Source organism: Cynocephalus volans, chromosome 3, assembly GCF_027409185.1.
Source record: "Cynocephalus volans isolate mCynVol1 chromosome 3, mCynVol1.pri, whole genome shotgun sequence".
Lineage (NCBI taxonomy): Eukaryota > Metazoa > Chordata > Mammalia > Dermoptera > Cynocephalidae > Cynocephalus > Cynocephalus volans.
The window spans coordinates 104,044,287-104,115,617 of record NC_084462.1 but is presented as its reverse complement, the minus strand read 5'-3'; the positions used below and the strand labels follow the sequence as shown (position 1 = coordinate 104,115,617).

Here is a 71,331-nt window from a genome sequence, read left to right as displayed (position 1 = left end):
CTGTGTACCTCATCCAGTGTGTATCTCTGGCAATCTATTAAATTGTCTACATCCAAGTCTATCCCTATAAAATACAAATATTAAGAATCTCACAGAATTTTGTGACTACCACAGAAAAAAAAACTTTATAAAAATATATATCACCTAGAAGGGGATGAATACTTTGTTGCTATATTTTAACACTCATAAAAAAGAAATTCAATTTGTTTCTTTTCCCTGATTTTTCAATTTCATCAATCCCATAGGTAGCTCTAGCCCCCTTTATGAGAATTCTTCTCAAGCTGTGGGTAAGAATTCCAAAGATGCTTAAATATCATGTCCTATTGCCTCTTGTAGGTTCTTTTAAAATATTAATAATCTCTCCTGGATAACAGCAAAAGTGAAGGGTGAAAAAGTTGTGTTCCTGGAATGCCAGCAGCATGTTCTTATATCCTTTGCATGTGCACGCCTTATAGGGCTGCTGAGTATATATGTATGTTAAATTGGAGAAAATATAAGTGGTAGGTATATTAAAGAAACGTGATTGTATATATTCTGCTCACAGAAAATGTTTGCCATACAATAAAATAGTTGCCAATAAGCTTTGGAAACTGTTCTGCTTCAAGATCCATCATAAGAATAGAAAAGGGAAATAACTAATATTTCTCTGAGTACCAGAAAAGTTTAAGTGCTTTCTGTACATTTTCTGATTCATCCTCACAAAACATCTAGTAGATTGAGTGTCCTCTTTTTACAGATAAGGAAAAGGAAACAGAACTAGGTTTAGATCAAGGTCACAGAACTAGGTTTAGATCAAGGTCACAGGTCAACAAGTAATAGAGTGAGATTTCAGATCAGGTCTGACTAATTAAAATATCTATGGTTCTTCTAATAATTCTCCTAAAGACAGGTTAATATTAATAGAGTAATATAATTAGTCTACTCATATTATGAATATTAACAATTAAAAATGGAATTTAAAAAGCTGAATAAATTTGTATTGGTCAGTTGTTTCCTAGGAATGTACATATTCATATTTTAGAAAATTCTTCTCTAACACAGTTAAAATCTTGCCTTTGTTATTAACTATTACCTCTGTCATTTTTTTCCAACAGATAATAGTTATCAAAAATTTATCCTGGAAAAGTTTGTATTGATAAGTTTGTATTGTTAACATAAGGGTCAAATTATTCAAGTTTCTCAGGGGGCATAGATCTATGGGATATATCAAGATATTGTCTTTAGAAATTAGGTAACTCTTCTCTATTGCAGAGGATATATTTATTTGTAAGTTGTAAGACTATTATCATATGTTTCCTTCTCCACAGATAAATTCTTTAGGAGGATTTCTCTTCTTTCCATCCTTGATCTATGCTTCTGAGTTCTCAGTAAATGGGAAGAGTAAACTAGTGCTCATGGTGAGTTCATGGTTTTCATTGTTCACCTGCTCGCCTTGGTACCACCCTGGAGATTTCAAAGGATAAAAGAAGATGAGACACACAAAAACTGAAACAATGCCAAGAGAGAGAAATAATAAAGGGGGAAGGGAAATGGGCAGTTACCTTTTCACCACAGCTTAAGAAGAATTCTCAGTTCACTTAGGGATCAATATAAGCAATATCATTATATTTAGCAGTGAATAATGGGTGATCCCTGAAGTTTTAACTTCATATTCACTGAGTGCTAACAGACAAAGGTATATTATCCTTAGACATATCTGTGATTTGTTTTCATCTTTTAAAAGATTGATAATAAATAGAGATAGAGAGGTAGACAGATGATAGATGATGGATAGATACATAGACAAATAATAGATAATGCTACTTGGGTGGGCCAGAGAGGAAATATTTGAAAGCATAGTGATTTCCTGACATCCACTGGTATTATTGAAGGTAAATATTTTCTGTTGATAAGCTTGAGGTATAATAAGTTTTCATTTAGAATTCACAAAGTCTGTGTTGTGTTCTAGTTCTACTTTGGTTAATCTTTCTTACGTGATCCTGCACTGACTTTTTTCCCCAATTCATTTAGTTTACTAAGTAATTCCTAAATAGTTTCCTAAAGGAATTTCTTTAATAGTAGATTTTAATTAATGATGAATTATGTTCCTGGTTTTGTATCCAAATCATCATGTCAAGATGTTTATTATACAGCCTTCTGTATAGCTTCTCTCCTAAAGGTTGTCATTGTCCCACCATGTATTTTAGGAGGAAAAGCTAGAAGTTTAATTATGTAGTTTTGGTTTGGATTTTTGTAGTTTTTGTTTTCTGTTTCGGGTTGTTTGGTTTGGTTTGGTTTGGTGGCTGGTACAGGGATTGAACGCTTGTCATTGATGTTATCAGCACCACACTCAAACCAACTGAGCAAACCAGCCAGCCCCTTTTACGATATTTTATAGAAGAGGTTCAAATGAGGCTTGAAGCAATCATTATACATAGTATGAAGAACTATTATGTTGCATCATGTCATTTGTACTGGATTTTAATATCAATTCACCATCATCTTTTTAAATAGATAACCTAAATTTTAATTATTTCCTTTAATTGTCCCTGTTGGTGCCCAGCACAAATCCTTTTTATTGGGATAGTGGAATGAAGCCAGTTTCCAGGTGATACCACAATCTTATTTTAGGCTCTCACCTTGTTGTCCTGCTTTCTTCGCTCCCTTCTTGTGAGAGCACCCTGTCAATAAATCATTCGCATAACAGTCCTATTTCAGACTCTGCTTCTTGAACAGCCAATCTTAGGCATTTTTAGGATATAATACCATATATATTTAGTCTAGACTTCTCTTCCTAATTGTACTTTTTATTTAAAGATATAGGTGCTAAATTTCAATGAGAACACCAAATTCTAAAAATAAGGTATCCTTTCTAATCCCATTAATTGGTAATTTATTCTTCTCTCTAGGTTATTTTTAGAGGACACACTGATAAAATGAATAAAGAAAATCAGTCTGGAGTGTCAGAATTTGTGCTTCTGGGACTCTGCCACTCATGGAATATACAGGTCTTACTCTTTGTGACATTTTTTATGCTTTACCTGACCATTATATCTGGAAATACTGTCATTGTGATCCTAATCATCACTGACCCTCATCTCCATTCCCCCATGTACTTTTTGTTGGCCAACCTGTCCTTTGTTGATATGTGGCTTTCCTCAGTCACCACTCCTAAGATGATCACAGACTTTCTGAGGGAAAACAAAACCATCTCCTTTGGAGGCTGCATGTGCCAGATCCTCTTTTCCCATTTCATTGCAGCCAGTGAGATGGTGCTACTTGTGATAATGGCCTATGATCGCTATGTGGCCATCTGCAAACCACTCCACTACTCAACCATTATGAGTCTTCAGAAGTGCATTGGGCTGGTGGTGACTTCCTGGGCCACTGGCTTTGTGCATGCTATGAGTGAAATGGTTGTGATTGTGCAGCTGCCTTTCTGTGGCCCCAGGGAAATAGACAGCTTCTTCTGTGATATACCACTGGTCATCAAGCTTACCTGCATGGATTCCTATAATTTGGAAATTTTAATGAACATTGACAGTGGTATGGTAGCTGTAACATGCTTTATTCTGCTGCTGATATCCTACACATATATTCTCCTCACTGTCTGCCAAAGCTCTAAAACTGGGGCATCTAAGGTGCTCTCTACCTGCACTGCCCACATCACAGTAGTGGTGATCTTCTTTGGGCCGTGCATCTTCATCTATGTGTGGCCAGTCACCATCACCTGGGTGGACAAGTTTCTTGCAGTGTTTTACTCGGTTATTACACCTCTCCTAAATCCAGCTATTTATACCCTGAGAAATCAAGAGATGAAAAACGCTATGAAGAGATTCAGAAGCTATTACATGGATTCCAAGGTTAATACTTAATGCCTAAAAACTGTGAGCACTTCAAGTTGACAATACATAGACCTTGTAAAATAGGTTGTACATTTAGGGCATTTAGTTCATATCTATTTGTTATTCCTCTTCCAGAAACAAAAATAGGGTTAATATAATTCCTGGCATTTCAGCATCTATTTATCAGCCAGTTGGGCACTTATGAATTATTTCCTTAAAATCCAAACACTAACAATTTCTCCTTATGTTTATAATTATCCAATCAGGTTTCCTGTACCTTTAACTGTGTTAAAAGAGAGCCTAAAATTTGTGTAAGACAGCCATACATCTATCCTTGATGACACCATCTTAATGAACTTCTCTTGAGTTTTATCCTAACTCCATTTGGATAAAATTGTTTTTATAATATTGACATGAACCCTCAAAACATTCACTTACCTTTTGTTAAAAGGCAACTGAATTATCATTTTTTCCTTAATAAATTCCTACCCATATATTAATGGGAAAAAGCAGGGGGAAAATAAAGAGAGGAAGAAATGAAAGTGATAAGCTATATAGGGACTAACAGTGGAGGTTACACTATTCTTAGTTTTCATAAAAACAACAGAAGTAAAAATATATTAGAACTTATTGATATGTCCCTTGGTTACCTCAGTTCAAGGACTAAACTTTATTTGTTAAATCATTATTAACTATTTGTGAAAAATTCTAAAATGTAATCTCCCTGAAGGTAGGGACCATGCCTTACCTGGTTAATTCATAAAACTCCAATACTTAGTAGAGTGGCTAATATGTAATAGACACTCAAAAATTATATTTTGATTAATAAATAAAGTTAATTGTTCTATTAAAACACCCATAAAATTATTGACCTAGGTACATTCAAGTATACTCTTTTGGCATATTTTGAAATATATTTCTAAAAACTTCAAACCATAAATAATACTTATTTTTTTTCTTCCAAAATTATAAATTAAGTAGATTGAAACTGAGGGATAAGAATCAACAATAAAAGTCCTGACACAAAAAGATATATGTAGTTTTTATTTCTCTTGATATTGGAGCATATTAATAAGGGCATAATAAAAATAATACAGTTATCATCCTTGACTGCCTACTATGTCATCATGTCATCATGTCATATGCATTACTTTAAATTCTTTCATTATTATCATGAAATTGTGAATGAGTAATCAAGACAGAAATATGAACTAAATTTTCTCAAGCACCTTTATTGTTTTCTTACTTAAAGGATTCAGAGATCAATTTGATTTCCAAGAGTGTTCATTTGTTAAATGATACTGTACAATGCGATTAAAAATTTATTTCTGGCACAGTGAAAGAGTAACTCATGGCAAGAATAAAATACCACAACATCTTTATTAATCTAAGAAAATAATATATAAATGTTGGGAATGCCAAAAGTTACAATCTGGTTTGATCATGCAATATAAACTGTGAACATTTGTGATCATGCAGTCTAAATGGTAAACATAAGCATATGGCTGCATATAGATAGTGTTAAAGGAATAGCAGTCAACTAGCTGGTTGTCTCTGTCATCAGCTGTAGCCTTAATTCATCCTCATGAATACACCAATTCAACCACTGCATTTTAATCACTGCATGTTTTGAATAACTTTTTCCTACCCAGAGTGCTGAATATCTTTATATGTCTATATGTCCTTACAAGGTAAACCTGAGTTTTAAGTACTGTTTGTATGGATATTTCATGAATATTCTGAAGGAATGTAAAACACAGCTTGTATTGTCTTGTAGTATACCCTGTCCCAAAAATATTCAAGGAGTACATGCTCTCGATTCGGACATTTTAGTCACCTTCTGCCATGCTATCCAAGCTTAGTATTTATATATTAATCAAACAGGCAGATTCTCCTTAATTCCCACTGCTTTCTATTAGAATCATATTCACAGATATTAATCTAAAAGAATTGTAGATATGGACTTTTCCCTGGACAAAAGTCAAACAGACAATAGCCAGTCTTAATTTACAACTTAATAAAAATACTGTTGTCTACTCTATTGGAAGCTTTCCTTCCTTAGGAACGAAGACCTCTCACCTAGCAAAGCTCTAAATTGTGGGGATGGGAAGGAAACATTTTGTAACTAGATAATTAGTTATAACAGTGAGAAGTGCTACTTCCACACTACAATCTTCATTTCTAAATCCAAGGAATGAAGATTCTGTCTCCTGCGAGAGCCACAAAGGAAACTTCAGTATACTATTCCACCACTTTATTAGACCAGCTATTTATGAATGATCATGTATGTATTAAGAGAAGTTAATTCTACTTTCATGAGAGCATTGCTTCATTTGTTTTATTGTAAAATAAATTCCTTGATTAAAAGCAATTATGTACAGGATACCATGACGGTGAGTAATGCATCACTTAAATGTAAGGATCACAATGCAAGCTGAATTATGACGGTAGGGAAGAAAATCGTATTCGGATTATATGTTCACTCCAATGACACAAAATTCTACTTCCTTCATAATGGAAGATTCCCAATATAATCAACCTGTCACTATGTGGTCAATTCTGTCTGAGCCGTATTAGTGGCTCAGACAGCATTGAAGAGGCTTGCCAGTACTAATAACCAGATCATACTTTGTGAGGAAATCCATGTTGTTTAGCAACATAAGACCACTTCTGATTTTTTGTGTAGGGATGTACTGGACAAGCACTGAGGTGGTTGAAAAAAGAGGCTAACATACACAGAACTTGTAATATGTCTACCTGATTACTAAATCTTCCTCTGTAGTGGGTTTCGTCTGGTGCCCATTCAAGTGGGAAACCTATATTTTGATTGTTTGTGCCCATTCTGAGATGTGTATGTGAATTCTTCCCCAGGCTTCTTTGCGACCAATCTTCCCATTTAATTTGTTCAAAACCCTGACCATCTAGCCAAACCATTAAGAACTGTTCAGTAATCAATAAAGATTCATGTTTTTAGCCAAACACAGCGAACAATCAAATGCATCACTTGTATTTCTTCCCAATGGGAGAATTTCTCCTCATCATTGACCTTCAGGATCACAATCATAATACTAACCATAATTAATACTTGACCATAACACTTCACTTAATTGGTGCAGTAAATCTTCCACTTCCAGTTGCTTCTAATTACTGCTCCTAATTTGCTATCGTGCAAAACCATCTGCATATGCAGACCTAAGTTTTTAATTATCAGTCCTCTGGTTTAAAGGAATTCCCACATAGTCATAGGTACGCATTGAGGGGTAGAAGGCAATCCACCAGTGGTAGTTGTTGAAGGAGTTGCGCCATAAATTAATGCAACTTCTCTGTCTTTGGACCTGCTAAGCTTGATCTGTTATGCACCATATTAACATGAAAATAAATGATTTTTTTTGCATCTCAATTTTATGGCTTGAAGAATGAGATGGTATCTAGTTCATGATGGGTAGCTTACATCACACAATCACTTGATGCACAAGTTAGGGATTGAGTATACCAGAGCCCAGGAGGATGCTGACTATTGGATCTCTGAAAACTTATTGAGGTGGTTTATTGTCCACCATCTAGTTCAGATGCGTCTAAGGCCTTCAAAATACTTGCTTTTTCTTGATCATTGGGTCCAATTTTTATACCACATCAGTGTAGTGGATTGGTATGATGTTTTATAAAATGTCAAGGTGATCAATATTTCTGCAGAATATATTATGACAAATGGGTGAGTTTTAAGGTATGTTTAACTGTACATCAATATAGATTATATATACAAATATATAACCTTTTAAATATTTTAAATATGTTAATTGTTCAAATAAGAGATGTATACCTTCAAGTAACGAAATATAAGTATACGGATACCTCTACAAGAAAATCATAAAACATTTTACCTTAAAACCAAAGGCAAACAAGAACACCGCAAGAAAATAAGAATACAGGCCACTATCCCTGATGAAATAGATGCAAAAATTCTCAGCAAAATACTACCAAACAGAATTTGACAGCTTATTAAAAGGATCATTTACCATGGTCAAGTGGCATTTATTCCAGGGATTCAAGGATGATTTAACATGCAAATCTATAGTTGTGATGCACACATTAATAGAATAACTACAAAAATTATATGATTATCTCAATAGACGAAGAAAAAGAATTTGAAAAAATTAAATATCGTAACATTAAAAAGAACTATGTTTTTTTTCTTTATTAAGAATATTCATGAGATACAGAGCTAATTGTCACCCCTGGTGCCCATGATTTGAGGGCCAGATTCATACTGGGGGCATACCCATTACCAGAAATTACTTTTGTACCCTGTGTTCCCACCTAATTATCCCCCAACCTCCCTATTCCTTCCCCTCTTCGCCCCCACTATGCTTTGTAGCCCTAAGAATGTTCCCTCCCTCTATAAGACCACTGAACTACTGTGGTCTTTCTTTCCTTCCTTCCTTTCTCTCTTAGCTCCCACATATGAGTGAGCACATGTGGTATTTATCCCTCAGTGCTTTGCTTATTTCACTCAACATAAGTTTCTCCAGGTTCATCCATGTTCTTGCAAATGGGAGTATTTCATTCTTTTTTATGGCAGAATAGTATTCTGTGGTGTATATATACCACAGTTTCCTTATCCAATCATCCATTGATGGACATTTAAGTTGGTTCCATATCTTGGCTATTGTAAACAGAGCTGCGATGAACATGGGAGTGCAGGTATCTCTTCGATATGATGATTTCCATTCCTCTGGATATATACACAGAAGTGGGATTGCTGGATCGTATGAAAGATCTATCTGTAGTTGTCTGAGAAAACTCCATACTGTTTTCTATAGTGGTTGTACTATTTACAGTCCCATCAACAGTGCAGGAGTGTTCCCTTCTCTCCACACCCTCACCAACATTTGTTATTCACCATCTTTTTGATTATAGCCCGTCTAACTGGGGTGAGGTGGTATCTCAAGTGGCTTTAATTTGTATTTCCCTCATGACTAGTGATGTTGAACATTTTTTCATGTGTCTGTTGGCCATTTCTATGTCTTCCTTTGAAAAAAGTCTATTCAGCTCCTTTGCCTATTTTTTAATTGGGTCATTTGGTTTTTTACTGTATAATTGCTTGAGTTCTGTGCATATTCTGGATATTAATCCCTTGTCAGATGCATAGTTAGCAAAATTTCCTCACACCCTGTAGGTTGTCTTTTCACTCTGTTGATTGTTTCCTTTGCTGTGCAGAAACTTTTTAGTTTGATATAGTCCCACTTGCTTATTTTTTCTTTTGCTGCTTGTGCTTTTGAGCTCATGTTCATAAAGCCTGTGCCCAGATCTAATTGCTGAAGTGTTTCAACTATATTTTCCCTTAGTAATTTTACAGTTTCAGATCATATACTTAAGTCTTTAATCCATTTTGAGTTGATTTTAGTGTATGGTAAGAGATACATATCTAGTTTCATTCTTCTGCATATGGATATCCAGTGTTCCCAGCAACATTTGTTGAAGAGGCAGTCCTTTCCTCATGTAGATGTTTGTTGCCTTTGTTCAATATCTGATGGCTGTAAGCCTGAGGGGTGATTTCTGGATTCTCAATTCTGTGCCACTGGTTTGAATGTCTATTTTTATACCAATATCATGCTTTTTTGGTTACAACAACCTTGTAGTATATATAATTTGAAGTCCAGCAGTGTTATGACTTTGGCTTTATTTATTTATTTATTATTTTGCTCAGGATTGCTGTGGCTTTTGGGGGTCTTTTGTTTTTCAATATGAAAGGTAAAATTGTTTTTTTCCATTTCTGTGAAGAATGTCATTGGTATTTTGATGGGGATTGCATTGAATCTGTAGATTGCTTTGGAGAGTATAGACATTTTTGCAATGTTAATTCTTCTAATCCAAGAGCATGGAATATCTTTCCATCTTTTTGTGTCTTCTTTAATTTCTTTCAGAAGTGGTTTGTAGCTCTCATTGTAGAGGTCTTTTACCTCCTTGGGTAAATTGATCCCTAGGTATCTTATTTTTGTGTGACAATTGTAAATGGGATTACTTTATTTCTCTTTTTGTTAATTCATTATTTGAGTATATAAATGCTATTGATTTGGGGGCATTTACTTTGTATCCTGCAACATTACTGAAGTTATTAACCAGCTCTAGGAGTTTTTTGATAGAGTCTTTACATTTTTCTATATACAGTATCATGTCATCTGCAAATGAACAAAGTTTGACTTCATCTTTCCCAGTCTGGATTCCCTTTATTTCTTTCCCTTGCCTGGTTGCTCTGGCTAGTACCTCTCATACTATGTTAAATAAAGTGGTGAGAGTGGGTATCCTTGCCTTGTTCCTGTCCTTAAGGGAAAGGTCTTCAATTATTCCCTACTCAGAATGATTCTGGCAGTGGGCTTGTCATAAATGGCTTTTATTGTGTTGAGATATTTTCCTTCTATACCTAATTTGTTGATAGTCTTTATCACGAAGGGATGTTGATTTTTTTCAAATGCTTTTCAGCATCTATTGAGATAATCATATGGTCTTTGTCCTTGAGTTTGTTGATGTGATGTATCACATTTATTGACGTTCGTATGTTAAACCACCCTTGCCACTTGATCATAGTATATAATTTTTTTAATATGTTGCTATATTCTTATTGCTAATACTTTGCTGAGGATTTTAGCATCTATGTTCATCAAGGATATTGACCTATAATTTTCTGCCTTTGTTGTGTCTTTATCTGGGTTTGGTATCAGAGTTACCTTGGCCTCATAGAAAGAGTTTGGGAGAGTAGCGTCTGTTTCAATTGTTTGGAATAGTTTGAGGAGAATTGGTGTTAACCCCTCTTTAAAAGTTTGATAGAATTCGGCTGTAAAGCCATCCAGACCTAGACTTTTTTTGTTGAAAGATTGCTAATTGCCGCTTCAGTCTCCTTGCTTGTTATTGGTCTGTTCATGTTTTCTGCCTCTTCTTGGTTCAGTCTTGGTTGTTTTATGTGTCTAGAAACTTATCCATATCTTCCATATTTTCATATTTGTTGTCATACGGTTGTTTACAATAGTTTCTAATGATTCTTTGTTTTTCTGTGGTATCCATTGTAATGTCTCCCTTTTCATTTCTGATTTTTGCTATTTGAATCTTCTCTTTCTCTCTCTCTCTTTTTTTTTTTTTTGTTAACCTAGCTAATGGTGTGTCTATCTTATTTATCTTCTCGAAAAACCAACTTTTAGTTTTGTTGACCTTTTCTATTGTTTTTGGTGTCTCTATTTCATTTAGAACTGCCCTGATCTTAATTATTTCTTTCTGTCTACTACCTTTAGGTTTGGATTGTTGTTGTTTTTCAAGTTCTTTGAGGCATAGTGTTAGGTCGTTTATGTGAAGTCTTTCCATTCTTAATGTGTTTAGAGCTATACATTTTCCTCTTAGTACTGTTTTTGCTGATCCCCATAAGTTTTAGTAAGTGGTGTTTTTGTTTTTATTTATTTCAAGGTATTTCCTAAATTACATTTTTATTTTCTCTTTGACTCAGTGGTTATAAGATTGTGCTATTTAATTTCCACTTATTTGTGAATTTTCACATTTTCTTGTTATTAGTCATTTCTGATTTCATTCCGTTGTGGCCAGAAAAGATACTTGGTATGATCATCTTAAGCTTATCAAGACTTGTTTTGTGACCTAATATGTCATCTATCCTGGAGAATGTTCTGTGTGCTCTTGAAAGAACGTGTATTGCTCTTCTGTTGGGCAGAAAGTTATGTAAATATCTGTTAAATCCATTGGTCTGTAGTGTTGTTCAACTACACTGCTTCTTTATTGACTTTCCATCTGAATATTCTATTACTGAAAGTGGGATATTGAAGTATCCTACTCTTATTGTATTACTATAAATTTTGCCTTTCAGATCTGTACATATTTACTTTTTATACTCAGGTACTCTGATGTTAGATGCATATACATTTATAACATTATAGTTTCCTGTTGAATAAATTCTTTTTTCATTAGGTAATGATCTTCTTTGTCTTTTGAGACAGTTTTTAACTTAAATTCTACTTTGTCTGAAATAAGTGTGGCCATGCCTGCTTTCTTTTGATTACCATTTGCATGGAATATCTTTTTTCATTTCTTTCTTGTCAGCCCATGGATGTCTCTTAATCTAATGTGATCTTCCTGTAAACAGAACATAGTTGGATTTTGTTTTCTATCATTAGTGAGTTTAGATCATATACATTTAAAGTAATTATTGATAAGGAAGGACTTACTATGCAATTTTGTTAACATTATCTTGTGGTTTTTTGTTCATCTTTTCTCTCTGTCTTCACTAGTGTACAATGGTGTGCGAGTGTATGTGTGTTGCTTACTCTTTTTCATTTGTGTAAATTTTATAGATATTTACTTTGTGGTTACTAAGAGGCTTATATAAAATGTATTAAACTTATAACAGTCTATTTTAAACTATTAATAACTTAACTTTCCCTACATGCAAGAACTCTCCACTTTTACCTGTTTTCACCCCACAATATATAATATTGATGTCACCATTTACCACTATTTATATTATGCATTCATTATCATAGTTTAGTTTTATTTGTTTTAATATTTTTCTTTAGCTATTATAACAAAATTATGATCGATTTAAACTCCACTATTATAGTAATATATCTTTTTTGTCTATACATTTACCTTTGCCAATGAGTTTCATGCTTTATTTTGCTCTAGTGTTACTGTTTAGTGTTATTTTGTTTCAACTTGAAGAACTCCCTTTAGCATACCATGTTTGGTATGGTATGGCAGTGACAAACTATTTCAGCTTTTATTTGTGTGAGAAAGTGTTTACTTGCCCTTCATTTCTGAAGGACAGCTTTACAATGTATAGCATGTTAAATATATTATCCTATTCCCTCATGGTCAGCAAGGGTTCTGATGAAAATTTGGCTGATAGTCTCATGAAGTTATCTTTACATAAAACAAGTCTTTTTATCTATTTATTCTTTCTTTGGCTTTCAAAATTCTTTCTTTGTCTTTAGCTTTTGACAATTTAGTATAATGTGTCTCAGTGTCAGAGTTCATATTATTTTCTGTCCTTCAGGATTCATGGATCTGTACGTCTATTTCCTTCCACAGGCTTGGGAAGTTTTTAAGCATTATTTTTATAAATAAGCTCTCTGCCACTTTCACTTTCTTCTTTTGGAACTTCTATAATGCATCTATTTCTCTCTTTGATGGTATCCTGTAAATCCCTTAGGATATCGTCATTGTTTTCATTTCATTTTATTTTTACTCCTTAGAGTGTATGATTTCCAATCACATGTCTTCAAGTTCACTGATCTTTTATTTCACTTCACCTAGTCAACTGTGAATTCCTCTATTTAATTTTTTAGTTCAGTTATGGTATTCTTTGATTCCATACTATTAGCTGATTACTTTATCTTTTCTATCTTTAGTGAAATGGTGAAATTCTCAGTTTCTTCATCATGCACTGCTTCCCTGAACTTGATGATCATGTTTATGACAGCTCATTTGAATTCTCTGCTGAATAAATCATATATCTCCATTTTATTAAAGTCAGTTTGTAAACATATAACTTGTTCTTTTCTTTGGAACATCTTTTCCTTTAACTCTGTGTTAGTTTCTGTGTTTTTTAAGACAATTGTCTCTCCAAGGCTTGTCAGACTGGCTTTGTGTAGAAGATGAAGTTCAGCCCCATATTCTGGGTTCCTCTGAAAACTTTTCCTAAAATTTTCCATCCTCGTACTGGCTTCCAAGACATTAGGGTGTGCCTAGTTTTATCAGGAAGACCTCAATATTTCTCGAAGAAATTTCAGGTAGTGGCAGCAATTACGGTTATAAACAAAAGGAAGTAGGATAATAATCCTGTGTATTCAAAAATAAAAACATGTAATCTGAACAACAAAACAATAGAAGATGTTTGGCATCACTCTAATGAATTGTGATAGTTGAGACTAACATAAGTCAGTTTACTATGATCAAGTTATCCAATAATGCATTTCTGAAAATTTTAAAAATTTTCAGGGGTCATTTCTTTATGCCCCATTGAGAAGAAATAAATATTTCCATTGAATGCAACAGAGCAAATCAAAGGTTTGTGGACATGAAAATTAACTGAAACAGAAGTAGCATAACAAACATAATTTACCATAAATGCACATATCCCAATGCTTAGACCATTTTCCCAGTCAAAAGACAACTACCTTAAAAAATAATTATGGTGCTGAGATAAGAGATTGCCTAGATCAGTCACAACTATCAAAGAGTGAAAAAGAAGTCAAGTCACTCAGAAAAATTATTTTTTGCCCAAAAGCCAGTTATTTGACAATTCCAGAACAGAGACTCCTCCCCACTACCGGAAGAGAAAGAACAGAAACATCTTTATACATAGACCACAAATAAGCAAACACATATTTGGTGGTGTTCAATAGTGCCCAGAAAAGTACCTTCACCAAAATTGTCATTCTGTATTTTGCCACATTACATTAAATTCCAGTACTTTTTGTCATTCTTTTAGTGCTAAACCATTTCCTTTAAAAAAAAAACACTTTATTTACCTGCACTCCCATGTTCATCACAGCTCTACTTACAATAGCCAAGATAGAAAGCCAACCTAAATGTCCATCAATGGATGACTAGATAAGGAGAATGTGATATATACACACAATGGAATACTACTCAGCCATAGAAAAGAATGAAATTGTGCCATTCACAGTAACATGGATGAGTTTGGAGAAAATTATGTTAAGTGAAATAAGCCAGGCACAGAAAAAGAGATACCACATGCCCTCACTTGTAAGTAGGAGCTAAAAAAAGAAAGAAAGAAAGACCACAATAAAATGTTGAGCTTTCATAAGGAGGGAATAGACCTGTACTTTTAGAGATGGGAAATCTTGGGGGTGGGGATTAGGGAGTAACTGGATAAGAGACACAAAGGATAATTATTATTTGTAAGGATGAACATGCTAATAGTATTAATTTGATCAACACATACTATAAACAGATAGCTAACTCTGTATCCCATAAAAATTTATAATAAAAAATTAATTAATTACTTTTTTTACCTTGAATATACATTATTTTGATTTATCAATGATACTCAATCTATTCACCTTGATGGTGAATAGGCATTACTTAAATCTACAGATTGTGGTGCAAACTGAAGTATTATGGGTAGGAAGGCCATGTGTATCCAGAACACATGTTCATTCCAATGAGATAAAATACTACTTCCTCCATGGTAGAAGGTTCCCAGTATAACCACTCTCCCAGTAAGTGACTGATGGATCCCCACAGTATACTGTATCATATTTCTTATTCAGAATTAAAGGGGCCTATCAGTACTGATAGCCAGATCATGCTTCATGAGGAATTCCATGTTATTTAATACATGACCCCCAACTCTGTTCATTTTGTATTTGGACCCATTCAGCAAGCACTGGGGAGGCTGGGAAAAGAGGCTAACACACAGAGAACTTGTCATTTGTCTACCTGATTAATAAAGCTTCCTCAGTACTCAATGCCCTCTGATGAGCATTCAAATGGAACATCTATATTTTCATAATCTGTGCCCTTACGGATGGGTCTGTCACCAGAATTCTTCCTTGGGATTCCTTATCACTAATCTTCCAGCTCTGCAGCTAGGTTTCGGGTGGCTGAATTCATGAAAACATTTCTTGGAGAGGTCCTTGCCTGTGAATATTGTTGAAAACCATGGATACCTTGGTAGATAGCAATTAAGAAGGCACAGGAAACTCTGTGATACTGGTAACTACAAACAAAACAACAAAGCAGACAGAAAATAACATATCACATATTCACAAATAATGAAGTAAATAATTGAAATGATATCCAAAATATTAAAATGTAATTCATATTTTATATGTATGCTCATGTAAAAATAGATTCATAGATAAAGTTATTGCATATATCTTTACATGGAGCTAAAAGTGCTATAAAAATAAAAGTAAAAACAAACTGAAAATTCATTGTGAAATAGGCAGATTATTAACATATTAACATTAAAGTAGTCTTCCAAATAAATAATAAAGAAAAAAGTTTGGTATGCAATTTTAAAAATAAACAAAACATATAAAGACATACTTAAAGAAGAAATTCTAATAGTCAATAATTCTATGAAAAGTAAACCTATCATTAGTAATCAAAGAAACACTAATAAGACAGCACTGGGGTACTAATTTGCTCTTAATGAATTGTCAAAGTTTTTAGAAATTGATGATTTATTACGGATAAAACTGTGAAGAACTAAACACTCTCATACATTGATAATGATGGTATAACCTGATACAACTTTTCTAAACGGCACATTCAAAACAGATATCAAAACTTCATGATCTCATATATAGAACAACCTATAAACTCTATTAAAAACTCTAAGAGCTGATCAACAATTTCAGTAATTTGCAGGATACAAAATTAACACCCCCAAATCAGTAGCATCCTTATATTCCAGTAATGAGCCAGCAGAAAAAGAAATCAAGAAAACAAGTCCATTTACTGTGGTCCCCGAAAAAATAAAATGCCTAGGAATCAATTTAACCAAGGATGCAAAAGATCTCTACAATGAGAACTACAAATCACTACTGAAAGATATTAAAGAGGACACAAATAGATGGAAACACATACCATGCTCTTTTTTTTTTTTTTTTTTTTTGTCCTTTTTTGTGACCGTGCTCAGTCAGTGAGCAAACCAGCCATCCCTATATAGGATCCGAACCCACAGCGGGAGCGCTGCTGCACTCCCAGCGCCACACTCTCCCGAGTGAGCCATGGGGTCGGCCCCCATACCATGCTCTTTGATGGGAAGAATTAACTGTCTATTAAATTCTACCCAAAGCAATCTACCGATTCAATACAATCCCCATCAAAATACCGATGTCATTCTTCACAGAAATAGAAAAAGCAATCCAAACATTCATATGGAATTACAAAAGACCCCAAATAGCCAAAGCAATCCTGAGCAAAAAAATAAAGCTGGAGGCATAACACTACCCAACTTCAAATTATATTACAAAGCTATTGTAAACAAAACAGCATGGTACTGCCATAAAAACAGACACTGAGATCAATGGAATAGAATGGAGAACTCAGAAATCAATCCATATACTTAAAGCCAACTGATCTCCAACAAAGGCAACAAAAATATGCAATGGAGAAAAGACTGCCCTTTCAATAAATGGTGCTGGGAAAATTGGACTTCTATATGCAGAAGAATGAAATTGGACTTGCACCTCTCACTGTATACCAAAATCAACTTAAAATGGATTAAAGACATAAATATAGGACCCGAAACCAAAAAGTACGAAAGGAAAACATAGGGAGAACACTCCAGGAAGTAAGACTGTGCTAAGACTTTATGAATAAGACCCCACACACACAAGCAATAAAAGAAAAAATAAACAAATGGGACTATATAAATTAAAAAGCTTCTGCACAGGAAAGGAAACAATCAACAGAGCAGAAAGACAATCTATGGAATGGGAGAAAATATTTGCAAACAATACAGCCAAGAAGGGATTAATATCCAGACAATATAAAGAACTTAAACAACTATACAATAGAAAAACAAATAATCCAATTAAAAAATGGGCAGAGGAGATGCATAGACATTTTTCAAAGGAAGACATACAAATGGCCTACCAGTATATGAAAAAATGCTCAACATCACTAGTCATCAGAGAAATGCAAATCAAAACCGCACTGAGATATCATCTCACCTCAGTTACACTGGCCATTATTAAAAAGACCAAGAACAACAAATACTGACGAGGATGCGGGGAAAGTGGAACCCTTCTACACTGCAGATGGGACTATAAATGAGTACAGCCATTACGGAAAACAGTATGGAGTTTCCTCAAACAATTACAGGTAGAACTACCATATGGTCCAGCAATCCCAGTACTGGGCATATATCCAAAGGAATGGAAATCATCATGTCGAAGGAATACCAGCATGCCCATGATCACCACAGCTCTATTTACAATATCCAAATGGAACCAACTTAAGTGTCCTTCAGTGGATGTCTGGATAAGGAAAATGTGGTACATATACACGATGGAATACTGCTCAGCCATAAAAAGAATGAAATTCTGCCACTTGCAGCAACATGGATGAGTCTGGAGAAAATTATGTTAAGTGATGTAAGCCAGACAAAGAAAGAAATACCTCATGTTCTCACCTATAACTGGGTGCTAAGAACAAAAGAAAGAAAAAAGAAAGAAGGAAAAAAAGAAGGAAGGAATGATGGAAAGAAGGAAGGAAAGATCAAAACAATATGTTGAACTTTCAGAACGGGAAAACAAATCTAAGGATACTAGAGACAGCGAGGAAGTGGGGGAGGAAGGGGACTTGGAGGAGGGACAGGTTGGGTAAAGGGCATAAAGAAAAATCATAATTTGTCATAATAATATGCTAATAAAAAAATTAAATCCAATTAATTTTTTAAAAAGCCTCATATATAGAAAAAAATCAGTACTATGGAAAGATGTAAATAATACCTAAACAAATAGAAAGAGAAAGATACAAGAAAAAATACACAGAAATCCCATTTTTAAAAATTGTATATCTAGGAAAAAAATAGAAAGATGCCATTCTTTAATGCTTATTAATAAATTATTTATCTCTTAGCTTATATGTATTTGTTAGTTTGAACCATATAAAATTGTTCTTTCAGTAGGTCCAAAAACAGTCAAATACCAATTTTAGAGTCTCATCTAGTACATTATTTTTTTCTTTACTTAAATTTCTAAGTTACTTTATCTTTAAGCATCCACACCAAATTATTGACGCTTGTTCCACACAAATTGAATTGAAAGCAATTGGTTTCCCACTTGCTTTGCTACGATCAAGCTTTCCTAGGGAGTCCCACAGTACTGACAACCTTTCTTTCTCATGTCATCTCTCTTCTTGGTGCCACTCAACACCAATCCCAGGCTCTGTCTTGGGAACAACCCTATGCCACGTCAGCAGGAACGTAGGATATACTGGGGAGAGCACCATGGACCCATAATAGTTGGTACAGATCTGAGGACAGCCAGACCAGGCAGGAATGTGCATCCTGAGGGTTATGGACATGGAGCGGGTGTTGTAGACAAAAGGGGCGATGCTAAGAGGACCTGCCACATGGACACTCGATGGAGAATTTTATACATAATAAGTGGGAAAAATACAGCAGAATTGAGCATAAGAAAAAGGGACAATAACTGAGGCGAATGACATTAACGTGACATTTCAAAGGACCTATAATCAAGCTTCTGTCTAAAGGTGTTGATCATGCAATGTGAGTATTTTAAAATACACATATTTTAAATACAAATATTCAGAAATACAAAAAAAAAAACCTGTACATTTAGAATGTCCCCAATTCACTGTTAAACAAATTTCCAAGGTCTTTGCTATCCCCATAGAAATATAATACAATCTAGACCCAGAAATTTTCCTGTAGATCAAGACACAATCTAGGTATATGGAGCAATGAAAATTCTAATTTCCTCTTGGAAAGAGGATGTTCAGTAAGTGCTCATTGAATTGAGAAACAGAAATGGAGATGAAAGAAAGTTTTAATGTTGTGACATAGGTACTATGCGTTACCTGTAAAAAGAAAATAGCTTTTAATTTAAGGAGGCTACTGACTTTAATTGTACCATCCCCAATTAACCAGCCAAAGAAAAAAACGATGCCAGAAAGCAATATTTTCACTACTACTGAATCTTTTAAGAAATATTTCCCTCTTTGGGGATAGGTGTTCCGTGCTTCTCATAACTGCTCCAGCTCTAACAGCAATGTAACAATAGCATTTGGTGACCACTTGGTAAGTCATGATCTAAGTCCCCAGGCCATTTTTCATGGGAGTTCTACTTTTGAGTTCCCATGGCCTTAAGGGAAAAAAAGAAGATTAGAGGCTTTGTTAAGAAAGTAAATGGAAAGCAAAGAAAAAAAAAAAAAAAAAAAAAACCTATGTCTAATAAAATACAACTGCAAAATCTATAATAATGTCCCAGCCCTATTAGTTGAAGAGACTATTCTTTCCTCCATAGAACAAACTTGGCGCCCTTGTCAAGAATCAATTACCATACATCTATAGGTTTATTTCTGGAGATTCAATTCTATTTCAGTTGTCTATCCTGTGCCAGTGCCAAGCTGGCACAGTTGTTCAGTTCTATTTCAGTTGTATGTCTATCCTGATGCCGGTACCAAGCTGTTTACATTACATTAGCTTTGTAGTAAGCCTTAAAATTGGAAAATGTGACATCTCCCATTTTGTTTTGCTTTGTTTTGTTTTAGTCAAAGGTAAATTTATTCATAATAAAATATTTTCAAAAATATAAAATAGTGTAAAGTGAAAATTAAAACCCTGCTCTTACCAGCCACCCCCCAAGTAACCACTATTAAATATTTTCTTTAAGTGTTGATTTTGTATCATGCAACTTTACTAAAATCGTTTATCAACTCTAAAGAGTTTTTTGTAGAGATTTTAAACTGTTCTATGCATAGGATCATGTCATCTGCAAAAACATTTTCTATAATATACAGTCTTTCCTTTCTCCAAATTTTTATTTTTTGTTAATAGACCATTTTCAGGCAGCTTTAGACTTATAGAAAATTTAAACAGATATAAAAAAAAAGAGTTCACACACACACACACACACACACACACACACACACACACACACACACACACACACACACACACACACACCTGACACAGTTTCCCCTGTTATGAACATCTTACATTTTTATGGTACATTTATTACACTTAGTGACTCGATATTGATACATTATTATTAATTAAGTTTCATAATCTTTTGGAATTTCCTTTTACCTACTGTCCCTTTGTTGTCTTGTATCCTTATACTGCTCTTGGCTATCATGGTTTACCAGACTTTTCTTGTATTTGATGACTTTGACAGTTTTGAGGGATACAGGTCACATTGTAGTATGTCTCTGTATTGGAATGTATTTGATATTTTATCATGAGTAAACTAGGGTTATGGGTTTGATGGAGGACAAACACAGATAAAGTGCAATTTCATCACATCATATCAAGGGTTTATTCAATGAATATGATTTATACTTTTGATGTAGAACTTGATCATGGCCAAACTGTTCTTCTCAGTCTTTGTTACTCTTCCGCTCTTTTTGATACACTTAAGGATTGGGGAATTATGCACCCCCAAGGAGATTTGCCCCTCCTCATCTACTTATTTATTTATTCCATCATTTGTATCAATATAAGCTCATGGCTGGGTTTTTTGGCGTTTGTTTATTATTTATTTACTTACTTACTTACTTACTTACTTACCTACTCTTTATTTATTTATTTATTTATTTATTTATTTATAAAATGGGTTCCTCCTAGAATTGATAAGCAATTATAGCAAGGTGATAAGGTACAAGATGGACTCAAAATGGATCATAGACCTAAATATAAAGCTGGAGAAAGCGAGTTTCTAAACATAAAGTGTGATAACAGCTATTGGGGTTTACAAATGTTCCTCATCAAATTTAGAAAATCCCCCTCTATGTTTGCTGAGAATTTTTATAATAAACAGGTGTTGGATTCTGTCATACACAAAATCCTCAAAATCCTTCTGTGCATCAATTATTATAATCATGTTATTTCTTCTCTTCAACCTGTGGATGTGGTGAATTACATTAACTGATTTTCAACTGCTTAGCCCACCTTGCATAACTAGGATAAACATACCATTTGGCCATGAAGTGTAATGTTTTATACATTACTGCACTGGATTTGGTAATATTTTGTTCAGGATTTTTGCATCTGTGTTCACAAGAGATATTGGTCTGTGGTTTTCCTTGCTTGTAATGTCCATATCTGCTTCAGTATAAGGATAATACCAGCCTCATAGAATGAATTGAGGAAATGTCTTCACCTACATTTTTTGGAAGAAATTTTAGATAATTGGCATGATTTCTTCCATAAGTATTCGGTAGAATTCACCAGTAAAACCCAAAGACCAGGTGCATTTCTTTGGAAAATTATTAGTTACTGATTCAGTACTAAGACTAAGTATTTTGACGCATCACCTTGTGGTGGTTAATATGGCATTAAAATCCCAGTTAAGGAGTTTATCAATATGAAACAAGAGACATTTTTTCATCCTCTATCATGATTCTATACTGCCCAGACTTTTGAAATAACTCTCATCTATCTCTTTAAACCTGCTTCAGGCAGATTACAAATGCAGTGGTCTTTACTACATAAAAGCTCACTTTCCTAGGTCAGGGTCTCTGAGGCTTTCCACCCTTTTAGCTTTAACCTAGTCATAGCTGAGCAATTTCTACTGAGATTACAACCCCTTTTTTCTATTAAAACTAACAATACTAACACTCCCTGCTGTAGACTAGATGCCCTCCTCAACATCCTGAAGCTTAATCTCTACTGTTAACTGTTGAGAGTGGGATATTCTATTATGGTAATTGAAAGGGGGGCCCAGAAGAGGAGATTAGATTGTAGGACCATGCCGTAGTGAATGGATTAATAATGGTTGTCATGGGCATGGTTCTGAGGGCTTTAAAAGAAGAGTGCATGAGGAGTTATCTCTTTTCTCTGCTTTCTCTGCTCCACTAATTTTTACAATGTGATACCCTGCCATCATTGTTGCTACCACCAAAGCCTTCACCAGCTGTGTTCCCTGGACTTTGGACCTCCAAGGCTCAGAAACTGTAAATAATAAATTTCATTTTCTTAGGAGTAACCAGTTCCAGATATTTTGTTATAAGCAAAAGAAACAGACTAATATACTTGCCAAAAATGAACAGATGGATCCCTCTTTTACTCTTGGCTTCTTTTATTTGTTAAAGTTACAACACAAGATTCATTTGCTCCCTGGGATACATGCATACATTGTTCCAGACAGAAAGACAGTGAGTATTAATATAGGTAAATGATCAGAGCCCATCCATAGTCCTCCATCACTCAGGACTAGTGAAACATCTGCTTAGCAAAAGTTTTCTGACAATTCGAAGAGAAAGAAATGAATAATAGAAAGCATTCTGCAGATACAGTACATTCACAGCCAACTTTCCTACAGGAGCTTATGTGGAGTTGGGATGAAGGTATGTGACTCTGCTCCCTCCACATTCAAGGTTATTTTAGTGTAGATGCCATATTTAACCATGTTTGTATGCCTTACATTGTAGAGAGTAGTCAAATAATAAAAAGTTAATATTTATTTTCTAGTTTTTATCTATGGTTTCTATTCCTTAAACATAATCAAGAATACTTTTATATAGGAAAGTTTCTAGGCTATGTCTCAAAACCCAAGGCCTTCCTTTTTCTGCTCTTCAGCTTAGTTAACCAGTGGGCTCATCACTATCTTCAAGTTATTGTCAAGCCCAATAATCCCACCCCTGTGCTTCATTCTCTTCCTGAAACCCAAGCATTCCTTCCTAAAACATGAAGAGAACACTTTAAATATAAATTTTTAAATTATAAGAATAGAAAGATTTCAAATAAAAAACCTAACACTATACCTCAAAGAACTAGAAAATCAAGAAAAATCCAACCCCAAAATTAGTACACAGAAAGAAATAATTAAGATCAGAGTACAACTAACTGAAATATAGACACAAAAAAAGCATTACTAAATATCAATAAAATAAAAACTTGATTTTGAGATGATAAATAAAATAAAATAGACAAGCCATTAGCTAAGCTAGCTAAAAAAAGAAGACAGAATCCAAATAACAAAAATCAGAAATGAAAAAAGAGACATCACAACTGATACCACAGAAATACAAAGAATTATTAGAGACTATTATGAACAACTATATGACAACAAATTTGAAAACATGGAGGAAATGGATAAATTTATGGACACATTCAAACTATCAAGACTGAACCAACAAGACACAGAAACCTGAACAGACCAATAACAAGCACCAATATTGATGCTGTAATCAGCAGTCTCTCCACAACAACAAAAAAGCCCAGGACCAGATGGCTTTACTGCTGAATTATACCAGACCATTAAAAAAGAATTAAAAATGATTCTCTTAAAACTATTCCAAAAAATTGAAACAGAAGACATTCTCCCAGATTCATTCTATGTAGCCAGCATCACCTCAATACCAAAACCAGACAGAGATACAACAACAACAAAAAAGAAAACCACAGGCCAATATCTCTGATGAATCTAGATGCAAAAATTCCTCAAGAAAATATTAGCAAATAAAATACATAAACATATCACAAAATTATACATAGTGATAATGGGAGATTCATCCCAGGGAGACAAGGATGCTTCAACATAGGCAAGTCAATAAATGTGATACACCACATCAACAAAATCAAGGACAAAATCTATATGATTATCCAGTAGATGCATAAAAAGCACTTGACAAAATTCAACATCCCTTCCTGATAAAAATTCAACATCCATTCCTGATAAAGATTCTCAGAAAATTAGGCATAGAAGGAAGGTATCTCGACACAATAAAATCCATATACAACAAACCCACCATGAACACCATTGTGAATGGGGAAATGGTGAAAGATCTTCACTTAAGAATGGGGATAAAACAAGGATGCCCACTTTTACCACTCCTACTTAACATAGTATTGGAAGTACTAGCCAGAGCAATAAGTCGACAGAAAGAACTAAAGGTCATCCATATTGGAAAAGATGAAATCGACTTGTCCCTGTTTGCAGATGACATGACCTATATATAGATACATTAAAAATCTACAAAAAAAAACCTCCTAGAGTTGATGAACAATTTCAGTAAAGTTGCAAGATACAAAATCGAAACACAAGAATCAGTAGTATTTTTTTTTTTTTGGACCAGTAAGGGAATCGCAACCCTTGGCACAGTGTGATCCGCACCATGCTCAGCCAGTGAGCGCACCAGCCATCCCTATATAGGATCCAAACCCACAGCCTCGGCGCTACCAGCACTACACTCTCCCGAGTGAGCCATGGGGCTGGCCAATTAGCATTTTTATACTCCAACAGTGAACTAGCAAAAAAAGAAATCAAGAATATTAGCCCATTTACAATAGCAACCAAAAAATAAAATAAAATACTTGCAAATAAAGTTAACCAAGGAGGTGAAAAATCTCTACAATGCAAACTACAAATCACAAAAAGATGGAAAGATATTTCATGCTCTTGGATTGGAAGAATTAACATGGTGAAAATGACTATACTACTCAAAGTGATCTACAGATTCAACACAATCCCCATCAACATATCAATGACATTCTTCATAGAAATACAAAAAACAACCCTAACATTCATAAGGAACAAAAAGACCCCATATAACCAAAGAAATACTGAGCAAAAAAGCCAGAGGCACAACACTAACTGGTTTCAAATTATACTACAAAGCTATAGTAACCAAAACAGCATGGTACTGGCATAAAAACAGACACACAGACCAATGGAATAGAATAGAGAACCCAGAAATCAACCCATTTACTCACAGCCAACTGATCTTTGACAAAGGCAACAAGCACATACACTGGAGAAAAGACCGACTCTTCAATAAATGCAGCTGGGAAAACTGGACATCCATATGGAGAAGAATGAATCTAGACTCATACCTTTCACCATGTACCAAAATCAACTCAAAATGTACTAAAGACTTAAACATAAGACCTGAAACTATAAAACTCCTAAAAGAAAACATAGGGGAGACACTTCAGGAAGTAGGACTGGGCAAAGACTTTATGAATAAGACCCCAAAAGCACAGCCAACAAAACAAAAAAATTAAAAAATGGGTCCATATCAAACTAAAAACTTTCTTCACAGAATGTATAAGGAACTCAAACAACTTTACAAGAAGAAAACAAGCAACCCAATTAAAAAATGGGCAAAAGAGATAAGTAGGCATTTCTCTAAGGAAGATATACAAATGGCCAACAGACATATGAAAAAATGCTCAACATCACTCAGCATCCGGGAAATGCAAATCAAAACCACATTGAGATACCATCTAACCCCAGTTAGGATGGCTAAAATCCAAAAGACTATGAACGATAAATGCTGGCGAGGCTGCGGAGAAAAAGGAACTCTCATACATTGTTAGTGGGACTGCAAAATGGTGCAGCCTCTATGGAAAATGGTATGGAGGTTCCTCAAACAATTGCAGATAGATCTACCATACGACCCAGCTATCCCACTGTTGGGAATATACCCAGAGGAATGGAAATCATCAAGTCGAAGGTATACCTGTTTCCCAATGTTTATCGCAGCACTCTTTACAATAGCCAAGAGTTGGAACCAGCCCAAATGCCCATCATCAGATGAGTGGATACAGAAAATGTGGTACATCTACACAATGGAATACTACTCAGCTATAAAAACGAATGAAATACTGCCATTTGCAACAACATGGATGGACCTTGAGAGAATTATATTAAGTGAAACAAGTCAGGCACAGAAAGAGAAATACCACATGTTCTCACTTATTGGTGGGAGCTAAAAATTAATATATAAATTCACACACACACACACACACACACAAAAAAAAAAACTGGGGGGGGAAGAAGATATAACAACCACAATTATTTGAAGTTGATATGACAAGCAAACAGAAAGGACATTGTTGGGGGGGAGGGGGGGAGGGAGCAGGGAGGGAGGTTTTGGTGATGGGGAGCAATAATCAGTCACAATATATATCGACAAAATAAAATTTAAAAAAAAAAAGAAAAAAAAAAACTTTCCTCACAGCAAAAGAAATAATTAACAGAGCAAAAAGATAACCTACACAGTGGGAGAAAATATTTGCAAACTATGCATCCAACAAAGGACTAATATCCAGAATATACAAAGAACTCAAGCAACTGAATAGTAGAAAAACAAGTAACCCAATTAAAAAATGGACAAAGGAGCTGAACAGACATTTCTCAAAGGAAGATATACAAATGGCCCACAGGTACATGAAAAATGCTTAACATCACTCAGCATCAGGGAAATGCAAATCCAAACCACATTGAAATATCATCTTAGTCAAGTTACACTTGCTATAAGATGTGGGAATTTTGAAAAGTAAAACTGAATTTACATAATGCTTTGTAAATAAAAATAAAATAAAAGGTAGGCTTCCATTATTGCTTTGTTATTTAGAAGAAAATTGGTAATGCTGTTTTTTACTTATATTAAACCTAGGACATTGCTCAAGTAAGCATATGTCCATTGAAACCCCACAACAGCAGCAGTTGGAGGCTGGCTGCTCTGGCATAGGTGTGATGGGCTGCCTCAGTGACTCGCTCAGCTCCCACTGATGGCCATCCACTCCACTCACACACATCATCAGCTGCTGCTGGGATTAGAAATGGCAGCTGAATTCGGAAATAAGGTAATGTTTTCCTTTAAAAAATGTTTAATAAAGAAATGTTTTAAAACAGGGCTTAACTTCCACAAGCAGCAAAATAAAAATAAACAAATGGGACTATTTCAAACTAAAAAGCTTCGGCACAGTAAAGGAAACAATCAACAGAGTGAAACAACAACCTACAGAGTGGTATAAAATTTTTGCTAACTATGCATCCAACAAGCGATTAATATCTACAATATATGAGGAACTCAAGCAATTGCACAGTAAAAAAAAAACAAGTAACCCATTTAAAAAATGGGCAAAGGAGCTGAATAGACATTTTTCAAAGGAAGACATACAAATGGCCAACAGAGACACATGAAAACATGCTCAACATTACTAGTCATCAAGGAAATGCAAATTAAAACTACATTGAGATACCACCTCACCCCAGTTAGACTGGCTATAATCAAAAAGATGGTGAGTAACAAATGCTGGTGAGGGTGTGGAGAAAAAGGAATACTCCTGCACTATTAGTAGGACTGTAAACTAATACAACAACTATGGAAAACTGTATAGAGGTTTCTCAAACAACTACAGATAGATCTTCCATATGATCTAGCAATCCCACTTCTGGGTATATACCCAGAGGAATGGAAATCATCATGTCGAAGGGATACCTGCACTCCCATATTCATTACAGCTGTTTACAATAGCCAAGACATGGAACGAACCTAAATGTCCATCAATGGATGATTGGATAAGGAAACTGTGGTATATATACACCACAGAATACTACTCTGCCATTAAAAGGAATGAAATTCTCCCATTTGCAACAACATGGATGAGCTTGGAGAAACTTACATTGAGTGAAATAAGCAAAGTCCAGAGGGATAAATACCGCATGCATTCACTCATAAGTGGGAACTAAGAGAGAAAGAAGGAAGGGAAGAAAGACCACAGTAGTGCATTGGACTTGCAGAGGGAGAGAACATACCTTGAACTACAAAATGGACTGGGGGAGATAGGGGGAGGGAGAGGGAGGATGGGGATAACTGGGTGGGCAATGTGGGGTACAAATGCAATTTGTGGTAATAGGTATGCTGCCAGTATGAATCTGGCCTTCACGTCTTGGGCACAAGAGGTGACAATCAGCTTTGTATCTCATGAATATTCATAACCAATTTTAAAAAACCCTTTATGATTGTATTCACCAGGTTTCTCTGTCTTGGACTTTAACAAAAGGCACACTAACAGGTGATACTCTCAATTCAGAGAAACTCAGAAACTACAAGGTCCCAAAGGAACATGATATAGGTAGCTTGAAAGTTTCCAACCCCAGAGGCTATTCTATGTAGGAGATAAATACCTCACACTCTCTCATGAACACTGGTCACCGTGGAAAATGGAATATTTATCTTGCTACAATATGATTTTATTTCAGACTCTAGTTAGAATATGGGAAATGCTTTATCCATGGAAAATCTTCTGCTCAAATATGATGCCTCTCTGGTAAGACAGTCTATACTTTATGCATTTCTCAACTTATTCCTTCCTTTCCTCTATCACATTTAAAAGAATTTCACAAAGTTTTAATACCATTCTTCCAATCATACTAATTGGGATGGTTTGGAAGTGCTGCATAGCTTTCAGAAATAACAAGAGTTTCTTCTCTCAGCTACATGTTGGGACTTCTAGACTCCCCACAGCATCAAAGGGAATGGAATGCCTTCTATACAGCCCCACAGCTCACTAGGTGCCCTGGTTGAGGAAGGCTTGTTCTCACAGGTCCACCATCAGGATCCACAGTTTTCCTGGATTAAGAGATTGTTCCAGGCACAGATATGTGACTGTAAGTAACAGACATTTCCAAACTGGGAGAAAATCAATCATCAATAATTTAGATCAGGAAGAAACCTGGTAGAAAATAGGGAAGGAAATCTCTGAAAAGCTATAACCATCAGTGGTTACCATGGAAATGGAATTAGGCTTTTGGAACAGATGAGATGCAGGATAATATCACAGAAGGAAAAGGACTGGAGTCAGAGAACATTGGATATTCACCCCAGCCAACACTACTTCTCAGGTCTGAGACTTCTAACAGCGTACACTGAAAGTCCAACCCAGAATAAGACCCATGTCACGGGGTTATTGTGAAGATCAAATTAGACAATGTGAGTGAAAATGTCTGACATGAGAGAGGTATTTGAAGAGACACAGAGAACGACCCATTTTTCACATGACCCTGATATTAGCAGTTGAAAAAAGAAAATTGGGAATAATCTCATTTTTTTTTTATTTTCTAAGTTTTTATTCTCAATGGTAAATTCTGCTTTAAGTCATATAAATACATACTTTTGGAATGTGGAGATTAACTTCTTCCCTCTAGGATGTGCTTGAAAGTTAATTATAATGATATTATCAATATTTCTATTAATATAAATAATTTTAGTAGCAATAGTTTTTCTTTTGTAATTCATCTAAAATAATACTAACAACTTTTTAAATAACTAACTAGTTAGGTGATAAAGCAGGCATAGGATTTTACATTTTTTGTATTACTTAGAGCACCTAGAGTCTATTTCTTTTTAATCTGAAGTGCCAAATACAGATTAGTGCACACAGTAAGAAAATTTCCAATAAATTTGTGTTGACTTGAGCAGAAAAAATAAAAGCCCCTTCTACATTTGCTACTTTTTAATTCCGTTCTTATTTTTAATCCCTGGTGTCCAATAACACTGCTGAATTAAAATAATAACAACATCAACAACAATTTCAATCATATACAACATTGAGGGTAATCCCAGGCTAAATAAGCAAAAACTTGAATCAATTAATGCCAACTGCAATAATAAAGTTATTATAGAATAGAATATTTTTCATATAGCTATGGCCATTTATATTTCTTATGTTACTTATCTTTTTATAGGGCATGTATTTTAATAAGAAAATTTTTATTATTTTTTCATAGAAATCATATTCTTTCTCAACCAAACTAAATTCTTCTCTAAAGCATCATTCTTTCCAAAAGCTAACTCTAGCAGATCCTCTATTAACTGTGTTACTTTGGGCATTAACCTACAGTTGACTTGTTTCTTTCAGCTATAAATTGAGTCTAATTGTTATCATGATTACAAAATAGTGATTAAAAGTGTTTAGCATAGCCCTGAGATGTACAGGAAAAAAATACTATCTATCTGGTTCCCAACTTTGACAGAGGCCTATGAGCACCAGTCATCAGGAAATAGCAATGTTTATTGGAGATAATTGATTCACTATGACAAAGCCCTTGAGATCCAGATATTGAGAGAGAGAGAGAGAGAGAAAAGAGAGAGAGAGAGACAAAGAGAGAGAAGAGACAGAGAGAGAGAGAGAGAGACAGAGACAGAGAGACAGAGACAGAGAGAGAGAGAGGAGAAAGAGAAGGAGAAAGGAAACTGGGAGGAGGGAGAAAAAGGTAAAGAGAAAGAGAGAAAACAAGAAGGATAGAGACAAAAATCTATTTTCCAGCTTGACAGAATTATATTTTTTAAGGAGTTCATTTAAATAGCAAAAATGAGTAGTTTAGAGACAACATTTCTGTTAAGGAATCTAATATGATATAGCCTGACATTGCGAAAGGAAGTCTTTTGCCAGTGATGGTTAAGTGGAACATCATGTATTTCAAAACTCATGGCTTTTCAGTCTAAGGCAGATGACACTGAGCAGAAATAGCTTCCTATGGAGATGTTGGAAATGGAGGGAATCATCTAACTCTGAAAATATGTAGCCAGAGTCTCAGGTTCCAAGGTCCTGCTCACTTGGAACACTAAAACTTTTTTCTTAAGTAACTTGATGCATAGTCCTTCCCCCAGTCTTCACCACAGATTTTAGCTCATTTAGTCCATACAGAGATTCCCAGATGTTAGTTTCTCAGAAGCCATCTTGTTTTGAATTAGAAACTCCATACTAGCTTGTATATTCAAGAGCCCTAGATCATGTCTGGTAAAATGGGCTTTCAAACACATTTTAGAGTTCTATACTCAAAACTAAACCTCAGGATTCACTGCAGCCGAGGTATACTCAGGTAAGAGTAATTTATTATAGGTTACATAAGCTTTGAGTTTCCTGATCAAAAAATATTTCCTCCTGATGCTCATGATTTATCTTTTCTTTATGCTTGGAACGTCTATTCTTTCACAGATGGTTAACCACCTTCTTTCTGACTGGTTTATCTGCTCTTATACTTGGATAACCATATTCATTGATGAAAAAAGCTTTGTAATTTTGTCAAGACTGGTATTAGTATCTCTACTTTTTAAAGATTGATTCATTTTTCTATTTATTTATTAATTAAATAATTATTGACCCTTAATAATGTGTTAAATATTCTTCCAGTATTTCAAATTTATATATATAAACTACTTTTCTACTGTATAGTCCCTAAACAATAAAATGCCCTTTGTAAAAGAAATGCTGTTTACCTCAGGCCCACAGTATTGAATTGATCATAGTTCTTATCATACTCTCATCATTTTTCCATGCCAATTATGTGTGTGTTTTTTATTCAATAATAAAATTACACCTCTGAAAACATGATGCAATACAAAAACTAAACAATTTATAATGTTCTTACGTGCTTATCTGCATGCCTACCTTTGGCCTCCCCTCCCCTGAGGTTACTTACCTCTTCTCCTTTTTATTTCATGTGTAGTTTTATCACTTATACAAGTTCCTGCAAAGTCTTATCATTTTATTGCTTTTCGCTTTATAAAAATTATGCTGAATAGATCTACTTTGGACTTTTTTTCCTTTATTATTATACTGTCTGAAGCGAATTCTATATCAGTTTAATGTAGCTGCACTTTGTTGTGTGTCAAAACAGTATTACAATGTTCTGTCAACAGGTATTATTATAAATTTCTCCTTGCATACATATGCAAGAGTTTGTCTTGGGACAAACTCTTGGAGTGGAAATGGGAGTGGAATTACTGGGCCATATAATGTGTGAATATTAAATTCTAATAGATAAGGCCAAACTTTTTTTCAAAGTGATTATGCTAGTATTCACTTCCATCGGTAATATTTAAGAAATCCTCTTGATTCACATACTGTTAATTCAGAAAACCTGATATCATATCTTTTTTTTTTTTCAGACTAGACTCAATGGAAAAAGTAAACCAATCTGTGGTGTCTGAATTTGTTATTCTTGGGCTTTGTGATTCATGGGTGCTCCAAGCCTTTCTCTTAGCGATATTTTCTTCACTTTATTTGATCACCATTTTAGGCAACATCTTCATTGTGGTCATAATCATTACTGATCTCCATCTCCACACCCCTATGTACTTCCTGCTAGCCAATCTCTCATTCATTGACTTCTGCCTTTCCTCAGTCACTACCCCTAAAATGATCACAGACTTTCTCAAGAAAAACAAGACCATCTCCTTTGGAGGTTGCATGTGTCAGATTTTCTTTGGACACTTCTTTGGAGGGGGTGAGATGGTACTGCTTGTGTCAATGGCTTATGACCGTTATGTGGCCATCTGCAAGCCACTCCATTACTCCAGCCTCATGAACAGACATACATGCATTCGGTTAGTGATGGCATCATGGACCATTGGCTTTGTGCATTCCGTAAGCCAATTAGTTATGATTGTAAAGCTGCCTTTCTGTGGACCCAGAGAATTGGATAGCTTTTTCTGTGATATTCCATTGGTGATCAAGCTGGCCTGTATGGACACTTATGTTCTAGAAATGTTGATAAATGCTGACAGTGGGATACTGGCAATCATCTGCTTCATTCTGTTGCTGATCTCTTACTCTCATATTCTGTTTACTGTCTGCCTTCACTCAAAAGATGGAGCATCCAAGGCCCTCTCTACATGCACTGCCCACATCACAGTAGTGGTGCTCTTCTTTGGGCCCTGCATTTTCATCTATCTCTGGCCAGTCAGCATCACCTGGGTGGACAAGTTTCTTGCTGTATTTTATGCAGTCATCACACCTCTCCTAAATCCAGCCATTTACACCCTAAGAAACAAAGAGATTAAAAATGCCATGAAGAAACTGCAATGTTAGCATATGGATTTCAGTGGATATTTAAGGGGCTCCCATTATCAGAATGTTCAATGAAAGGTCCCTAAATTAGACACACCTGTCCTGTTACTCTGGACTGAGAAGCAGTGTAATAAAGAACGCAGTAAGAAGAGTGGAATTGTTTGACACATTTGCAAATTTTTTTAGCATGTGGCTTAATAGAAGCGATAGAAGCCTTTGCCTTGATTCTGTTGCAATATGTGATTTTGCTGGAAGTATAGAAAGATCATCTGGCCTAACAAGATATGTAGTTGGACTGAATAAGTATCTGTTGATTTTGGTGCAAAAATAATGGTGAAAGCAAGTGAGATTTAGCACAAGCAAGGCAGTGGCATCAAACTGATATCATGGTATTCCTCATCACCACGCACAGTAAAAAAAAAAATAGTTTAACCTTATTAAATCATTTCTACAAATATTATGATGCTGGACAATATTGTTTTTTGTTGTTGCTATTGTAATTGTGGTTTTAAACAGTCAATATTCTATAATGTTTCTCATTTCTGGTGATTTTTATTCCCTGTTTACTGCCATTTGGGAAAAAAAAATTTCCAGCCTGAAGAAGTCTCCCTGGATTTCTTCAGGTAACAGTTCTCTGTTATTGTTTAACTGAAAGTGTCTTTATTTTTTTCTTCATAACTGAAAGACAATTTTACTGATTATAGAATTCTAGGGTGGCAGATTTTCTCAGCACTTTAAAATGTTATTTCGGTGTCTTCTGGCTTTCACATCTTCTGTTGATTAGACATCAGTCACTTTGTTATTCCTTTGAGGATATTTCTTTTTTCTGGCTGCATTAAATAGGTTCTCATTGTCTTTGGTTTTCAGAAAATGACTATAACATGCTATGATGTGATTTTCTTTGCATTTATCCTGCTTATTCACTACATTTCTTGAATCTGTGGGTTGTGTTTTTCATCAGTATTTCAAATATGGTTTTTTCTTTCTCTTTCATTCTAGCATTTATTTACACACGTGTTAGAGTATTTCATATTTTTCCAACTGACTATTTCATTCTGTTCTGGGTTTTTGTTCTTTTATATCTCCATACTTCAGTTTGGACAATTTCCATTGACCTGTCTTTGAGTTCACTGATTCTTCTGCTGTGTCCAGTCTACTCTTAAGCCTGTTCTAATAGGCTTAAAAATTCACAATTTCATGTGTTTTCAGTTCTAAAATATCACTTTGTTCTTTCCTACATATTCCATTTCTCTGTCAAAATTCCTCATTTTTTAATGCATTTTCCAACTTCTTAATGCCTTTTAAAATACATGAGAGAAGGGCTGGCCAGTTATCTCAGTTGGTTAGAGCATAGTGTTACAACACCAGCGTCAAGGATTTGGATCCCCATTAGGGCCAGGCACCAAAATAAAAGAAAATGCATAAGACTTATTTTAAACTCCTACTCTGCTAATTTCAACAATTGAGACTTCTGTGGTCTGCTCCTATTTACTATTTTCCTCTTAATTATGAGTCATACACCCCTGCTTTTTTCTATGTCTAATCGTTATTTTATGTATTTTAGATACCTTATATGAAAGGATCACAGAGCTCTGACATGATACATTCCTCCAGACACTATTTATTGTTTCCTGTATGAGGCATAGAGAGTGCAGATATGATCACTTCAATTTGATCGCCACTGAACTGATTTGAGCCTGGATCATAGTTTTTGTAAGACTCAGTACATTTCTGGTTCATGCCTGCTCCCTGGATATGATCATTCCAGAGTCTTGTTTTGTTTTTTAAGTTATTTTTTTAATTGAAATATGTTTGTTGTACAGATTTATGGGGTACAGAGTTATATTTCAATACATGCATACAATGCTTAATGATCAAATGAGGGTAGTTAGCATAATTGCAAGCACAAAAATTGGTCATTTCTTTGTGATAACATTTGAGTCCTCTTTTACAGCCATATGAGAACATACAATTAATTATATAGGTGCCTAGCACTACTATACAGCACTAGAACTTATTTTCCTATCTAGCATTAATTTTATATCCATTAATCAACTTCTCCCTATAGCCTTCCCCACTCCCATTACCAGCCTCTAGTAACAACAATTCCACTCTCTACTTTTAAAAGTTATACTTGTTTTTTTTATATCCCACATATGAGTGAGAACATGTAGTATTTATCATTCTGAGTCTGACATATTTCACTTAACATAATGTCTTCCAGGCTCAACCATATTGCTGCGAATGACATAATTTCATTCTTTTTTATGGCTGAGGAGGATTCCATCGTGCATATATACCACGTTTTCTTTATCCATTCATCTATGATGAACACCTAGGCTGATTCCATAACTTGGCTATTCTGAATTGTGCTGCAATGAACATGGAGCTGCAGATATCTCTTCAGGATGCTAATTTCCATTCTTTTGGATAAATATCCAGCAGTGGGATTTTTGGATCAGATGGTAGTTCTATTTTCAGATGTTTCATTTTGTTTTTTTAGGAACCTTTGCACTGTTTTCCATAATAGCTGTACTAATTTACATTCACACCAACAGTATATGAGAGTTCCCTTTTCTCTGCATCCTTGCCAGCATTTGTTATTTTTTGTCTTTTTGATAATAGCCATTCTAACTGGGGTGATATCATATCTCAATGTGGTTTTGATTTGCATATCCCTGATGATTAACGATGTTGAGCATTTTTTCACATACCTGTTGGACATTTGTATGTCTTCTGTGGGGAAATGACTATTCAGGATATTTGACCTTTTTTAAATCAAATTATTTGGAGGTTTTTTGATGTAGAGTTAAGTTCTTTGTGTATTCTGGATATTAATTCCTTGTTGGATGAATAGTTTGCAAATATTTTCTCCTATTCTGCTGGTTACCTCTTCACTCTCTTGATGGTTTCTTGTGCTGTGCAGAACATTTTAGTGTGATGTAATCCTATTTGTCTATTTTTGCTTTTGTAGCCTGTACCTTTGAAGTCTTCTCCATAAGATTTTTGTCCAGAACAATGTCTTGGAGTGTTTGTCCTGTGTTTTCTTCTAGCAGTTTTATAGTTTCAGGTCTTACATTTAAGTCTTTAATCTATTTTGAGTTAATTCTGGTATATGGTGAGAGATGGGGATCTAATTTCTTTCTTTTACATATAGATTTCCAGTTTTCCCAGCATTATTTATTGAAGAGGCTGCCCTTTCCCCAATGTATTTTCTTGGTACCTTTGTCAAAGATCAGTTGGCTGTAGTTCTGTGGATTTATTTCTGGGTTCTCTATTCTGTTTCATTGGTCCATGTGTCTGTTTTAGTGCCAGTACCATGCTTTTATGACTACTATAGCTTTGTAGTATATTTTGAAGTCAGGTAGTATGCTGCCTCCAGCTTTGTTCTATTTTCTCAGGATTGCTTGGCTGTTCAGGGTCTTTTGTAGTTCCATATGAATTTTATAATTGTTTTTTCTGAGATGAATGTCATTGGTATTTTGACAAGCATTGCACAGAATCTGTAGTTCACTTTGAGTAGTATGGTCACATTAACAATATTAATTGTTCCAAACCATTAACATGAAATGTCTTTCCACTTTTTGTGTCTTTAATTTCTTTCATCAGTGCTTTGTAGTTTTCATTGTAGAAATCTTTCACCTCCTTAATTAAATTTATTTATAGTTATTTAACTTTTTTTGTAACTGTTGTAAATGAGATATGTTTTTGGATTTCTTTTTCCTCCTAGGTTTTGATTAGGACTCTGATGGGTCTCTTTCCCATCAACATGAGTTATTTCACAGAATTCAGTTTTGCTCTCCAAAATTACTGAGCTTTGAAATTTAACTTCTTTCCCCCTTTCCCATTAGCTTCAAAAATATGGCAAATTCCTAAACCAGAACAATGACTTTATGTATGTCCCTTTTCATTTCATGAAACTAATAAGAATTTATTACAAGTACAAATGTTAAAAGCAAAATAATCATGATCAGGAAAAATATAAATATGATTTATAAATATGATTCAGAATGAATTTTGGATCAGAGATATGCAGGACTAAGAATCCTCCCATAGTTCACCAACGATTTTGGTTCAGTTTTCTAGTTATCAAAGCAAAATGAAGATTAAATTAGTTTCACAATTTACAAAGATGATATATACACATGCACATATACACAACATACACGTGTGAATGCAAATGTGCATGCACAAGGGACCCATGTCGAGCAGAAAAGAAAAAGTTATACAAGACAAGTTACTATAATAAACTTGTCACCAAAGAATTTGAGAAGAGTAGTATAATACCATCAATGACACATTTTGCAATAATTTTTATGAATGGTGTGAGATAAGGATTCAATTTCACTTTTTTTGCATGTAGATACCCAGTTTTCCCAACACTACTTATTGGAGATATTATCCTTACCCCACGTGTATTCTTGGCACCCTTGTCAAATAATAATTGACTGTACATGATTAGATTTGCTTCTGTTCTTTTTGTTCCACTGGTCTGTGTGTCTGTTTTTATTCCATACCATATTGTGTCGATTACTTTTGCTTTGTAATATAATTTTATTTTATTTTTATTTTTATTTTTTATTTATATTTTTTTAAATTTTATTATGTTGATATACATTGTGGCTGATTATTGTTGCCCATCACCAAAACCTCCCTCTCTCGTCCCTCCCCCCCTTCCCCCCCAACAATGTCCTTTCTGTTTGCTTGTCGTATCAACTTCAAGTAATTGTGGTTGTTATATCTTCTTCCCCGCCCCCCCCCCGGTTTGTGTGTGTGTGTGTGTGTGTGTGTGTGTGTGTGAATTATATATTAATTTTTAGCTCCCACCAATAAGTGAAAACATGTGGTATTTCTCTTTCTGTGCCTGACTTGTTTCACTTAATATAATTCTCTCAAGGTCCATCCATGTTGTTGCAAATGGCAGTATTTCATTCGTTTTTATAGCTGAGTAGTATTCCATTGTGTAGATGTACCACAATTTCCATGATGTTCTTCTTGCTCAAGATTCCTTTGGCTACTGGGGGGTCTTTTGTGATTCCATGCAAATTTTAGAATCTTGTTTTTTATTTATGTGAAAAAGCTATTGGAATTTTGATAGGGATTGCAGTGAACCTGTAGATCATTTTGAGTAGCATGGACATGGTAACAATATTATTTCTTGCAATCCATGAACATGGGTATCTTTACATTTATTTGTGTTCTCTTCCATTTCTTTTGTCCATGTTTCATAGTTTTCAGTGTATAGCACTTTTTCTTCCTTGGTTAAATACATTCCAAAGTATTTTATTCTATTTTCATGTTATTTTAAATGGAATTGTTTGTTTTTCAGATAGATCATTGTTAGTGTACAGAAATGCAACGATTTTTGTGGGTTGATTTTGTATTCATAAAACTACTGGGGAAAAAATATGGGAAAACCAAAATGTTGAAAGCAAAAGTTGTTTAAATATAATACTAAAACACAAATAACAGAAGCAAAAATAATGTTAAACTACATCAAACTAAAAAGCTTCTGTTCAGCAAAGGAAACAGTCAACAAGATGAAAAAAGCAACCTATAGAACAGGAAATGATATTTGCAAATCATTTATCTAAGTGGTTAATATCCAAGGTATGTAAGAAACAAAACAATAGTAAGAAAAGAAATATCTGCTTTTTGAAAAGGCAAAATAGAGATTTTTCCAAAGAAGATATAAAGACGGCCAACAGCTATATGAACAGGTGCTCAACATTACTAAGCATTAGGGAAATGAAAATCAAAACCATAGTGAAATATCACCACACACCTAATCATCACTATTATCAAAAAGTCAAGTGATAATAAGTGTTGGTAACATTGTAGAGAAAAGGGAACACTTGTACATTGATTGTGGAAATGTAAATTGATACAACCATTGTGGAAAACGGTATGGAGATTTCTCAAAAACTTAAAAATAGAACTACCATATAACCTAGCAATCCCTCTTCTGGATACATATCAAAAGAAAATAAAATCAGCACCACACAAAGATATCTGTATAGCGGCACTATTCACAATAATCAAGATATGGAAGCAACCTAAGTGTCCCTCAATGGATGAAAGAATTTTAAAATTGTGGCATATACTTGTATGTACAGAGTAATTTTATTCAGCCATAAAAATAAAGAAATTCTGCAATTTGCAATAACACAGATGAACTTTCAGGACATTATGCTAAGTTAAATAAGTCAGACAAAGAAAGTCAAATACTACATGATCTCATTATATGTGGAATCTAAAAAAGTTGAACTCATAGAAACAGAGGGTATGATGGTGTTTACTGCAGGGGAGGGGAAATGTTGAACAACAGGTACAAACTTTAGTTATGGCATTAACAAGTTCAGAGAATCTAATATACAGCATAGTGAGTGATATATATGTAAACTAATTTGATTATAATAATTATTTCACAAAATATATGTATATCACATCATCAAATTGTACACCTTAATTTCATACAATTTCATCAATTATACATCAGTAAAACTGGAAAAAATTTAACTTTTTTATAACAGAAAAGCATTAAATATTCAGAATTCTCCCTATTAGATTATTATACTTTTTATAAAGAAAAATTAGTCTTAAAACTGCAAAATTTGATTAAAATATTCAAATTAAAATTGAAAATTATATTGAAGTTAGCATCAATTAGTAATACAATTATTGTTAATAATCCAAATTTATCAGAGACATATGGCTATATCTACACAATATACTACTACTCTGCTATGAAAAAAATGAAATACTACCACTCACAGCAACATGGATGGATTTAGAGAAAATTTCATTAAGTGAAATAAGCCAAGCACAGAAAGAGAAATACCTATGTTCTCAATTATTTGTGGGAGCTAATAAAAGTGAATAAATATACAAACAAATAAATGGGGTAGGGGGGAGACACAACAATCACAACAATTCCTTGAACTTGTTAAGACAAGTGAACAGATGTGATGTTGATGGGGGGAGGGGGAAAGAGGAGGAACTGATAAAGAGACACAAAAATCAACTACATTGTATATTGATAAATTAAATTTTTTTAAGAAACTGTAAAACTCTTATGAGAAAAAAATTTTTATGCAGATTGTATACTTGGGTAACTTCGTAGTCCACATCATTTGTAGTAATAACTAAAGTTAATTAAGAACACCATTTTATAAACACACTTTTTTTATTAAAATAATAAAACAAAAATAGTATCTGCTATGAAATGATCAGACCAACATCCTTTTGATGTTTAAAGAATATTCACTGATTGATTCATAAACATTGTCACAATTTCAAAAATTTTGATATAAACAACTTACACATAAATTTTCCTGCCCTAGATCAACTGGAGAGGGCTTGAATCCAATGGAATTGAGACAAGCAAGGGCAAGAGTAGGAGCCACAATCCTCACCCACAGAACATAGCATTTCCGAGGTTCTCCCTCTTGTTTCTCCTTCTACCATATGTCAATCCCCCTTCTTACACTTCCCTATTTATCTTCTATTTACTTACCTTATTACACCCTGTTCTTTCCTTCTCCAGGTTTTAAATCCTTCTCTCTCATGCACCTTTTGGCTTTCAAACAAAATGTAAATTTAATTATTCATGTACTAGGTTTAAATCAAAGGAGAGCTGTGTATTTCATAGTATCTTCAAAATTAATTAACTTGAATACCTCTAAGTAACTTAGTTACCTCTAAGTTAATTGACTTGAATTACCTCTGAGTTGATTAATTTGAAGACAGGTGGTCTGATATCTGAGGTCATACCTTCAGCAGATCCTAAGGCTATACCATATGTTTTTTCATCAACTACCTGTAAACGTTTCCTGGGACTATAACTCAGTTGCCACAAAACTTCTAAAACAGAGAGTTAATGTGATAATTTAATGTAACCTCATAGTCAATAATCTATTCTGAATATTACAAAATGATGAATTTAGAAAAATAATTAGAAGAGTACATCTTTTACAATGAGTAATTCAAAGCATTTTTCAATGTAAATCATAGGTAGTGAACGCAAAAACTAATTCAACATGCAGTGTGTGACTACTCTGTTTCAAATGAATCAAAAGAATAAATATGCTGGGAGCTAATTTATCTTTTTATGAGAAAATGTCCCAATCCATAAAAACTGGAAAATACCAACACTTTTAGTGGTTTTGTTACTAGAGTACTGCAGAATGGGTTTCACAAATTTTTCAAAGTCATCTGTGAACTAAACATAAAGACTACAAAAAAAATGTATGCTGTCTGTACTTAAAAGGCTTAAAGTACATAAAAATAGTCCACACAGAGAAATCAAATACAAAATAACATGTTATTATTGACTTTGTATAAAACTATCCAGATATTTTGGCCTCCTGTATTTAGAACAATTTATGTACTTGGTCTAATAACTTTTAGGAAGAGGGAAAAGAACCGTGGTTACTAGAGTTGGAAAAGGGGAAGGGAGGGGGAGAGGGGCTAATGAGGAATTTGTTAATGGACACAAGGAATGATTGTGTATTGTAATGATGAATAAGCTAACTATCCTGATCTAACCATCACATATTGTACACAATTACTGAAAATCAACATTGTACCCCACAGGTATGTATAATAAATTATCTAAAAGAAAAAAAGATGGTCTTTACATTAAACACTTGGAGTATTTGGTAATTTCCGAATTTTGTACCATTATTAAAGCATTTGTGTCACTTGATTGGCTTGAAAATGCACTAAGTAACTTGTGCTCTTGAATGTTATCTAAGAGATTTTTCTCAGACTCAGGAACTGGCTGCTCAGTCTCTTCATTGCCATCTTCATGTCTTTGTTTCTCAATGTGTAAATGGCAGGATTCAGGATGGGTGTTATCATAAAGTCCAAAATGGCAAGAAACTTATCCACTGACGCTGTGGGAAATGGCCACATATAAACAAAGATGCATGGTCCAAAGAACAAAACCACCACAGTTATGTGAGCTAAAAGAGTAGAGAAGGCCTTGGACAAATCACCGGAAGAGCATTTCCATACGGTGACCAGGATGAAGATATAGGAGATAATCAATAAGAAGAAGGTGCCCATGGAAAGAAACCCACTGTTGGCAGTAACCATGAACTCTATTTTGTAGTTGTCTGTGCAGGCAAGTTTGATAAACCAAGGAAGATCACAGTAAAAGCTATCTATTTCATTAGGACCACAAAAAGGCAGATGGACAACAAAAGCTAACTGGACCACTGAGTGAATGAGACCAATAGCCCAAGCACCAGACAGAAGCAAAGTGCACATGCACGGACTCATGACAGTCACGTAGCGAAGGGGCTTGCATATGGCCACATAGCGGTCCAAAGACATGGCTATGAGCAGCACCATCTCAGACCCACCCAGGACATGAAGGACAAATATCTGGATGACACACCCCTGGAATGATATGGTTTTGTGCCCAGAGTACAAGTCAGAAATCAGCTTAGGAACTGTTAAGGTAGAAAAACACAAATCAATAAATGAAAGGTTGGCTAAAAGGAAATACATAGGGGAATGTAAATGAGGGTCAAAGATCACTGTAAACACAACTAGGAGGTTCCCTAGAATAATTGTTACATAAGTCACTATAGAGAAGGCAAGGAGGAAATACTGCACTGGCCTGTAGGTAGAAATTCCCAGGAACACAAATTCAGACACCTCAGAGTGATTTGCTTCATACATTGGTTTTGTCTGTTGTTACCTAAAAGATCACAAGCAAAATAATAACAAAGGAATTACTCAGATAAGTATTGAGAAAAAGAGACTTCATTTTGGTTTAAACTGGTATTAAAAAATAATCTGCATTAATAGCCATAATTTTTTTTATTCATGCATTTGTTTATCCATTTAACTAATATTTATAATGAATAGCTTCTATATACAAGGTACTATGTCAAGTTCTGATGTAAAATATTGATTCTGGCTTCAGGAAGTTTAAAGGCTAATGGTGGCTCTGGATGTTAAATAGCTTTAAATGCAGAGAAAACTCTGATGATTGATTTGAAGGATCCGAACAGAGAACTGTGAGAACAAGCAACTCATCACAGAGGAGATTGCTCAGACTCTGTTCAACAGGGAGCTATTACTTAAGAGTAAGTAGAGTAGTCCAGGCTTTAGAAATGACATGGACAAACACCCTGAAACAGGAATAGTGAAGAGAATGGACAATTGAAATCAGGTTAAAGTGATAGGCTAAAAATGACAAAATCATGTATCTGTAAAAACTTTGCTTTTTATAATACGAGTAATAGGAAACCACCAAAAATTTTAAGTAGTGTCTTTATCATATTTCTATTTTCAAATGTTCACAAGTGCTTCACTGTAGAGAATGAAATGAAAGGGCCAGAGTGAGCTTAAAGTGACCTATGAGGGGACTACTGAAGAAATATAACACATCATTGTGGACAGGGTGAATTCTTCAACCAACAATGTTTGCGCAACAGATAAAACTTGGACAAATGTAGGTCTCTGCCTCTCAATATGAACTCAATGAAGTTTTAAATGGATATTTGTGTTAAGAAGAGAAAAAAAACTGAAAGAAAGTATAAGAATATTTAGGCAGGCATTAAGTTGGAAAATTCATTCTAAGCATGTCATATATTCACATATAATGGAGGAAACAATTGAAAGGGTATCCAAAATATTAAAATATAAATAATTTTTATATGTAGGCTTATGTATACATAGATGTATAAAGATAGTGCATATAGTACATATATCTTTACATGTAGCTATAAGTACTATAAAAACAAAAGTAAAAACAAATTGTGGAAAATAGTTATAAAGTAGACAAATTACTAACATTTTAATTTAAATTAGTCTTCCAAATAAATAATAAAGAAAAAAGTTTGGTATGCAAATTTAAAAATAAATAAAACATATAGAGACATAATAAAAGAAGAAATTCTAATAGTTAATAATTCTATGAAAAGTAAACCCATCACTAGTAGTCAAAGAAACGTAAATAAGACAGTATTGGGGTACTATTTTGTACTTTACAAATTGTGAAAGTTTTTAAAAATTAATGATTTATTTCGGAAGAGGTTGTGAGGAACCAGACACTCACATACATTGATAAGGATAGTAAAATCTGATACAACTTTTCTAAAAGGCACATTCAAAATAGATATTAAAACTTTAACCTCACATACAGAAAAAAAATCAGTACTACGGAAAGATGTGGATAATATATAAATGAATAAAAAGAGAAATTTACAAGACAAAATACATAGAAATCCCATTTTTAAAAATTGTATATCTAGGAAAAAATAGAAACATGCCATTCTTTAATTCTTAATAAATCATTTATCTCTGAGCCTATATATATGTATTAGTTTAAACCACATAAAATTGTTCTTTCAGTAGATTTGCTTATTTTTTTCTTTACTTGAATTTATAAACTACTTTATCTTTAAGCATCCACACCAAATTAGTGACACTTGTTCCACACAAATTGAATTGAAAGCAATTGGTTTCCCACTTGCTTTGCTGCCATCAAGCTTTCCTAGGGAGTCCCACAGTACTGACAACCTTTCTTTCTCATGTCATCTCTCTTCTTGGTGCCACTCAACACCAATCCCAGGGTCTGTCTTGGGAACAACCCTATGCCACTTCAGCAGGAACGTAGGATATACTGGGGAGAGCACCATGGACCCATTATAGTTGGTACAGATCTGAGGGCAGCCAGACCAGGCAGGAATGTGCATCCTGAGGGTTATGGACATGGAGCAGGTATTGTGGCCCAAAAGGAAACACTAAAGGGGTGACTCTAAGGAGCCCTGCCACAAGGACACTGGATGGAGAATTTTATACACAGTAAACGGGAAAAAAATACAGCAGAACTGAGTGAAAGAGAAAGGGACAATCACTGAGGTGTATGACTGTAAATGTGACATTTCAAAGGACCTATATCCAGTTACTATCTAAATGTTTTGATCATGCAGTATAAGGGTGTTAAAATTCACATATTCAAGAATACAAAACAAAAAAAGAGATACATTTAGTATGTCCCTGACTAAAAAATGAAACAAAAGTTTTAAAGACCAAAAGAAGAGTCAATATAAAATCAGTACTGACAGGTTTGGTTTTTTCTGAATGACAGGAAAATTGAGTGATTTATTTTTGTTTCTTTTATTTTCCAAATGTTGAAAATATCTTTATTAATACAAACTGTCTTCATTTGTCAGAGCTCAGCTGGAAGAAAAATATCATCATCAGTCAGAGTATTATGGTTGATAGAAAGATCAATATGTTAACACCATATGGAGGAGGTATAATTTTGAAAAGTAGGAAGGCATTCACAGGTAATTCACAACAGGAACAACAGCAACACATACTAATGGCCAATGAACATACTTATTGACTTTCAGCCTCATCGGTCATTAGGAGCATCATTATTTTTTGTTTTAACAATCAACAGGGAAAGAGAAAGAGGGAAACAGAGAAATGAGACAGATGAGGTAAAGTAAATTCCCAGTATTTTCAAAGTTTCCAAACAAAAGGTACTCATACACTGTTGAAGGAATTACAAATTGACAATATTTATTAGTATTTAAAATGTATAAATCTATTTCTAGACATACTAGCACAGGATCAAACGTCATATGTATAAGTAACATTCTATGTATTTACACATACACACATATATGTTATTGACACGAGTCAATGAACAGTGAAGGTATTAATCAGATTATAGTACAGCTATACAATAAAATACTATGAAGCTGTTAAAATCAACAAAACAGTTTTACATATACAGATCTGGAAAGATTTCCAATTTAACTGAAAAACAAGAAAATGCATAATAAAATTAATAATATGGAACTTTGCTGTGTGTTTGAATAAAAAATTGTCCAAGAAGGCACCCCAATATTACCAATGGTATGTTCTGAAAAGTAGGATTGTCTGTGACTTTCACTTCCTGTGGTCTATATTTCTGTATTATTTAAATGACATAAAACAAACTTTTACTGATTTGACTAAAAACTTTTTTTTAAATACAAAATAAGAGTTTCAAGATGCTTATCTCTGCAAATTCAGAATATAGTGATGCCAGTGACACTCAAATATTCATTTAAAAATTGAACTAAAGTTTTACAAATGTAAGCGTAATCATTTGCTTATAAAAAAAATCACAATGGTCACTTAGAAAATGTCTCAGTAAGGGATTCACCACCAGGATGAAACTTCATATTTCTGAACAGTCTATTGCTAGTTCCTTTAAAATGTAACTGTGGTTTAGTGGATTAATATTCATAAGAAAGCAGATGAAAGGCAAAGGGAGAAGAAGGGAAGAGTGAAAAGGGACACAAACAAGGAAAGAAAAGAAATAGGAGAGAATAGGAGCAAGTAAGAGGGGACACCACAAGGTTAAAAAGGAGGCAGCTAAAAGAGTAAACCAAGAATTTCCTGAGTCTTCCTTGCCCACTCACTACTTATAATCCCTCAGTGATTCCTTCCTTCAGAACATCTCTGTCTGGCAGTAATGCTCTTGGCATCTGTCTACTGCCCCTCTTCCCAGACTTTCATATCCCCTCTCCATCTCACGAACCTGAAAAACTACATGATACTCTTTATTTTTTCATGACTGCTCAGGTTCACTCATACTTTTTTCCCCTTTGCATTAAGGGGATCACTGACCTTTCCCATTTAGCTGATTACTTCCTCTCTATTAACGGTGTAGATTAGACGGTCCTCCTTTATTCTCTCATCGTACTTGCACACATCTTGTATTACCTGTTTCATGATATGAATTATAATGACTAGTCTCTCTGTCTCCCCTGCTAGGTCTATGAGCTTCATGAGAGCAGGGACTGTAACTTATTCATAAATCCTGGCCCACAGTAAGTGTTTGAGAGAGAGGCAGGTGGTTGGTTGAATATGGGCATGCATAAGGACATAAACAGATGGATAACTGATGATAATGGTTTCTTAGTAAAGAATGCTTATCCTGCATCTTAATCCTATTGAAAACAGATGCCAATAGAATTATTTAAAAAATTTTTACTCCAGAAATAATCACACACAAATGGCAGAATCAGCGGCAATTCATTGTTAAACCAATTTTCAAGGTCTTTGCTATTCCCTATTGAAACATAATATAATCTAGACCCCAAAATTTTCATGTAGATCAAGACACAATCTAGGTATATGGAGCAATGAAAATTCTAATTTCCTCTTGGAAAGAGGATGTTCAGTAAGTGCTCATTGAATTGAGAAACAGAAATGGAGATGAGAGAGTTTTAATGTTATGACACAGGCACTATGCGTTACCTGTAAAAGGAAAATAGCTGATAATTTTAGGAGGCTATTGATTTTAATCATACCATCCCCACTTACCTGGCCAAAGAAGAAAAGATGCCAGAAAGCAATATTTTCGCCATCACTGAATCTTTTAAGAAATATTTCCCTCTTTGAGGATAGGTGGTTAGTGCTTCTCATAACTGCTCCAGCTCAAACAGCAACATAACAATAGCATTTGGTGACCACTTGATAAGTTGTGATCTGAGTCCCAGGCCATTTATCATGGGAATTCTACTTTTGAGTTCCCATGGCCTTAAAGGAGAAAAAATAAAAAAGAATAGAGGCTTCGTTAAGAAAGTAAATGGAAAGCAAAAAAAAAAAAAAAAAAAAAGTGTGATGTCTAATACTGTATCTAATAAAATATAACAGCAAAATCTATAATAATGTCCCAGCACTGTTAGTTGAAGAGACTATTCTTTCCTCCATAGAACAATCTTGGCACGCTTGTCAAGAATCAATTACCATACACATATAGGTTTATTTCTGGAGTTTCCATTCTATTTCAGTTGTCTGTATGCCTGTCCTGATGCCAGTACCAAGCTGTTTACATTACATTAGCTTTGTAGTAAGTCTTCAAATTGGAAATTGTGACATCTCCAATTTTGTTCTGCTTTGTTTTGCTTTATTCAAAGGTAAATTTATTCACAATAAAATAATTTAAATATATAAAATAGTGTAAAGTGAAAATTAAAACTGTTCTCTTACCAGAAACCACACAATAAACACTATTAAATATTTTTTAAAACATTTTCTACATACATACTGTCTATTCTTTTTCCAAACTTTTACCTTTTGTTAATAGACCATTTCCAGGCAGCTTTAGATTTACAGAAAACTTAAAACAGACAGAATAAGGAGTCCACACACACACACACACAAACACACACACACTCCCAACACAGTTCCCTCTATTATTAATATCTCACATTAGTATAGTTTATTTGTTACAGTTAGAGACTCAATATTGGTACATAACATTAATTAAGTTTCATACTTTTTTCAAATGTCCTTAGTTTTTACCTACTGTCCTTTTGCTGTCATGTATCCTTATGCTGCCCTTGCCAGTCATGGTTCTTCCAGACTTTCCTTGTATTTGATGACCTTGACAGTTTTGAGGGATACATCTCATACCATAGTATGTCCCTATATTGGAATTTATTTGATGTTTTCTTATCAGTAGACATGGATTACAGATTAGGGGGACGACACCACAGGTAAACTGCAATTTCATCACATCATTTCAAAGGTTTCTTCCATGAATATGATTTATGCTATTGATGTTGAATTTAATCATCTGGACAAACTGGTTTTGCCAGCCTTTGTTATTCTTCCCCTCTTTTGATACTGTACTCTTTGGAAAGAAATTACGATGGCCAGCTCATACTTAAGGAATGGGGAATTATGCTCCCCCTCCTCAGGGTTGAATATCTACATAGTTTATTTAGAATTTTTCTGCACTGGAGATTTGTCTCTTCTCATCCATTTATTAATTTATAAAGTCATTTATATCAATATAAGCTCATAGATTTTATTAATAATATGGGTTCCTCCTGGAAATAATAAGCAGTTATAGCAAGGTGATAAGATAAAAGATGAATGCAAAATGGATCATAGACCTAAACATAAAGCTAGAGAAAGCGTCAAGTTTCTCAACATTAAGTGTGATGAGAGTAGTTTGGTTTTTATAAATGTTCTTTGGCAAGTTTAGAAAATCCCTTTCTATGTTTGCTGAGAATTTTTATCATAAATGGGTGTTGGATTCTGTCATACACAAAATGCATAAAATCTTTTAATGCATCAATTTTTATAATCACGGGGTTATTTTTCTTCAGCCTGTGGATGTGTTGAATTACATTTTTTTATTTTTACAATTTTTTATTTTAATTTATCAATATACAATATACTTCATTTTTGTGTCTCTTTACCAATTCCACTTTCTCACTTCCCTCTCCCCTCTCCTGCCATCAACATCATATCTCTTCACCTGTCTTAAAAAGTTCAAGGAATTGTTTTGATGGTTGTGTCTTCTTCCCCGCCCCCACACCCTTTATTTGTTTATCTATCTATTTATTTATTTATTTATAATTCCCACAAATAAGTGAGAACATGTGGTATTTCTCTTTCTGTGCCTGACATGTTTCACTTAATATAGTTTTCCATAAGTCCATCCATGTTGTTGCGAATGGTAGTACTTCATTTTTTATAGCAGAGTAGTGTTCCATTGTGTAGATATACCACAGTTTCCTTATCCACTCATCTGATGATGGACATTTGGACTGGTTCCAATTCTTGGCTATTGTAAATAGTGCTGCAATAAACATGGGAGTACAGGTATCCCTGCGACATGATGTTTCCATTCCTCTGGGTATATTCCCAGCAGTGGAATAGCTGGGTCATATGATAGATCTATCTGCAATTGTTTGAGGAACCTCCATAACATTTCCATAAGGGCTGCACCATTTTGAAGTCCCACCAACAATGTATGAGAGTTCATTTTTCTCCACAACCTCTCTAGCATTTATCATTCTCAGTCTTTTGGATATTAGTCATCCTAACTGGAGTGAGATGGTATCTCAAAGTGGTTTTGATTTGCATTTCCTGAATGCTGAGTGATGTTGAGCATTTTCTCATGTGTCTGTTGGCCATTTGTATATCTTCCTTTGAGAAATGCCTATTCAGCTCCTTTGCCCATTTTTTAATTGGGTTATTTGGTTTTTTGCTGTAAAGTTGTTTGAGTTCCTGGTATATTCTGGATATTAATCCTTTGTCAGATTTATTTTTGCAAATGTTTTCTTCCACTCTCTTGGTTGTTTTTTCAATCTGTTGATTGTTTCTTTTGCTGTGCAGAATCTTTTAAGTTTGATATAATCCCATTTCTTTATTTTTCCTTTGGTTGCCGATGCTTTTGGAGTCATATTCATGAAGTCTGTATCCACTCCTACTTCCTGGAGTGTTTCCAGTATGTTTTCTTTAAGGAGTTTTATTGTTTCAGGATGTATATTAATTCTGTAATCCATTCTGAGTTGATTTTGGTATATGGTGAGAGGTACAGGTCTAGTTTCATTCTCCTACATATGAATATCCAGTTTCACAGCACCATTTGCTGAAGAGGCAGTGTTTCCTCAGTGTATAGACTTGGCACCTTTGTCAAAGATCAGATGGCTGTAGGTGTATGGGTTGATTTCTGGATTCTCTATTCTATTCTGCTAATCTGTGTCTCTGTTTTTATGCCACTATCATGTTGTTTTGGTTAGTATAGCTTTGTAGTATAATTTAAAATAAGATAGTGTTATGCTTTCAGCTTTATATATTTTTGCTCAGGACTGCCTTGGCTACTCATGGTCTTTTGTTATTCCATATAAATGTCTCAAAAGTTTTTTCCATTTCTGAGAAAAATGTCATTGGAATTTTGATGGGGATTTCATTGAACCTGTAGATCACTTTGGGTAGTCTGGACATTTTTGCAACATTAATTCTTCCAATCCAAGAGCATGGGGTATCTTTCCATCTTCTTGTGTCCTCTTTAATTTCTCTCAGCAATGGTTACATTGTAGTTCTCATCATAAAGATTTTTCACAGCCTTGGTTAACTTTATTCCTATGTACTTTTTTTTTTTTTTGGTGGCTATTGTGAACGGGATATCTTTCTTGATGCTTACTTCAGAAGAATAGAAAGACGGCAAGTAAACAACCTAACACTTCACCTTAAAGAACTAGAAATACAAGAACAATCCAAACCCAAAGTTAGTAGACAGAAGAAATAATTAAGATCAGAGCAGAACTAAACTAAACAGACACAAAAACAATTACAAAATATCAATGAAACAAAAAGTTGGCTTTTTAGGAGGATAAACGAAGTAGAGAAACCATTAGCTAGGCTAAATAAAAAAAAGAAGAAAGAAGATCCAAATAACAGAAATAAGAAGTGAAAAAGGAGGCATTACAACTGATACCACAGAAATACAAAGAATAATTAGAGACTTATAAACAACTCTATGAAAAAATCTGAAAACCTGGAGGAAATGTATAAATTTTTGGACACATCCAAACTACCAAGACTGTATCCAGAAGATATAGAAAACCTGAACAAACCAGTAACAAGCAATGAGATTGAAGCAGTAATCAGCATTCTCCCAACAAAGGAAAGCCCAAAAAACCTTTAAAGAGGAATTAACACCATTTCTTTACAAACTATTCCAAAAAATTGAAACAGAAGCCATTCTCCCAAACCCATTCTATGAGGCCAGCATCACCCCAATACCAAAATCAGACAAAGATACAAGAAAAAAAGAAAACTACAGGCCAATATCCTTGATGAATATAGATGCTAAAATTCTCAACAAAATATTAGCAATCAGAATACAGTAACACATCAAAAAAAATTATGCATCATGATCAAGTGGGATTCATCCTAGGGAGACAAGGATGGTTCAACATATGCATCAATAAATGTGATACACCACATCAACAAAATTAAGAACAAGATCTATGTGATTATCTCAATAGACTCAGAAAGAACATTTAGCAAAATTCAACATCCTTTCATAATAAAGGGTCTCAGCAAATTAGGTATAAAAGGAAAGTATCTCAACACACAAAAGTCATATATAACAAACCCACAACCAATATCATCCAAGAACAGAAATAAGACAAGGAAGACCATTACATCACTCCTATTTAATGTAGTATTAGAAGCACAAGCCTGAGCAATCAGGCAAGAGAAATAACTAAAGGGCATCCAGATTGGAAAAGATGAAGTCAAACTGTCCCTGTTTGCAGATGACATGATCCTATATATAGAAAAATGTTAAGATTCTACCAAAAAAAAATTCTGACTCCAGGCAAAGGGACTCGGGCTAGCTGGGTCTGGTGCAGGGGTCTAGGCTCCAAGGAGCTGGGATTGTGGCCCTGCCAGCACAGTGTGAGCATGTGGAGGGTCCTGGTGAGAGGCAGGGCTACTGGTGGATTAGTTGTTGGCAGTGCAGGCACCTGTGGGCTCAGCCCCCACAGGCCATGCAAGGTGGGCTGCAAATGTAGTGAATCACTTTACTCCAGCAAATTTTCTGCTTGTCAAGTCTGCCTGCTCACCTGTGGGGGAAGGGGTGAGTTCAGATACTGGGTGGGGTCTTGATATTTCTGTCTTTCCTAGGCTACAGGCAGCCCGTTCCTTGCTCCTGCCAGTACCCGAGTTAGCACTTCAGAATGTAGGCAGTGCACCCAGACAAAGGGACTCAGGCTGGTTGGGTCTGCCTGCCCACCTGGCCTGTGTGCTGAGTTCAGACATGGGTCTCAAAAAGACTGTGGAGACTCCCCCAAGGTGGGGATCACTGGCATTTGTGATGGTGGTGGGAGTAGCTGGGGTTTTTCCAGCTTATCTTCTCTCCTCTTGGTTCCGTGCCAATGCCTGCAGCAGGGCTGAGGCTGGATGAACCACTCTGCTCTCTATGGTGACATTCCCTTCTGCACATCACAAGAATCTCCTCATTCTACTGGTGCTCTACACTGTGCCTCCTCAGGTTCCAGTCAAAATATATTTGTTTCTCTGTTGTTTTGGTATCTTTTATGGGGAGGGGACTAGTGCCAGACCTCTCTAGTCAGCCCTCTTGGAAAACTCCAGTTTTATTCTTAATCACTAAAACTTGGACACAAACCTAATGTCCTAAAGGGACACAGTAGTACATCATACAATGAAATACAACTTAGAAATAAAAAGAAGCTACTAATACATGCAATAACATGAATGAATCTGAAGTCAGAGTGAAGAAAACCAGACACAAAAGGTAACATATTACATGATTCTGTAAATGCAAATTAAAACCACATGAGATATCACCTCACATCTGTTAGTATGTCTATGATCAAAAAGAAAAGAGGGCACTGAGAGAAGTGGTGGGGTGAGCTGGGGGTTCTAGTGAACAGTGCAGCCTGACAGGGATCACCAGCTGGCAGTGAGCAGAGATGGCCTGGGCCCAGCAGTCTCCAAGATGTCATGATGCCTGTGGCCATGGTTGACCTGTGTGAAAGAGCAGGTCTGCTGCTACTTGCTGCACCACTACTTGGGTGACATTTTCCAGGAGAACCTCAGCCTAGACCAGCTCAGCCATGATCTGTACAAGGGCAGCATTGCCTTGCAGGATATCCATCTGGAGATCCGGTCAGTGAACAAGATGCTGGAATCGATGGTGCTGGTGGAATGCTTTGTGGGCTCCATCAAAGTGGCCAAGCCCTGGGCTGCACTGTTCACCAACCACTGCACTGTGCCCATGTCAGGCCCTCCAGCTTACCCCACAGCCCAGCCAGGGCCCAGGGCCAGGGGCTGCTGACTCACAGAGCTGAGCCTCATGCATGACCATGAGCCTGCATTTGGCCCAGGAGTGTCTGCGGGATGGGCTGCCAGAGCCCTCTGAATCACCACAGCTGTTGGAGGGGCTGGAGCTGTTCACGCAGACCATTGAGACTGTGTTGTGGAGGATCAAGGTGACATCCCTGGACACTGTTGTGAAGGTGGAGCACTCACCTGGCAATGGGGATCATGGCGTGGCAGTGGAAGTCCATGTGCAGAGACTGGAGTACTGTGATGAATCAGTGAGAGACCCAAGCCGGGCACCAGTGGAGGACATGCCACCTGCCTTCCTGCACAAGCTGCTGCAGCTGGCAGGAATCCTCCTGCACTTCAAGGAGCTCCTTCCACAGGAAGAACCTCCAGAACTCCTCTTGCAGATTGGCAGCTGCTCAGGATACATGGAGCTAATGGTGAAGCTGTAGCAAAATGAGGCCTTCCTGTCCAGGCCCTAAGTTGAAGGTGGTGGGACAGCTGGGCTCCCTGCACCTGCTCTCCTGACCCCATAGCAGCTCTAGCAGCTTCAGGAAATGCTCAGTGCAATGAGCCTTACAACCCTGATGGCTTACTGACAAGCTGAACAAGAGCCACACGCTAGGTGCTAAAGACCTGTGGCTGGTCAAGCAAGACCTGAACCAACTGCTGCAGGCAGGGGCTGTGTCCAAGCCCCTCAGCCTAGACCCCTTACTACCCTCCTTCTCAACATAGACAGCACTGACCACTGACCTCTACTTCTCCATGGCTGGCCTCACAAGCAGCGTAGCCTCAGCCCTCTGAGTTCTCCTTCTCCTACGCAGACCTGGGCTCCTCTGTGCATACTGATGTGGTCTCCCATTGGCTCTCTCCCCAGGCCCATCCAGCTGGCAAGATGATTCTCACACCCCTCCGGGACACCATGCACCCTGAATCACTGCTGAAGATGTTGTTGGGGGGTGTGACCCTGACTTTGCTTCAGAATCTGCCCCATCTTCTAGATCACCTGACCTCGCCACCCACTTTTTTGCCAAGTTTGATGCTGCCAAGGATGGGCTGTTCAGTTTCCTTGACTTCCACCACCTTTGGCCAACAATGACCTGCTTGTGGGGAAGCCTGCAGATCCGCTTCACATCCCTGACCCCACCACTCATCCCCCTGGCTTCCTGGGCCCCTCGAGCTTCTGGCATGACAACCTCAAGATGTGCAAATTGGCCTTCAAGCTGGACTCAGATTCAGATGACAAAGACACACACTTCTTCTCAGTGGGGGTATTGGGCACCCCCTACTCCCTGTCCTGTGCCCCCATGCCCTCACTCCCAGAGTACCTTCTCTACGCTGGTGACAGTGTTGAAGGGTCATATCACAGCCCTCTGTGAGACCAAGGAAGAGGGTGGGAGGTGGCTGGAGGCTGCACACTTGGAGCTCATGCTGGACATGGAGCACGGCACCATCTTCAGTGTCTCCCGGTACCGCAGCCAGCCAGGACTTGGCTACTTCTGCGTGGAAGCAGAAAAGGCAACACTCTACCACTGAGCAGCTGTGGATGACTATGTGCTGCTCAGTCACCTGGAGTTGCCAAGCTTTGCTCCCCTGGCCCAGCTGGCCCCAACCATCTACCCATCGGAGGAAGGGGTGACTGAGTGGAGAGCTTCGGGCCACAGAGGCCAGGGTCAGGGCCCCCAAATGTTGTCCACTGCTATGTGCATTCACCTAGACCCCGACAAGAATGTCAAGGAGTTCCTGGTGACAGTGCAGCTGCACAAAGCCACTACATGGTCCTGAGTGAACAGAGCTGGCACTCCCAGCTGTTGGACTTCTTAGACATGCCAGATGACCCTGTGCTGGGTTACCTGCCCCCAACTGTCCTGCATGCACCATGGACTACAGGCTACTCTATCTCCCTATGTGCATCTTCATCACTGCCAAGACCTTCACCCTCTCCAGCAACATCATCATGGACACTTCCACCTTCCTGCTGAGGTTCATCTCAATGACTCTGCCTTGTACCTGTCTGACAATTGTGAGGCAGAGACCCTGGATCTGCAGTGAGATTATGTTTGTGTCTTAGACATTAACCTCCTGGAGCTTGTGAGCAAAATCTGGAAAGGGATCACTGAGAGTAAACTGAACCAGTCACTGTTCGAGCTGCACCGCTCCAACAACGTGGTGCATGTGCACTCCAGTGCTGATTCTTGTGCCCTAGTGGTCAACCTGCTCCAGTACATAAAGAGCACAGGTGATTTGCACCCCCCACCCTAGACCCCAGCCTCACAAAGATCACTGGCCAGAAGATACATCTCTTGGAGAGCCCTGCCTCCCTGTCCTTGTGGAGATAGCCCTCATCAACCAGTGGGACCTGGCTGACACCCTGCTGGACATGGAGCATAGCCTATGGGAGCTGGCCGAGCCTTCAGGTGTCCCCCTCCCTCAGGCCTTGCCCTATTCCCAGGTGAACAAAGTGGGGCCCAGACCCCTTCACCCTCTGCTGGGGGCCCCTCTGGCAGCTTAGTGTCCCACTCAGAGATGAAGGATGATGGAAAGGAAGATAAGGGCCATGGAAACACTCTGGACAGTGTCAAGTTCTGCATCCTTGACACTCCTGGCTTGGGAATCTTGCCCCGAGACAGAGAGCCCATGTGACACAGCTGCATCCAGGCCCCGTCTTCATGTGGGATGGGAACTTCTCACTACTGCTGGGTGGCACAGACCTGTTGTGGGCACCCGCCCGCTTTCCAGTGCCCAGAAGTTGTGTGGTGCTACATGAAGTCTCCCTTGTGTGGCACCTCTATGGCATTTGAAACTTTGGCCTCCAACCCATCCACAGGGTAAGAGTTTGTTTGATGGGCACCAAGGGCTCCCCTTCCTGCTGCTCTGGCCCCAACCAACTCCAGAAATCTTGGCATTCAGAGAGGGGCAGTGGGTGGCAGCACCATGTCCTCATGGAGATCCAGCTCAGCAAGGTAAGCTTCCAGCATGAGGTGGACCCAACAGAACCAGCCACAGGCCCTTGCAGCTTCCAGCCAAGAGCTGGAGGAACAGCCACTGTCCCACCAGGTGTTCATTGCTTAGGAGCTCGAGATCTGCGACAGGACTGCCTCCTCCCAGATCAACAAGTCCCTGCATCTGCACACGAGCAAGCAGTTGCCACAGCTTGCCCACTCCAACATGCTCACCATAAAAGCACTGCACGTGGCCCCCACCACCAACCTGGGCAGACCTGAGTGCTATCTCTGTATCTCACTGTTGCCCCTGCAGCTTACCGTGGACCAGGATGCCCTCTTCTTCTTCAACGACTTTTTCACCAGCCTGGCGACCAGCATCAACCCTGTGGTCCCAGGGAAGACCTCTGCTGAGGCTTGCCCCAAACCAAAGTCCAGCACAGCAGCCCCTAGGAACAGGCTGCCTGAGGCCACAGAAACAACCAGATGGGAGGAGACTGCAGGCGGTGGACACAGCCTCTCCTCTGCTGAGCAGCAGCCCATCTACTTCAGGGAGTTCTGCTTCAAGTCCAAGGTACCCGTCTGGCTGGATTATCATGGCAAGTATGTCACCATGGACCAGGTGGGCACTTTCACTGACATCCTTATCAGCCTGGCCCAGCTCAACTACTCCAAGCTGAAGCTAAAGCAGCTCTGTTGCTGGCACAGGCTCCTGGGTGTGGACAAGGTTCTGGGCTATGCTCTTAATGAGTGGCTATAGGACATCCAGAAAAACCAGGTTCCTGGCCTGCTGAGAGGAGTGAGCCCCGTGCACTCAGTTGTCCAGCTCTTCCAAGGGTTCCAGAACCTGCTATGGCTGCCAAAGGAGCAGTGCAGGAAGGATGGGCGCCTTATGCGGAGACTGCAGTGAGGCACTGCCTTCTTTGGCTTGTCTACCGCCTCTGCAAGCCTGGAACTTAGCAACTAGTGCAGGCTCTCCAGACCAGAGCCAAGATGGTATATGGCATCCTTTCGCCAGTGGCGCCTGTCTCCCACTCCCTGCAGGACAAGAGCTCTGCACGGAAGCTGCAGGAGGGCCAGCAGCCCGCCAACCTCCAGGAGGCAGTGGCCAAGGCCTACTATATGGTTGGAAAGGGCATCCTTGACAGCTCAGGCCACCTGTGATGTGGTATCTGGGGGCCATGAGCAGAAAGGCCTGACAGGCACCATGTGGGTGTGATCTGCCAGCTGTCCCCAGCAGTGGAGAATCCACTCATTCTAGCCACAGAGGCCACATCCAACCTGCTGGTGGGAGGGCTTGCACAACCAGATCTTCCCCAATACCCACAAGGACCGTGCTCTCAAGTGGTGCTCAGAGGAGGCCCAGAACTGAACACAGGCACCCAGGACCCAAGGGGGTACCACCTACCATTCCCCGGCCAGTCCCCCTGGTGTCACCTGCTCCCAAGCCTCCCAAGAGCTGCAGCCCACTGCCAGACCAGGTCCAGGCCTTCAGGGGATGCCCACTGTGAAGGACACCTGCTTGGCCTGCCCATTGCCAATCTGCGGTGAGAGTGGGGCCTCCCTGCCTTGGGGCTTCAGCCCTGTCTCTGCACTTTTCCTCTGGGGAGAAAGGACACTGCATTTCTCTGCAACCTGGGCCAACACTGCGGCCTTGTCCCAGATCAGAGGCTTTCAGACCCTCAGACCCCAACCCCTCTCAGCCAAGTGTCTTTCCCTATCTTGGGGGGACGTGGGAGAACAGACACCATGTGTTCAATGTATTATTGTTAAGCTCCTTGAGCATGTGGGTCAGTGTCCATATGAACTGAAATAAATTGTGCCCACAGCCAAAAAACAGAAAAGAAAAGAGATAAGTCCTGTCAAGGATGTGGAGAAAAGGGAACTCTTTTATACTCTTTTATACTGTTGGTGGGAATGTTAGTTAGTACAGCCGTTGTGGAAAATAGTATGGGGGAATCTCAAGAAGTTAAAAATAACTATCATATGACTCAGCAATCCCTCTATTGGATATAAACCCAAAGAAATAAAATCAGCACTTCGTTGTGCTCCCATGTTAATTGCAACATTATTCACAATAGCCATGACATAAAAATAACCTGAGTGTTTATCAATGGGTTGACAGATAAAGAAATTGTAAGGTGGGTGTGTATGCGTGTGTGTGTGTGTGTGTGTGTGTATTTATATATATATAAAACAGAATACTATCAGCCTTAAAAATAAAAAGGACATACTGCCATTTGTGATGACAAGGACAAACCTGGAGGATGGACATTATGCTGAATAAAATAAGCCAGACACAGAAAAAAAAAAAATTACTGTATGATCTCACTTATATGTGGAGTTTTTTTTTTTTTAAGCTGAATAAATAGAAACAGAGAAGAACTGTGTTTACCAGGGGCAGAGAGGGGAAGGAAATAGCAAAAAGTAGGTCAAAGCTTACAGATTTGCAATTAGGTAGGATGAATAAATGTAAGGACGTAATGTACCACATGAGACAATAGTCAATAATATGGTATTATACACTGAAAATTAGCTAAGAGAAGATTTTAGGCACTCTTACCACATATGTACACAAAAAGGTATATACAAACGGTTTTCAAAAAGTTCGTGGAATATGCACATTATGAAAAAAGTGTGCATGAATTGTAAAAAATTTTTGCATCAAAATAACTCATACTAACTAGTTATAACTTGTCTGAACAGGATCTAGTTTGAGGCACCAAGAAGGATAAAACATTAGTTTGAAAAGAGCCTCTATCAGAGCAACATGAATTCTGCTAAAAGTGAAGCAAGACACACATCAAATTTATGGTGAATCTTGGGTGGAAGAATGGGAAAATCACTGATTCTTTATGAAAAATTTATGGGTAAAATGCACCAAATAAATCAGAACCTTACCAATGCACAACTCATTTTAAGAAGGGATGAAATGATGTTGAAGATGAAACCCACAGCAGCAAAACATCTGCATCAATTTGCAAAGAGAAAATTATTCTTATTGGTGTCCTATTTGAAGAGGACCAACAATTAACAGCAGAAACAATAGCAATGCCATAGACATCTCAGTGTGTTGAGCTTTCATAATTCTGACTGAAGAATTACCATTGAGCAAACTTTCCACTGATGGGTGCCAAAACTGCTGTGCCCAGATAAGTTGCAGACAAGAGCAGACTTTCAATAGAAATGTTAAATAAGTGAAAACAAGATCCTGAGGCATTTCTTCTTGGAAGAATTGTCACAGAAAATGCCACATGGCTTTACCAGTATGATCCTCAAGACGAAGCACAATCGAAGCAATGGCTGTCAGGAGATGGCAGTAGTCCAGTTTAAAGCAAAAGCAGACTGCTCAAGAGCAAAGGTCATGGCAACAGTTTCGGGAGTGCTCATGGTATTTTGCTCATTGACTTTATGGAGGACCAAAGAACAATAGCATCTGTTTATTATGAGTGTTTTGAGAAAGTTAACCAAAACATTAGTAGAAAAACACCTGGGAAAACTTCACCACAGAGTCTTTCTCCACCACAATATTGTTCCTGCTCATTCCACTCATCAAACAAGGGCAATTTTGCAAGAGTTTTGATGGGAAATCATTAGACATCCTTTTTACAGTCCTGATTGGCTCCTTTTAACTTCTTTTTATTTCCTAATCTTAAAAATTTTTTAAATGGAGCATAAAAATGCTACAGATTTTTGTGGGTCAATTTTGTATCCTGCAACTTTACTGAATTTGTTTATTAGCTCTAAGACTTTGGTAGAGTCTTCAGGTTTTTCTATACATACAATCATGTCATCTGCAAATAGTTACAATAGCCAAGAGATGGAACCAAGCTAAATGTCCATCAACAGATGACTAGATAGGGAAAATGTGGTATATATACACAATGGAATACTACTCAGCCAAAACAAAGAATGAAATTCTGCCATTTGCAGCAACATGGATGAGAAAACTATGTAAAGTAAAATAAGCCAGGCACGAAAGGAGAAATACTTCATGTCCTCATTCATAAATGGGAGCTTAAAAATAAACAAATAGAAAAGAAAGAAAGATACAACAATCACAATAATACTTTGAACTTTCAAAAGGAGAGAACAGAATTATGGTTACTAGACCTTGGAAAGTGGGAGGGAGATGGGGATTGGTGAGAAATTGGTTAATGAACAAAAAAATGATTGCGTTTTGTTATGATGAACATGCTAATTATCCTGAGTTGAACATCACGTATTGCACACGGGTATTGATTATCAACTGTGTACCCCAAAAACATGTACAATCAATTATGTTTCAGTAAGAAAAATTAAAAATTAAAGAAAATTTAAAGGGCATCCATTTTTCTTCAGTGAATAAGGTAAAAAGACTACATTGACATGGTTCAATTCCCAGGACCCTCAGGTCTTTAGGAACGGACTAAATGGCTGGTACTATTGCTTACAAAAGTGTCTTGAACTTGATGGAGTTTATGTTGAGAAATAAAGTATTCTTTTAATTTTATTTTCCATGAAGCTTTTGAAGTCCCCTCTTATGTAAGGTGATGGGTATGTGTATATGAATATCAAAACATTATGTTGTACACCTTAAGTATGTACAATAATGTTTTTTTTAAAAAAAGGAAAGGCAAAACCGTAGGAACAGAAACAAATTAGAGGTTGCCTGAGTCAGGAGTATGGTGTGGCTTGACGACAACTTCCCACAAGAGACTTTGGGTTGTAATAGGACTGTTGCATACCTTGATAGTGTGTAACTGCAGAAGTCTATACTTAAAAGCTTTTATTTTATTACATCTATATTATATCTTAATAAAAATGAACAAATATTAAATTATAAATTACCAAACGTTTATAAAATAAAATAACTTATTTAATTGCATTACTAAAGGTTTTTTTTTTCAAGATTCATAGAAATAATATACTCCCTCCAATTCTCCTCTAAACCAATATTCTTCCCCACATGCTACCTCTCATAGGTCCTGCACTTAATAGTTGTGTGACATGGGCAAACCACTGCCTCTTTTATCCTGTTTTCTCACCTGTAAATGAGTCTAAGTGTGTCAGGATTACATGAGGAAGTACCAGAAAAGTGTTCTGGAGTACTCCCGCAAGTGAATAAGCATTGAATCTTCATGTTCTCTGACTGAGATGATTATGGACTCTAGACCTCAGATCACAATAATGGCTGGCAGAGCAAATAAATTCACCGAAATGCTTTGAGACCTGGAAATGAAAGAGATAAACAGAAGTCTGAGAGGTAAAGGGGGAGACAAGTAAAGAGGAGGAGAGGGGCAGGGTAAGCAGAAACAGGAGAAAAGAAACAAATGGGAACTCAATCATAGCCTTTCACATCTAATTAATTAAAATCAAAATAGCAAACAGAAAAAAGACAAAGAAAGGAAAAAATCCCCAATGATATAAGTTGATAAGTACATGTCTCACTATTGATAGAAATAGTATAGAAGGATGCACTGCACGCTTGGCCATTGTTACATACAAGAGTGGATAAGAGTGGGAGAAGACACATTAAGGGAGCCTTCGGTATTTGCTCCAAATATATCTAATGAATTGTTTAAATCATATTAAATTGGGCTGTATTAATATATCATTTCTTTAATAAAGTAGTGAATTAGAAAGTATCTTTTCGTCACTCAGAGAAATGTCCATAATACGGCTTTGCACTCAAAATGTTCATTTTCAGAACTGCTCAATGCAGCACTGAAAATTATGAGTCACAGGAAAGAGAAGTCAAGTAAGCCCTTAAGTCACAAGCACAGTGGCAATGTGCCGGTGGTGAGCCAGTTGTCACTGATCATCTACTCAACTCATCTAACTTCTGCTGGGACTGGAACTGACGTCTTAGTTCAATTTTATGACATGGTAGACAGAGACCAAATAGAGTGTTATATATCCTCCGATAAAAGAGAATAATAGAAACATTTTATTTTTAGCAGCTTTATTCAGTTATAATTGATATACAATAATTGTATATATTTAATGTGCGCAATTTGATGAGTTTGGGAATATGCAAACATCTATAATATCATAACCACAATCAAAGTAATAGACATATCCAACATCTCCCAAAGTTTCCTCGTGTCTCTTTGCCTTTGTTTGTGTGTGTGGTTTTGGGGGGCCTGGGGGGGGGAGTTAATTTTGTTCTTATGCTTTTTGTTTTTTGTTTGTAGGAACAATTAATATGAAAACTACCCTCAACCAACTTTGAAGAACACAATACAGTATTTAACTACAGGCACTATGTTGTGCAGCAGATTTCTAGAACTTATTCATCTAGCATAATTGAATCTTTACAGCCATCGTATACCTCCCTGTTCCTCCTCTCCCCCAACCCCTTAAAACCACTCTTGTATTCTGTACTTTTATGAGTTTTACTATCTTAGATACCTCATATTAGTGAATTCATGCAGATTTGTCTTACTGAGATGGTTTTATTTCACTTAGTATAAAGTCCTTAAAGTCATCAATGTTGTAGCAAATGGCATAATTTTCCTTTTTTAGGGTGGAATAATATACCATTGTATGTATTAGCACATTTTCTTTATTGATTCATCTTTCTATGGACTCTTAGGTACTTTCCATATCTCGGCTGTTGTAAATAATACTTCAGTGAACATGAGAGTGCAGATATCTCTTCCACATAACTGATTTTGTTTCCTTTGGATAGGTACCCAGTGGTGGAATTGCTGGGTAATAGGGTAGATCTATTTTTACTTTTTTGAGGAACATTCACACATTTTTCACAGCTGCTGAACTATTTTACATTGTTACCAACAATGTACAAGGGTTCCAGTTTCTCCACATCCTAGCTAACACTTTATATCTTTTGTTTAAATTTTCTTATCTTACATTTTTTTAGTTGTATTGAACTGGTCTAACTTGAACTTAGCATTGTAAAGTGTGCAGTAGTACGTGATGCCTTGAATTCAGGAGAAGTTGGAAGCTATGGATCCCTGAGGAGCATGAAAGCAAAAATCTTTCCAAATACTTGGCTCTGTCTAAAACATAGAGCTGGAACATTTCCAGCCCAGAGGCTACGCTTTACAGTGTATATATAACACACTCAGGCAGACACACTGTCGCCAACACAAGTCACTGCAGAAAACAAATTGGACATTGTTTCAGACTTAAGTTAGAATCTAGAGTCAGTCTTATCAGCCAAGAAGGATCTGGTTTCAGAGGTAATTTCTATAGAGTAAGTATATCAAACTACCTGAGTTTTGAACTTTCACTTTCATCCCATCCACCAATTTAAGAAAAATTTTTTTCTCTGTAGAATTTTTTTCATACCTACCTACTAGACTTAGAGCTCTGAATGTATTATTTAGTTTATCTGTTTATAAGAAAGAGTATGGGTTTCTCTTCCAGCTGATCCCTGGGATTCTGGGCTTCTTACAGTAGAGTTTCACACACTGACAAAAAGCACTGTTCTTCTACAAGTTCCCAGATGCTCCGGTTGGGGAAGAATGGTTTTTACAGGCCATTCAGCTTACCCTAATATTTTCTAATTCTTTTTGGATTTTGGCTTTTCTGCCATTTGATTAAAGTAGTAAATGCAGAAAAACTCTGTCATTAACATTAATAGGGTGAACGGCAGTCCAATCTGAAGACAAACAGTGAGGTTGAAATGATTTTAATTAAAACCATGAACTTCTCTTCCTATTCGTATTGGCAATTTACATGTATTTGTGCCTGGATTATCTCTTCATAGAAGAAAATGTCCTTTCTAAAAATCGTATTAATTTACTTAGTCCTCAAAATCAAGATTTCTATCAGAATCCACTTCTAGTAGGGAAGTTATATTGGAGGCTTTCATGTCAGACAGACCTCAGCTTATATTCCCTCTCTGTCACTTTCTAGCTGCATATAGGAAAACTGAGCTTCCACATCAGCAAAATGGCAATAAAAGTTGTGATAGTTAAAATATAATGCTTGTAAAGTGCTTAACATAGATCTGGTACATAATATGTCTTAATGTGCCAACTTTATAATCTTCTAGTTTCTAGTCTAAAAGATGTAAAGAAAAAATAGAGAGAAGGAGATTTTAAAAAGTCAAAGAGAGAAATGGAGAAAAGAAGAAAGGAAGAACAGAGGAAGGAAGGGATCCAGAAAGAGGAAGGGAAAGAGGAACAAAAAGAAGGAGGGAAAGAAGGAAGGAAAGAAAGAAGGAAGGGAGAGAGAGCAGGAGGAAGGAAGGAAATGAAAAAAAAGGACTTGCCTTTCTAGCTTATCAAAAATATAAATATTCCAACAATGGTCAATTTAAATAATATAGATGAATAGTTTAAATAAAAATGAACTTAGGATTTGAATTTTCTCCCATGAAGAGCAGTAAAAACTAAAAGTAGCTCTGACATATTTAGCATTCAGTCCTCAGGCCAAGGAATATAAGACTTTATGGAAACACCCTCTCATAGAGAAATTCAAAATGCAGGGAAATACATAATGCTAGAAATGTGTAGTCAGCATCTGTGGTTTCTTTGGGAGCATAAACATTTTTCCTCAAGTCATTTGATAGTTTTTTCTCAAGGTTTGTAATAGACGTGGGTTCAGTTCAGTCTGCTTTTCAATATCCACTTAGCAATGGATTTATTTCTGGGAAGTATGTGTTTGTATCAGAAATGTAACACTAGATTATTGCCCTAGATCCACCCTGGTCAAATTAAGAGACTACAAATATATTTTACAGCTATGCACCCAAGACAAGTCTTTCCATTTTGGAAGAAGATCCAAGTAGAACCAACCTGAAACAGATTCAAGGCTTGGAGAAAAATGTGTTTGGGGAATATTTACTACTAACATTTTTAATCAGAAGTTTCATTTTTGATACGTACAAGAACCGTACTTCAGATGAGTAAAGTTTTTAACCCACCTTTCTACACTCAGTTCCCCTTCTTAGCCATAAATCTCTGCACACATCTAAATTCAAAAAACATTTATTGTCAATTTTGAGTTTAGTACAATGCTAAGATTTGTTTTGTACATGAAATGTGTTGATCTTCTCACAAGTACTGAACATTAAGTTCTTTCTATTTTGGATGTTCTTAGTTCATCTCTCTGTTTGGGTCCCACTAGAACATTCTGTACTAAATGGAAAAAGCAAACCAGTCTGTGGTGTCTGAGTTTATTTTTCAGGGGCTTTGTAATTCAAGAGAGCTCCAGACGTTCTTCGTACTGCCGTTTTCTATACTCTACTCGATGACTGTTGTGGGCAACCTCCTTGTTGTGATCCTAATCATCACTGACCACCATCTCCATTCCCCCATGTACTTCCTGTTAGCCAATCTCTCATTTATTGACTTCTGCCTTTCTTCAGTAACCACCCCTAAACTGACCACAGACTTCCTAAAGGATAATAAGACCATTTCTTTTGGGGGCTGCATGAGCCAGATCCTCTGTGTGCATTTCTTTGGAGGGGGTGAGATGGTGCTTCTTGTGACAATGGCCTATGACCGTTACGTGGCCATCTGTAAGCCACTCCATTACTCCAGCATCATGAACACACAAAAGTGCATCTGGCTAGTTTTGATGTCATGGATCACTGGCTTTGTGCATGCCATGAGTCAGCTGGCTATGATTTTGGAGCTGCCCTTCTGTGGACCCAGGGTAGTAGACAGCTTTTTCTGTGATATACCTTTGGTGATCAAACTGGCCTGCATGGATACTCGGACTTTGGGAGCGGTCATAAATGCTGACAGTGGGGTTTTGGCAACCACTTGCTTCATTATCTTGCTGTTCTCCTATACTTATACGCTATTAACTGTCTGCCTTCGCTCTAAAGATGGGGCATCGAAGGCACTCTCTACCTGTACGTCCCACATCACAGTGGTGGTGCTATTCTTTGGACCCTGCATCTTCATCTATCTATGGCCACTCAGCATCACTTGGGTGGACAAGTTTCTTGCTGTGTTTTACACAGTAATCACACCTCTCCTGAATCCAGCCATTTACACACTGAGAAACAGAGAGATTAAGAGTGCCATAAAGAGACTGATAAAATAGAATATGGATTCAAAGGATAACTGTTAAATAAATCATGTAACCAAAAAACACACTGTGTACACCCCAGTTTGGCCACATCTTGACCTGTAAACTGAACTACATGTATTAGTTATTCACATCTATAAGCTATGATGTCCCAGAGGTATTGTTTCAGGTTTTTCTGTTATGAAAATATTTTCAAAACTCCAGTACTTAGATTCTTACTACTTGGAAAGAATAATAACTCTGAACAAATATTCCTTTGTATATGTTCAAAGATTACCAGATGGCAACAATAATGATAATAGTTTTAAAAATAATAATTGCCACAATTTATCAAACACTGCCTATGTTCTTGATGCTGTATAAAGCATGTTATCTAGATTATGTATTACCCATAAAATCATTTTGAGTTAGTTATTATTATTCCAATTTCTAAAAATACGTGATATATTCATCCTAACTATAACTTAGCTAGAGAGGGTACTAAAAACATTTGAATGGTCTGCGTCCATTTAGGTCTGCATACACACAATAACAAATAGATCAAATCATAATACAATTGTCCTGTCCTCCATGACATAATCCCTTTAATTCAACTTTTCAAGTCTTAATTGTTGATATAAAGGTGAAGTTTCCTTGAAATTTTTTCTTAAATATATACGGAGAAGTGTTTGCAATCCTTTGAAACATTATTTTTCTCAGTTAATAAATGATTTTTGTGACTATAGTTTTACCTTACATGAAGAAATAACATAAAACAACTGCAAGTATGAGGAAGGAGAAGGATTCATTTCTTCAAAGCAAAGAAAATTTAGACTGATGATAGAAAAGCCAGGGAGAAACCATGGATAAATACAACACAGAACAATTACGCATTTATTAACTACAAAATTCAGAGAAACTATGTCGTTCTGGGCTATATACCTAGCAAATTTTCTGCTTTCGGAGGGAGCCCTCACCTGACAACCTCCCCAAAAAGTACATGTGTATGTATATACATACACATTGATGTTTATGTACATATACACACATACACATATATAATCCATTTCATACACATATAATAGTAAATACATAGAGAAGGGAAATGTATACAATTTTTATTGTTAATAGGTTTAGAATTAGCAAGTCCAGTCTTATCAATATTATATGATTTTTTAAATAAAATAGCTTATATAACATTGCATATTCTATACTCTTTGATTATTTGTTATTTGATGAATAAATTATATTTACACATCTTTACAATAATTTCAATTCTAGTTTATTTCCGTGCACAGAAAAGTCATAATTTATTGTTTCTCATCTTAAACAAACACCTAACAAATTGACAGTGACAAATCAATCTTTATCTCTATGCCAATAAATTAAAGTACTCATGATAACAATGTAACTGATCCTACAAAGATATGTAAATAATTGTAGTCATGGTTTCCCTAAACCAGATGATCATGGAAGCATCACTTATGTCTGTCCACAGACATGCATGGGGCATATGGTGACTGTTGGAATATTTTTGAGATGAAATTATCTTAGCTGTGCTCACTAATACAACTCTTTAATGTTAGTACTCACCATTACTTCATAAGTGATTTGAAGCCTGCATGTAACTTCCTTTCTTACCTCACTGTAGATGGACTATAACAACAGGAGACCTTGACTGAGTCCTTGCTAGACTGTATGATTAATTCTTGTAGACTACAAAATGAGATCCTACTGTACATGTAGTTTGTAAACACAAAAATTTTATTTCATTCATCAGCAATTCAACGCAATTCACTTTTAAGCAATTGATGTTTCAAAAAGAATCACAAGAGAAATTATTTTTTAAAAATATTTTGAACTGAATGCTCATAAAATACAACAACTATAGAAAGTATAGTGTGCAGCTAGTCAGGCTTGCAGGGACATTACTATATAGGCATACATTTTTAAAAGAAGATGTATGTCAATGACACAAGTATTTATCTCAAGAAAATTAACCTAAAGAAAGTAGAAGAAAATAAATAATAAAAGGAAAAAAATTTAATGTTTAAATATTAAAATTCGAAGAATCAACAAAACCAAAGTTGATTATTTCAAAAGATAAACTAAATTGATAATACATTAGCAAGATTGATGAAGCAGTACAGAGAAAAGGCACAACTAACTAAAACCAAGAATGAAAATGGAAACAACTCTACAGAAGCTACATTCTTTAAAAATATTACAAGATGTTGGTATGTGGTGAAAGGTACGGGTCTAGTTTCATTCTTCTACACAGGGATATCCAGTTTTCCCAGCACCATTTATTGAAGAGACTGTCCTTTCCCCAGTGTGTATGTTCTTGGTGCCTTTGTTGAAAATCAGTTGGCTGTAAGTACAAGGATTGATTTCTGGGTTTTCTGTTCTGTTCTGTTGGTCCATGTGTCTGTTTTTATGCCAGTCCAGTGACATTTTGGTTACTATCACTTTGTAGTACAATTTGAGGTCAGGTAGCACACTGCCTCTGGCTTGATTTTTTTGCTCAGGATACCTTTGGCTATTCGGAGGCTTTTGTTCAATATAAATGTTAGGGTTGCTTTTTCCTATTTCTGTGAAGAATATCAATGGTATTTTGATAGGGATTGCATTGAATCTGTACATCACTTTGGGTAATATGGACATTTTCACAATGTTGATTCTTTCAGTCCATGAACATTGAATGTCTTTCCACCTTTTGTGTCCTCTTTAATTTCTTTCAGCAGTGATTTATAGTTCTTATTATGGAGGTCTTTCACCTCCTTGGTTAAATTAATTCCTAGGTATATTATTTTTTGGTAGCTATTGTAAATGGGATTACATTCTTGATATTTTTTTCTGCTAGTTTGTTGTTAGGGTATAAAAACGCACTGATTTTTGTATATTGATTTCGTATCCTGCAACTTGACTAAATTCATTTATCAGATCTAAAAGTTTTTTGGTAGAGTCTTTAGGTTTTTCTGTATATAGGATCATGTCATCTGCAAACAGGGACAATTTGACTTTGTCTTTTCTAATTTGAACACCCTTTATTTCTTTTTCTTGCCTGATTGCTCTGGCTAATATGTCCAATACCATGTTAAATAGGAGTGGTAAGAGTGGGCATCTTTGTCTTGTTCCTGTTCTTAAAAGAAAAGCTTTTATCTTCTCCCCATTTGGGATGATATTGGTGGTGGGTTTGCCATATAAGGTTTTTATTGTATTGAGATACTTTCCTTCTCTACCTAATTTGTTGAGAGTCTCTATCAGGAAGGTGTGTTGAATTTTGTCAAAAGCTTTTTCTACATCTATTGAGTTAATCATATGGTTTTTGTCCTTGATTTTGTTGATATGGTTTACCACATTTATTGACTTGTGTACATTGAAACCTCCTTGTCTCTCTGGGATGAATCTAAATTGATCATTCTGATGTGTTGCTGTATTCTGTTTTCTAATATTTTGTTGAGGATTTTTGCATCTATGTTCATCAAGTATATTGGCCTGACATTTCTTTTTTGTTTCTGTATCTTTGTCTGATTTTAGTATCAGGGTGATGCTGGCCTCATAGAATAAGTTTGAGAGAATGGCTTCTGTTTCCACTTTTTGGAATAGTATGAAAAGAATTGGTAATAATTACCCTTTAAATGTTTGGTGGAATTCAGCAGTGAAGCCATCTGGTCTTGGGCTTTTCTTTGTTGGGAGGCTGCTGATTCCCACTTCAATCTCATTGATCATTATCAACACAAAATGGATTAAAGAGTTAAATAGAAGATTTGAAACTATAAAACTCCTAGAAGAAAACAAAGGGAAACAATTCAGGATGTAGGATTGGGCAAAGACTTTAAGAATAAGAGCCCAAAAGCACAGGAAACAAAAAAAATGGGATTATATCAAACTGAAAAGGTTCTGTGCAGCAAAGGAAATATTCAACGGAGTGAAAAGACAACCTACAGAATGGGAGAAAATATTTGCAACTATACATCTGATAAGAGATTAATATCCAGAACATACAAGGAATTCAAACAACTCAAGAGTAGAAAACAAGGAACCCAATTTAAAAATGGGCAAAGAAGCTGAACAGACATTTTCTTAAAGGAAGACATACAAATGGCATGCAGACACATGAAAAAAATGCTCAACATCCCTAAGCATCAGGGAAATGCAAATCAAAACCACACTGAGCAATCATCCCACCCAGTTAGACTGGTTATTACCAAAAAGACAGAGAATAGCAAATGCTGTTGGGGATGCAGAGAAAGGGGAACCCTTATACATTGTTAGTAGTATTGAAAATTAGTATAGCCATTATGGAAAACAGCATGGAGGTTTCTCAAACAACTACAGATAGGACTACCATACAATCCAGCAATTACACTACTGGGTATATACCCAAAGGAATGAAATCATCATCTCAAAGGGATACCTGCACTCCCATTTTTATTGCAGCTCTATTTACAATAGCCAAGATATGGAACAAACCTAAATGTCCATCGAAGGATGATTGGATAAGGAAAATGTTGTGTGTATATATATATATACACAATGGAATAATACTCAGCCATAAAAAAGAAATTCTGCCATTTGCAGCAACATGGATAAACTTAGAGAAAATTACCTTAAGTGAAATAAGCCAGGCTCAGAAAGAAAAATACCACATGTCCGCAAA

The 71,331-nt window shown here is 36.3% G+C and overlaps 4 protein-coding genes and 1 pseudogene across 4 annotated transcripts; 4 read left to right on the top strand and 1 right to left on the bottom strand.

Annotated features, from left to right (window-relative positions):
* The first annotated feature begins 2,915 nt into the window (after nt 1-2,915).
* On the top strand, nt 2,916-3,854 carry LOC134373570 (olfactory receptor 4K14-like). Its single transcript, XM_063091483.1, has one exon. The coding sequence runs from the start codon at nt 2,916-2,918 to the stop codon at nt 3,852-3,854; it is 939 nt and encodes a 312-aa protein (XP_062947553.1).
* A 28,387-nt stretch (nt 3,855-32,241) lies between these two features.
* On the top strand, nt 32,242-33,153 carry LOC134372091 (olfactory receptor 4K14-like). The gene has a single exon (XM_063089225.1). It carries the CDS (start codon nt 32,242-32,244, stop codon nt 33,151-33,153), a length of 912 nt encoding a protein of 303 aa, XP_062945295.1.
* An 8,730-nt stretch (nt 33,154-41,883) lies between these two features.
* On the bottom strand, nt 41,884-42,822 carry LOC134372090 (olfactory receptor 4F6-like). Its single transcript, XM_063089224.1, has one exon. It carries the CDS (start codon nt 42,820-42,822, stop codon nt 41,884-41,886), a length of 939 nt encoding a protein of 312 aa, XP_062945294.1.
* Nucleotides 42,823-53,425: 10,603 nt separating this feature from the next.
* Nucleotides 53,426-58,068, top strand: LOC134374110 (autophagy-related protein 2 homolog A-like; annotated as a pseudogene).
* Nucleotides 58,069-65,792: 7,724 nt separating this feature from the next.
* LOC134373539 (olfactory receptor 4K3-like) lies at nt 65,793-71,289 on the top strand. Its single transcript, XM_063091443.1, has 2 exons — nt 65,793-66,683; nt 71,257-71,289. Exons 1-2 carry the CDS (start codon nt 65,793-65,795, stop codon nt 71,287-71,289), a joined length of 924 nt encoding a protein of 307 aa, XP_062947513.1.
* The last annotated feature ends 42 nt before the right edge of the window (nt 71,290-71,331 follow it).

Bases quoted from the DNA above. Each gene is read 5' to 3' on its own strand.
- LOC134373570 (XM_063091483.1), top strand. From the start codon at position 2,916: ATGAATAAAGAAAATCAGTCTGGAGTGTCAGAATTTGTGCTTCTGGGA.
- LOC134372091 (XM_063089225.1), top strand. From the start codon at position 32,242: ATGGAAAAAGTAAACCAATCTGTGGTGTCTGAATTTGTTATTCTTGGG.
- LOC134372090 (XM_063089224.1), bottom strand. From the start codon at position 42,822: ATGTATGAAGCAAATCACTCTGAGGTGTCTGAATTTGTGTTCCTGGGA.
- LOC134373539 (XM_063091443.1), top strand. From the start codon at position 65,793: ATGGAAAAAGCAAACCAGTCTGTGGTGTCTGAGTTTATTTTTCAGGGG. The intron at 66,684-71,256 runs ATAAAGAGACTG...ATTTGCAGCAAC, and splicing joins ACAGAGAGATTAAGAGTGCC to ATGGATAAACTTAGAGAAAA.